Here is a 72,089-nt window from a genome sequence, read left to right as displayed (position 1 = left end):
TAAGCAAATCTAGCTTTATTCTTTAAAATTATTGGGCTGTTGTGCTTCTCTTTTGTTGTGTGTAAAACTGTTTTTTGGGGTTTGGGGTGTTTTATTTATTTTAACCTCAGAATGACACCCTAGCTAAGGACCTAAGGGAAATAATTTACCTGCAAGAATTGTCCTCTAGGTTACCAAATAACTTCTAAACAATTGTGCAATCTAAATTCAGATGTATTTATCAGAAGATTAACTATAGCCTAATTTCCAAGCTTGTATCTTACCCAAGTCCAACCAAGGTTAATTCCATACATAATTTAGAATTGTTCTTTTTCTTTGTGTAATAATACGTCATCTTAAAAAAAAAAAAGCCACACCATGGGCTTGTTTTAATTCTGATTATTTAGGGTAATGCATCTTTTACACATAATTAATATTAGCAAAATTAATTCATTCACTAAATTCAGTGGTCTGACAAGTGAAAAAGTTGGGCTATAGAAAAAGTATGTTGTCCTCTATTTATTCTTTCTAATATTCTAAATTGACACTATCTCTGTCATAATTGATTCATTACTCATGGAGTAATAAAGAATAGGAAAAGCTAACAGTTAACCATACCAAGTGCATTTAGTTACATAACATTAATTTTGAAGAGTTGTATAAGATTTGTATTTAAAAAGCTCTGATTGGCTGCTAAGATAATAGAAAATAATATTGGCCAGCTTTATGACCAGTGAAAATCTAACAAGACAACTTAAAAACATCCATTTCGTTTATGATGTCATATTTCAAATACACATTTAGATGATAATGCAAAAGATGATGAAAGTTGGCACTGTGGCATTTTTTAGATAGCTCAGAAATGAGAAATATATTCCACGCTTTACAGCTTTATGTTTCATTGTTATTAACTGATTGGTTCTTTTGCTTAAGAAGCAAGCCGGTGCTCCATGTACCAGAGTTCAGATTTCCAATTCAAAACTACTTCATTTTTTTGAATCCCAGAGAATTTTATGAAAATAAAAATTGTATATCATTACTGAATCATATAAAAGAATTAAAAAGTGGATTCCTTGTGCCTTTTCTCAGAGTATAACAAAGTTTTATAAAGTGTAGAGCTAGAATGAATTTCACAAGACACAAAGAACATTCTCTATGTTAAGTGTGACCCAACAGACAGTACAAATAACTAAAAACCATCTACTGGACTAAGATGTGAAGTTTTTCCTTCGATATTTAGTATTTTATTTTATTTCATTGTGGCAGGAACACTTAATATGAAATCTATTTTCATACAAATTTTAAGTGTGTAATGCATTATTGCTGATGATAGGTATAATATTGTACAGCACATATCTAGAGAGTATTCATCTTGCCTTACTGAGATTTTGTGCCTGTTAATTAGTAACTCCCCATTTTTCCTTTCTGCAGCCCCTGGCAACCGCCATCCCACTCTGAATCTATGCACTTGACTATTTTAGATCCCTCATTAAAAATAGAATCAAGTTGTATTTATCTTTCCATGTCTGGTTTTAATGTCCTCAAAGTTCATCCATGTTGTCACCTATTGCTTTTTCTTTTCTTTTCTTTTCTTTTTTTTTTTTTTTTTTTTTGACAGAGTCTTGCTGCTCTGTTGCCCAGGCTGTAGTGCAGTGGCACAATCTTGGCTCACGGCATCCTCCACCACCTGGGTTTAAGAAATTCCCCTGCCTCAGCCTGCTGAGTAGCTGGGACCACAGGCACGCACCACCACGGCCAGCTAATTTTTTTTATATTTTAGAAGAGACCGGGTTTCACCATGTTAGCCAGGATGGTCTCAATCTCTTGACCTCGTGATCCACCTGCCTTAGCCTCCCAAAGTGCTGGGACTACAGGCATGAGACACCGCGCCTGGCCAATGTTCTTTTTTAAAGCTGAACAGTATTCCATTGCATCACATTGTCTTCATCCATGATCATCTGTCAAGTCAATGAACGTTTAGGTTATTTCTACATCTTGGCTATTGGGAAAAATGCTACGATAAACATAGAAGTGCCGATATCTCTTTGAGATCCCAATTTTACTTCTTCTGAATAAATACTCAGAAGTAGGATTGCTGGATCATATGGTAGCTGAGTAAATATTTTTAGATTTGTGAATGAATATGTGTGTGTATATTTGGATATGTGTGTGTATTTGTGTTTGTATATGGAACTTTAAAAAAGTGACCTGCAAATAATTATCCAATTTGTTTTTATTGATCTTTTAAAATGCATGCCAGGTAAAAAGAAAGCTATACTCTGAAATACCAACATCCTGTTCAAATCCAACTGTGCATCCAAGAAGCACTCCTATCAATGCTGTGCTGTAATTCAAAGGATGATCTTTCCACAGAACAATGAAACTACCTTGAATAAAGTTTTATTTATAACTTCTTATAGGTAGCTGGGGCTGAGAAAAAGACAAGTTATAAATGGCCGATGAGAACTAACATGTGTTAGTGTTAGTCAGCATTTCTATCAACCAAGAGGTGATGAAATATTTGTCACTGAAAGTGAGAAAGATATTTCTGTCCCACACTCAGGATACAGAAGATAGAAAAGATTTGTTCAACAAATTCATTCATTCAGTTATTCAGCAAACATGTCATATTTTAGATGTTTGTGGGACATGCATGTGGAAAGGTTTTGGTGTGCCTGGCACTAAGATGACAAAAATGAAAAGGCATTGCCTTCACTTTTAAGAGGTTCCTGGTAATGGACAGATGGACAGCCAAATAAACAGTTATGGTAAAATTAGATATCACCACAATGGAAATACATACAAAGCCCATGGGTAGCATTTGGAGTAGCAACTAAATGTGCTGGGGACATCAGGGAAAGCTAGAGAAGATTTTAATTCTAGTTTTGAAACGAACGGGAAGGAGCCATTCCAGGCAGGCATAGGCATCATCCAGGACTCAGAGTCATGAGTATGTGTGAAATATTCAGGAGACCACACAATGATTTGTGTAGCTGTAGCTACAGTGCAAGGAGACTATTATAATAACACAGGAGAGCCATGTTCAGATGAGAGGCAGTAGAGAAGGGTTGGAGGAGATATTTTAAAAGCATACTTCTTAGGCTTAAGGATTGATGGGGTGCAGTAGTATAAAAAAAAAAAGGGAAAAGACTATGATGACTCCTAGGTTTCTGGCTTGGACATATGAAAGACAGCAGTATCATTCACTAATACAGGGAATGAACACAGAGAAGAGACTTATTAAGAGTCAAGGATAGGTGAGCTGGTGTACTCATTTTAAACACTTTGTGTTTAAGATGCCTTCAGGACATCCAGTTGGATGGGTTTGTCCATTATATTTGTTAGGTCTCAGAGAAGGAAACTGAGCTGAAGCTATAAATGTGGAACTCTCAGCATAGAGGTAGAAGTTGAAGCCAAGAATAGGTGGAATGAAGAGTAGCAAAGACAGAGCCCAGGAGAAGACTGATGTTTAAAGAAGAGGGAGGGCAATAGTTAGTTGTAAAGCAGGCTACAAAGGTCCTGCATGCAAGGTGGCAGGAGGACTAGCAGAAAGTGATGACGTGAAACCCAGGGAGGAGGGCTTCAAGAAGGATGCAGTGCACATCAGTTTCAAATGCTATAGGCAGGCCAAGCAGGATAAAGATTCAGATGCTGCCTCTGGATTTGTTCAGTGAGCTCTGGCAGCATTAATAGGACAATTTCCATGTTTTTGAGTGATGAAGAGGGCCTATACTGGATTGCATTGAGTTGAGAGGTGAATGGAAGTGAGAAAATGGAGACAATGTGTGTGATCTACATCTTGGAGGAGTACATTGTGGGAAAATTCAGGAGGAATGAAGAGAGGAATAGTTAGTGATTCAGGATGAAAAAAGTATTTTTAAGGTGGTAGAGATTGACAAGATTCATATACTGTTCTAATCACTTTATATATGTTTTCCTGGTTAATCCTCAGAATGATCCTGAGAGGTAATAATGATATTTAATATTTGTTGAGTACTTACTGTGTGCCTGGCATTGTTACAAGGACTTTACATTATTTCTTCACTTAATCCTTACAACCCTTATGAAGTTAGTGGTATCATCACCCCCATTTTGCAGATGAGAAAACTCGGGAACAGAGAAGTAAAGTTTATCTCAAGGGCTTATACCTAGGAAATAGCAAAGCCAAAATGGAAACAAAGGTGTGGTTTCAAAATCTGTGCAGTAAGAAGATTTTTTATTGACCTTTTAAAGATGAAAGGACGGATTCTAAGAAATTAAACAATTTGCCTATTGCCATGCCAATCACCAAGACCTGAAGCAGGATGCACACCCAAGCCTAATTCCAATGCTTAGAATGACCATGTTGCCAATGAACAGAATCTTGACATAGGAGAGAGAGGGAACAACAGGTGAAATAAGAACCATTGAAAGCAGGAGGGATAACAACACAGGCAGAGCAATTAGTCTGTTGTCTGAAGCATATCACCAAATTCAGGAATATACGAATTACAGGATGGAAAGAAACCTTTAGAGGCCACCTTGCTGCCTTCTTAACTTACTACAAGCAGAGCCAGACAGGTAAAATTATCTGTCTCTACCCAGGAAAGAAATTCCCAGCCCAGGGGGAGGTGGGAAAAATAATGGAAATAATAAACTATAATTCATAACTTTTCTTTTTGCTATCATTCATCACTCGTGACTGCAAAAAGTCCTCAATCCAAATAGAATAGATTCCTGTCTCCTCATGCAAACACCCCTCTCTGCAGGCTCGCAGAGTACCAAGGAAATATACACTCCATCATCCTCACCACACGAAAAAGAGAGGAGAGATGCAAGGTTTGTTATATCCAGTGGAATTTCCACTGACAGATAGCATTCCAACTTGACTTTACTCCCAGGAAAGCGGGTGTGTTATGGTAAGGTGATGTCTCTCCACTCCCTCTAGAATGTGAGATTCAACTGTTTGGCTGTTTACCAAAAAACTGAGGGAAAATAAGCCACTGAACCCTGAATCGGGAGCAAAGAAGATGCATCAGGAGCCTAACATTTTCTCCTACTTAGTGTTCGCTTTTCTGACTTTTTCGGAGAGCAAGGATTGTCATGTATGTCTTTCCTGTGTGGCTAGCACAGCACTGAGGACTCAATAGGACTCAGGGCAGGACCGATGAGATGGGATGAATGAGAGTCATGGAAAGAGATCATATGGTACATAAACACAAGATGATCTTGCATTTTGTAACTGACCTCTTAAAAAAGCTTTATCCCCAAACCTGAAATTGAGTCTGGAGAAACAAGTAGGAGTGTGTCCAGAGAAGTGAGTCAATAGGAATATCAGTCCTCTCCTCCCTCATATCTCACTGGAGGGATTTAGCACTCTCCAACTCCTGGGAAGTTTATCATGTGGTAACTCAGTGTAATTATGGCTGTTTTTATTTACTTATTGGCAGGATCTTGCTCCATCACACAGGCTGGAGTGCAGTGGCATGATTATGGCTCACTGCAGCCTCAACCTCCCCAGATTAAGCCCCTCAGTCTCCCTAATAGCTGGGACTCACAGGTGCATGCCACCACACCCAATTAGTTTGTTTTTGTTTTTGTTTTTTGTGTTTTTTTAACTTTTTGTGGTAACTTCTGGTCACCCAGGCTGGTCTTGAAATCCTGGACTCAAGCAATCCTCCTGCCTTGGCCTCCCAAAGTGTTGGGATTATACCTGTGAGCCACTGCACCTGGTCATTTTTTCTTATTATAAGATAGAATAAACATCTTTTCATAGGTTTAAGAACTGTGTCCTTTACCATGATGGGGAAAGAACAGCCTTTTGTGACAGTATCTACTGTGTGCCTAGAAAGTAGTCCCATGATATATAAATATTTTAATGTTAAACTAGAAGTTGACATCTATCACTTACTAATTAACATTAGTCTTGTGAAGTTAGGGATCCTTATGAGGCAAATGGGGTGAAAGGCTACCATGTGGCCATCTGTGTCTCATGTTATAACTACTCTAATCTGAGGGTGCATATGCCAGCCATGGTATTCCAAGTTGGAGTGATTTCTGTTCCCCTTACAACTATCATATATGCCCTTTAGCTATAAAGGATCCTCTATTATCATCATCATCATTATTATTCCTCAGCCCTAGGGTTAACAGAGGAGGTAGCAAGCCCAAAATGGGTCAATCTAGGACTCAAAGAGCTGACAGTAGAGCTGGTTCTCAAAACGGAGGTTGAGATCATAATTCAGAGCGTGAAGTGCAGGTTGTTTGTTTGCCGGTTTATGCCAAGACCATTGCTCTTTTGAGATTAAACCATAGAAAATGTTCAATCATTTGTGACCTATAAAAAATGGCAATGTCATATACGGTTCAAACTAATAGACAGGTGCTGGCATTTTACTTCCAGAGAAAGTCGATCCTGCTTGAAGCAGAGGGCAACAGAAGAGGAGCTAGCAAGGGCCAGGCAATGCATCAGCCATGCAAGCTCCAGTAAGTGCAGATGTCCTGCAAACCATGATTTGTGCACACATAACAATGTAACAATAATAACCGTGTATACAGCTAATGTTTGGTTAAGTCCTTACCTACTTTTGCCAGATGCTGTTAACCCATGTTAATTCATTTAATCCTTATCACAAGAGCAACTTTATAAGGCAGGGCTGTGCTTATTCCCATCTTTAGAGTGAGGAAACTAATGCATAAGGAAGTCAAGTGACTTGCTCAAAATCATATGACTATTAAGTGCCTAAGTAGGGTTCAAGCCCAGGCCAGCTAGTTTCAGATGCCACAGTTCTCAACCATTGCGCTAAACCACTGCTTTCACAGAGACCATATCTGCTGAAGTCAAATAATATATAGAGACAAATCTTCAAATTTAAACCTTTTACTTGGGAAGCAATAATTGAAATTCAAGGCAAACACACAGGCTGCCTGGTCTTCCCTATGTCTGAAGAACAAAGAGAAGAATGGGAGTTTTATCAGAAAGAGAAATGCTGCACATACTGTTTTGAAAGAAAACTCTTTGACACTAGAGAAGATTTTAGGAGCTGGTAAGCTGTGACTGGTGAGTGACAGTGGTAGGTAAAATTAGTCTTAGAGGCAGGTTGTTTTAGCAGCTACTAGGCAAAACTGGTCTTAGGGTTACACCAGTCTGGGCTTACAGAAAATTTACAGCTGAGCTTGCAGAAAATTTAATTCTTGGAGCAGGTACTTTGCACCCCAAGTGCTTTTTCCCCTTGGCACCTTGAGTCTTATTTGGTTCAGTATGACAAGAATGACCCAATTTGTCTAATCAACCTTCACGTATTTTAGGACATGGAACTCAGGGGCTCTCTGTGCACAGTGAAACCAGGTTTAGGACCAGAAGACCCATTTCTGAGTTGACTGATCAGTGAGGAGGAGGTGTCTTATGGGCAGATCCTGTGAGCTTTGGTCTCATGGGCTCAGATCCCAGGTGAGTAGAGCCTAGAGTTGCGTCTTCAATGTCCATCTCTACCTAGAGAGGGTTGGGGCAGGCAAGATGGGCACCACCACCCTCTTCTGTGTGTTTTCTTACTTTTTGGTTCTGTGTTCCTGTTTTCCCTGTCTACCATTTAAGTGTTTTTGTTTCTGCAGGATTCATCTCTCTATATATAGAATCCCTCACTGAATCTTCCTTTTTATGGGGAATCTCGAATCCCTAACCCGGCATACAAAACCTTGACAGTCAGTAAATATATATTGAGAACATATGTGTAAGTTGAAACCAGGCCCTGTAATTGACATCTTTTGAATGATATGACAGTGTGGTTTTAAAAGAGTTGTGACTGTCAGAGAATAATTAATGTAGAATTCGGAGGGTGAGAGGAGAGGGAATAAAACTTAAAGAATCTTGGCTTACTTAGTTAAACCCCTATACTTGGGGGGTTAGGTAGAGAAGACTATTGGACAGTAAGAGACTTGCCCAAGGGCTGAAAGTCCTTTCCCCCTTGTGAGGGTGCCACAGCTAGATCTGGGAGAGTCACAGCCTTAGAAGGTTTGGAACAACTGATTGGATTCGTGAATGGGAGGGGCATCTTGTCATCTAGTATTCATCTTTCATTGAAACTAGAACGTTGTAAAGTATTTCCCTACCATAACAAATCACAAAACAATGAATTCCAGTTCTGAATTCTTTAACGTAAGGATACTCTCTAACAGACTTCATTGTGAGGGTTTACTTTCCATCCCTGATTGGGGGCTGGGGATCCATCCCTGGATACTGGTGACCAGGGCTGCCCTGCTCATTCCCACATCATTCAGGAGGTTCTAAGGCAACTCAACTTTCAGCTCAACCGTGGAATTTTTTAATTGGATTGTAAATGTTATCCCATAGTTATGCTTTGGATGGTATTTTTTATAAATTGAGAAGATCATTATTTGTTTTTCATAGATGTTAAAGAGAGATGAAGGGACAGCCTACCTGAAAAATAATTTGACAGTTTCGAAGTTTCTGCAGAAACTGCATTGAAAACATAAAGATACCAAATGCATATTTTTTATAAAATGAGAAGCTGGCATTTTCACTTCAAATGTGAAATCCACCTAGTAAAAAAAGATATATCATGGACATATTTAGTAAAACACAAGTAGCACAAAAATGTCCATTGACCATTCAGCTAGCATCCAAAGGAATGATTTGTAAAATCTCTCAGAGGTTTGGATCTTTTGTAAAAACAGTTCATCTTACTTGGCCACCACGCATGACTCTAGCAGCTACTATACCTCTTTTAAGGTGATAGTTGGTCTTATAGTTTGACTATTTATATAGTTCATGCTAAAAGTAAACTAATAGAAAAACACTTCATGCTGGGTACAGTGACTCATACCTGTAATCACAGCACTTTGGGAGGCCGAGGTGGGTGAATCACAAGGTCAGGAGTTTGAGACCAGCTTGACTAACAGGCTGAAACCTCATCTCTACCAAAAATACAAAAATTAGCCAGGCATGGTGGCATGTGCCTGTAACCCCAGCTACTCAGTAGGCAGAGGCAGGAGAATCGCTTGAACCCGGGAGGCAGACGTTGCAGTGAGCCAAGATCATGCCACTGGACTCCAGCCTGGGCAACAGAGTGAGACTCCATCTCAAAAAAAAGAAAAGAAAAGAAAAACATTTTGTATTCATCTTGGTATCCTCGGGTAAGAGTCTGAAGTAGACACTGGAAGGTCCCACACTGTGTGCTCACTGGAAGGTCCCAGACCCATAGAAGAAGAAAGGGAACTGACGTGAAAGAATATATTGGTAGACTAATGATAATAATTAGTATGTACGGACTATTAACCAAGCACCAGCACTGTGCCAAGTACCTCATCTGTATTAACTTATTTAATAAATATAAAACCCTATCAGGTAAGTACCATTTATTATGATCTCCTTTTTACAGCTAGAGAAACAAAACCCCAAGCAATTAAATAACATGCCCCAAATGACACAGCTAGTGAGTGGCAGAGCTGAACAGGCCTCTGGCTTCAGAGCTTGTGCTCTTAGCCACGCTGGTAGTCCACACCCTTAAGTACAAGAGATGCATTAGCAAAGGAAGCATCAGTACCTAGCCCTGCATAAATGGTGGGCATCTTCTGGGTCTGTGTAGGATCTACTTGTTCTGTAACAAGAGTAAGCTGCTCCATAGATCACCCAGCATGTGGAAGGCCTGCCTGCCTTCTTATTGCTCTATGTGGTTACCTAGAACCAAGTCTGGCTAACCGGATGAACTGATGGAACACAAATAAAAATCTTTAGAAAGGGAAGTTACAAATGTTTTAGCATATCAGCATGAACCTACACATATCTATTTCATACATGATGTAAATACCAAGTTTTCTTAACTAAGGCCCATCTCCCCTTTCCTTCACCACCCAGGATAGGGCCAACGATGCTGAAATTACCAATAAATGCTTTGTACTGATTCGCTGATTGATTGATTAAGAGCTGGAGGCCACAGTGTGTTTGATTTTGGCTTTTGAGCCCCAGCTTCATTTATAGGTGCTGACTTCAATACTGCATCTCAGCAATTAATGGAACCAGCAGACAAAATCAGCAAGGATGTACGGGAATTCAACAACACCCTCAACCAGCAGGACTTGATTGGCGTTTGTAGAAAACTACACCAAATTCAGCAGAATATGTACTTTTTTAAGTGTGCATGGAATGTTCACCAACATAGATCAGATCTTCTGTGCCATAAACAAGACTCAACAAATTTAAAAGATTGAAATCATACAGAGTAAATTTTCTGACCATAATGGAGTTAAACTGCTGTTGGGTTTACCACACTACTCAGACAAGCAATATAATGTTTGTTTGTTTTTGTCTTAGTTTGATATCACTTTTTACCAAATAGGCTATTACTTCGCTTTTTTTTTAGGCTGATTGATGTCAATGGTGTCACTTTAAAAACTCATAAATAAATAGCCAAAAATATTTCTTCTAGTACTCCCTGGAAGAGGCCTGATAACTCATATAAATGAATTTTTTTCTAATTTTCAAATTTTTTAGTGTGTTTATTTCTTGCAAGGAACATCCTCATATCTCTTGTTTCCCAACCAAATCATTCACAGCGTCAAAGCCCTGACCTGCCCTTCCTGAGGAGGCCAAGGTTAGTGGCCGTGTTATCTCTTGAGCTAAAAGGATTGCTGGCTTGAAGGTGCATGGAGTCCACAGCTCTCTGGAGCCTGCCTTTAATCCCCTAGAGATGAGTTTACTTTGCTAGGAGAAAAACAGCCTCCAAACAGCAAAAGTCAACTAGCTTTATCATTCTTCTTCCGGGGTTATTCTGCTGCTGCTGAAAGGCTTTATGAGTGTCCTAGGACAGTCATTTTCTGGATTTGTCCTACTCCTGGAATGAATGCCACAGGATTTCATGGCTTTGTGCCCACCAGAGTACAGTAGCAAAGCTGCCAGTGTTGTGCCCCAGAAACATCCTCCAACAACGCTTCTCCATGGCCACACACATCATGATCAAAGCTCATCTCAGGCAGCACTCGGACACTGGGCAGGTCACACTTGAGGCAGTCTCAAGACCATTAAAACCATAGTGCCTGGTCAGCTAGTCAGCTGACAGCGTCTTATCAAATATTTTAAAAGCCTTTCTCAGGAAATACCAGAAGTGCAGACCTGCACTATTCCAACTGTAAGGAGCTCACATGTTTTTGTTTGTGGTTCCCATTCAGGCTCAGTTCTGCCCCCCATAATCCATATGTTGAAGCCCTAACCCCTAGTGTGATGGTATGTGGAGAATGGGGCCTGTGGGAGGTGATTAGGTTTAGGTGAGGCGATGAGGGTGGGACTCTCACAATTGAATTAGTGTCCTTATTAGGAAAGATGCCAGAGAGCTCTCCTCACTCATCCTCCTTCCATGTGAAGATGCAGTGAAAAGGCAGCTGTCTAGAAGCAGGGGAGACAGCGTTCATTCTGATCTCAGTCTTCTAGCCTTCGGAACTGTGAGAAAATATATTTCTGTTGTTGAACCTATTTTGTTAAGGCAGCCCGAGCAAACTAAGGCATGTGTTGAATCCCTAACCCCAAATGCCTCAGAATGTGGCTATATTTGGAGATAGGGTCATCAAAGAGGTAATGAGATTAGAGGAGATTGTTAGGATGGGCGCTAATCTAATATGACTGTTGTCATTATGAGGAGAGATTAGTACACAGACATGCACAGAGGGAAACCCACATGAAGATGCAGGGAGAAGACGGCCATCTATAAGCTAAGGAGAGAGGCCTCAGAAGAAACCAGTTCTAACCTCATAGAAGTTAAAAGTAGAACAGAGGATACTAGAGGCTGGGAAGGATGGGGGAAGGGAAAGATACTGAGAGATTTGTTAAAGGATACAAAATTACAGCTGGATAGATTCTAGTTCTAGTGTTCTATAGCACCTTAGGATAACTACAGGTAACAAGAATACATTATATAGTTTCAAATAGCTAGAAGGAGAATATTGACTATTCCCAAAACAAAGAAATGATCAATGCTTGAGATGACAAATATGGTAATTACCCTAATCTGATTATATTATATGTATCCAGCTATTACTATGTACCCCATGAATATGTACAATTATTATTTGTCAATTTAAAAAGTAAAATAAAAAAATTATCTATATACTGTTTATCAGAGATATAAACACACAAAGTAAAATTAAAAGGATAAGAAAAATATAGTCCCATTTAACTTAAGAGTGTATGTACAGCAAAATATCTTAAATATTTAAAACCCAAATCCAGGCCGGGCATGGTGGCTCATGCCTATAATCCCAGCACTTTGGGAGGCCAAGGCGGGTGGATCACCTGAGATCAGGAGGTCGAGACCAGCCTGGCCAATGTGGTGAAACCCTGTCTCTACTAAAATTACAAATTTAGCTGGGCATGGTGGTGCACACCTGTAATTCCAGCTACTCGGGAGGCTGAGGCAGGAGAATTGCTTGAACCCAGGAGGCAGAGGTTGCAGTGAGCTGAGATCATGCCACTGCACTACAACCTGGGTGACAGAGTGAGACTCCATCTCAAAACAAAAGAAACAAACAAACAAACACCTGAATCCAGCAATGAGGGGGAAAAAAGACACCAACTCTGCCAGTACTTGATCTTGAATTTCCAGACCCCAGAGCTGTGAGGAAATCAGTATCTATTGTTTAAGCTGCCCAGTCTGTGGTACTTTGCTATGGCAGCAAAGTAGCGAATTCCACATGTGCCAGGATCCCTGCTCATAAAATAATGCAGAAAACAAACGAATTCAGAGGTATTGGGACACCAGTTGGCAAGAGTGAGAAAAAGGAGGAAGAATAGGACATATGCACCTTCCCAGTGAGGGTGGAGACTGCGGCTAAGATTTGGTGGTGGGGCGAGAGAGTGAGTGCCAAATCAGAGGAGAAAGGGAGTGAGAGATGGGGGTGAGAAGGAAGCATTGTCCAGAGGGGAATCAGGCTCAAGACTGGAGCTGATCTGCCCTGAGGATGGGGCCAGTCCTCCATGAGGTAGGCTCAGAAGCTGCCCACGCAGCCTGACTCTCCCACCTCTCTGCCTCCCTCCTTTTAGGAAGGCTCTTACTTCTCTGACCAGTAAGGAAGCAAATAGCTCATCTGCCTTCTCACAAGGAGACATGGCTATGTTATTAATGAAGTGAGAATGAAGTAATTATCTGGATAATTCAGGCATCCATCACCACTTTCAAGTAAACTGTCCAGGCAGAAAAGGTGCAAGAGTCAAGAGGAACAGAACGATTTTAATTAATTGCCTCAATTTACCATTTTCTACTAGATTCGTTCAAATTAAATGACTGAGCTGCCCTCCAGCTTTGCCTAGGGGTCAGTCAGTGGTGGGGAAGGCCATTCACTGTCCCCCAGGGGACTCCAGCGCCGGAGCCTGCTCCAAAATGAGCAACAGATGCATCGTTTCATACCAACTAATTTTCAGAGGTATTTTCCAGGTGTGATGCAGTATCTCACATTCCAGATTGTTAATCCGGTAGGATCAGCCGAGTAAAGCCACAGTCTGGACATGTGCAGGAAAAGTATTAAAAAACAGCTGAGATGGCTGAGCCCAGCTTCTTGTTTGCCTACTCGGGGAAAATGTATGAAGACGTTTAGAAGGGAAAAAGTGTAATAAACAGCATTTACATTAAGAACACATCCAAACAGCAGCAAGCACAGGTATTTCAGCACGTCTATGCTTGTCCCTAAGCACATGTCATCAGAAATCTGAATATCAATAAAGGCAGCCCCTAGGAATGCCTCTAATTCCCGTCTCCTTCTCTGGCAGTGAATCGCTGTGATATTTTCATGTTGCCTCTCCTTCCTGGGTGCCCGCTGAGGCTCGGAAACCCCCCTGCCTTATTTCTCTAACAAATGCCGTAAAGAATCTCAGGTTCCCTAATCCTCTCATTGAGATTCAGGATGCTAGAGTATGAGCTGCATGGGATATAAAGTCACAACACCTAAGTTTGAGTTCTACCTCAGCTAGTTATATGCCAGGTGATCCTGGAAAGTCTTCTAACCCCAGGGAGCTTTAGGTGCCTCACCTGTGATGTGTAACATAAAACTCACAGAGTTATCAGGATTAAAAGAAATAATGGAAACCAAAGCCCTTTATCAATCATAAAGCACTGTGTGATTGCAGCTCTTGCTAAGAAGATAGTAGCTTATCTCTCCAGATAGAGGGCAACTCATGTGCATATACCGAAGTCACTAAGATGCAATCTTATGTTGCTCATTTGATCTTACATATTCATAATTGCCCCTTCTAGGTACCGGTACTTATATAATGAAGACAATAGAATTTGGTTAGTCCTGTCTTCCTCATTTGTAAGATGGCTGGTTAAAATATCTATTTTGCAGATTTTTTTGAATGTAAAATATGATAATTTATGAAAGTTAACTATCACAATGATGGATCCGTTTTTTGGTGCTTGAGAAATACTAGGGATATATATATATACACACATACAATGATAGACCAATTTCCTGTTGCCACTGAGGAGCAGAGATGAAGCATTCACCCTCTTCACACCTGCACACTGTGAATGTCGGTCTGTGAAGGGTGCCATCTCATTTTGTTGGCTCATTTGTTTCTAATTCCCCATCCTTCCTCCCCATTCCCACTCTCAACTCTTATTCTTCTCATTTACACCAAAAACAACCATTCCAAGGGGTTTGATGTCACTTTTTAAAAACTATATTTGTTGCTAGTTTTGTACATTTCCTTGTAAAACATGTTTTGGATACAGAGTAAGTCTTATGTCTCTAACCACTGAATACTTTCTTTCTGAATGAAAAAGGAAGAAGGGTTATCAGGACATCACAGACTCTAAAAGAAGCTTGGAATTTCAGCTTCAGAGACCAAGAATATCTCTTATTTTTCTCTTCTGAAAAGGCAAAGGTTCAGGGTCTGTTCCCTCAGTCACTGGGGCTTTGGTCACTTCTTTGAACAGCACCAGGGTGGAACAGTCCTGATAAGGACTGATTCTGCTCATTGAGCAATAGGGCTGATGTCACCCGCATTGGGAACAGGTCACGCCCTATTAGCAAGGAAGCAGAAGAGGTAACTCAGGGCCATTTACAGCCTCACAGAACCCAGAAATTTCTAAAAGCAAGGCTCAAAAGGATTCCTTTATACACGAAAAAATAACTCCAAGTGGATCAGAGCCTTACATGTAAGACCTAAAACTATAAACCTTCTAGAAGAAAACATAGGAGTAAAATTCCTTAACCATGTTTTAGGCAACAGTTTGCTACATATGACACCAAAAGGAAAAGCAAGAAAGGAAGAACACTAATTGAACTCATCAAAATTAAAAACTTTTATATTTCAAAGAAAAGTAGAAAGACAACCCACAGAATAAGAAAAAATACTTGAAAATGCTATGTCTGATAAGAAACCTGAATCCAGAATGTAAAACTAACTCTTAAGACTTGATAATAAAAAGTCCAAATACCCCAATTTAAAAATTCAAAATCCAAAGAATTTGAGTAGACATTTCTCCAAAAGAGATATACAAATAGTAGGAATGCAAAAAGATGCTCAACATCATTAGCCATCATAGAAATGCAAGTAAAAACTCCAATGAGACACCACTTCACACCCACTAGGATGGGTATAATAAAAAGACAGATAATAACATGTGTTGACAAGGATGTGGAGAAACTGGAACCTTCATATACTGCTGGAGGGAATGTAAAATGGTGTAGCCACTTTGGAAAACAATCTGTCAGTTTCTCAAATGATTAAACATGGAATTACCATATTGTCCAGCAATTTCACTCCTAGGTATACACCTAAGAGAAATGAAAGTGTATGTCTACATAACAACTTGAATGCGAATATTCATAGCAGCATTATTCCTGATAGATGCTAAGTGGAAACAACACAAATGTGCATCAATTGATGAATAAATAAAATGCAACATATCTATACAATGGAATATTAGTCAGTAATAAAAAAGAATAAAGGGCTACAACATGTATGAACCTTGAAAATATTATGGTAAGTGAAAAAAGCCAGTCGCAAAAGACCAGATATGGTTTGACTCTATGTATATAAAATGTCCAAAACAGGCAAATCTGTAGAGGGAGAAAGTAGCTTAGTGGTTGCCTAGGGCTGGACAGGTAGGGAACTTAAGGGGTGATGGCTGATTTGTACCAGAGTTCTTTGGGAGGTGATTAAAATATTCTAAATTTGATTGTTTTGAATCAATTAATATATTCACAGATAGGTTGTAAAGCCCATCAGATTGTACACTTTAAATAGATGTACTTTATGCTGTGTAAATTTTATCTCAATAAAGCTATTTTTTAAAAGTTCCTCTGCAGGGTGGGCCTTAGAACACCTAAAGGTGGCCATTATTTTTTCAAATAACTCTATTAGAAGTTAAGTGCACCACTGAAAAGAGAAAACTAAGAAATTCCTGATACTAAATGGCCCATTTCCACCCACTTTTTTCTCTGGAGAGCAAGCAGTCTGGGCTCTGGCGATGGCCTGAGGCCTTTCTGTGCTATCAGAGAGGGAAAAACATACAGATGAAAATAGCATCAGGCCATTCTGGTAGTTATTTGGTTTTTACTTTGGAATCTAGGTAACGATGGTGTCAGAAAAACTTCCACCTCAGTACTGACCATTCTCAGCTTTCCCTGTAATGGAACCGTCTGTGCCCCAGATTGGGGACAGAAATAGCAGAGACCTGAGATATGACCACAAAGCACTGTGACACATGTGTAGGCTCCATCTGGCCACCTGTAGAAACACAGGGTGGAGAAGCTTCCCTTCTAGAAACTCTTCATTGCATGCTGCCTAGAACATGATCTAATTTCATTAAATTCCTCTAGTTAGGCAGCCTATTAATGGGTGCCCAGGTATTCTCAAATTAATGAAGAAGAGTTGGATTCAATAAACTTACAGTCTTTTGAAGGCTGTATGAATCAGAGAGGCCCTGAACCTCTATGATTCTACAGAATGAGTTACATAATCATATTTATTCTAAATACAAACCCACAAAAAAATCAATGAAATTTTTTTCACTTTCAGTTAGAAATAGATTACAAAATGATACGGTTTGGCTGTGTCCCCACCCAAATCTCATCTTGAATTGTAATCCCCATAATCCCCACATGTTTAGGGAGAAACCCCCATGCTACTCTTGTGACAGTGAGTGAGTTCTCACGAGATCTAGTGGTCTTATAAGGCGCTCTTTCCCCTTTGCTCCTCACTCTTCTCTCTCCTGCTTAAATGTAAAGAATGTCCTGGCTTCTCCTTAATCTTCTGTCATGGTTGCAAGTTTCCTGAGGCCTCCCCCAGCCATGTGGAACTGCAAGTCAATTAAAAGTCTTTCCTTTATGGATTACCCAGTCTCAGGTATTTCTTCACAGCAGTGACAACAGACTAATATACAAGAGAATACAATGATATCAAAGATTCATTTTTTTTCAAGATGGAGTCTCTGTCTCACTCTGTTGCCCAGGCTGGAGTGCAGTGGCGCAATCTTGGCTCACTGGAATCTCTGCCTCCAGGATTCAAGTGACTCTCCTGCCTCAGCCTCCTGAGTAACTGGAATTACAAGTGAACACCACCATGCCCGGCTAATTTTTGAATTTTTAGTAGAATGGGGTTTCACCATGTTGACCAGACTGGTCTCGAACTCCTGACCTCGGTGATCCACCTGCTTCAGCCTCCCAAAGTTCTGGGATTACAGGCATAAGGCATTGTGCCTGGTCCAAAGAGCAATCTCCATGCAATTTTATGTAAGCCAATGTAGACTTAGTGCAATCAGAGTAGAATGGATAACCTACATTATAAACTGAAGATCCAAGTTCTTGCCTACTTCTGTCCTTGTCATGAAAACAAAACAAAACAAAACATCTTAGGGTGTCTAGGCCCCTGTTTCTCCATCTATAAGATGAGAATATTAGTCATGATTTGGTCTCTAAGATCCTGTCTATGTTTGAGACTACAGATTCTCATTGCTATATCTCCCTTCACAGCTCTGGACAAGGAGAATTCAGCCCAATTCTCATGGCCGCCTACACAATCCAGAGTTTCAATGCCATATGTACTACATTTAGTGTCAAATTAAGTCAAAGGCTTCATTAGCCTGAAAGCTCTGTCCCTGGCCTTGGCATAGCAAACCATATCCCCCCCAACCATCCCCCTGTCTCCCTTCTCCCCAGGCCTCTCCAGAGATTCCAGTAGGCCGGTGTCATCACAGGCAGCCAGACACATCCAACATGTTCCCAGCCTCCTGCCACTGCACTTCAGTGTGCCTCCCTCTTCAGTTACCCAAATCCTGCCCACCACCTTAGAGCCAGCTCAATCTCACCCCTCCAGGACCCCTGAGACCCCCATCATACCACTACAGTCTAACTGTGTAGACCCCACACTGGGCACACTACATACGTTCATTACTGGCTGTGACATCTGATTATGCCCTTCTCCTAGTCTGGAAGATCTTGGAAAATCATGCTCAGAAGCTCCATAACACGTGAAGAGAAGCAGTGCTGGTGTGGGAACGCTGAGATGTGTTTGTCCACCCAGCTGTCCAGCACCAGCACCAGTCTTAGCCTTCTGAGGTAATGCATTCTGAGCCTTAGCCTTGAGAGAAAATAAAGAAAACTTAAGTAGTAAAAAGTGGCTGACAAAAGCTGACCAAAAGCCTTTCAAAGGAAACGCTTAGTTATATCTAAGGAAGCTTATCCGAGGTCAAGGCAAGGATGAAGCCTAAAGGTAGACATGGGGAAGAACTTCCAGAGAGTAGTGATTCCCTGTGCCCCTGTGTCCCCAGGAGGGCGTACACTCACCTTATTTGAAAATCTGTATAAAATGAGTGAAGGGTTCTATTTCTTGGGCAGTGTGGGCACAGGTCTCTGGAGAGGTTGGTGGCCTCCCAGAAAATCCTTCCTGCATCATGGTTCTGGGTCCTCAGCCACAGCTCCTAAGAGCCATGAGGTTTGAGCCCAGAATAATTTATGTGGTTTTTTTTTTTCAGTCCTAAAGTTTCCATAGAATCAAAGTAGTCAGAGCTGAATGGGACTAAGAGATCATCCAGTCCTGTCTTCTCATCACACAGGTGAGGGACTGCCATCTAGAGCCACAGAAACTGTCCCACGGCCCCAGTTCACAGACTCTTCCTCTCTCTCTCGTACAGTTCCAAGTCGACTGTGCATTCCAAATTAAGATGTAAATATTAGCAGCAACACCCAAGAGTAAAAATGAGGTGTGCGTATGAAAGAAACCCATTCACATGGACCATGTTACATTATAATCACAGTGTTTACTGCTTGGCTACCATCTGCTCGGCCTAGCAAGGGTGTCGGTGAGGAAGAGAGGATGAGGGGTACAAATCTGTGAACTACACATGGTCTTTGCTCTCCTAGCTTCTCTCCCTCATTGGCAAGGTAACAAGTAAACACGTGAAAAATCAAATAATGTTATCAGAGGAAAACATAAATTCAAGGCAGCAAGAGCAGGTTTGTATGAAGGCCCTTCATAATTGCTGTCCTACCTAGAAACTGCATGACAGGGAATCAGTCACAAGCCATGAAGTCTAACTGGGCGGGGTCCCAGAGAAAGACTCAGCGCAGTAGGTGGGGCTTCAGCCAGCCCTGGGAGGGTGGGAGGATGACATCCTCATAGGCAAGAGAGTGATAATTCCCACACACAGCTCCTCACTGCACACTGAACCCTGCTGACTTCTGGCTTCTCTCCCGGGAGTAACTGCGACTCAACATTCTCACCTTATCTCTAGAGTAGCAGAATGACGGAGAAGGAAAGTTTCTTTTTGCTTCTCACAGGAGGCTAATCACCCATCTGGAATGCCTACATTTGGTTGACACTGGCTCACCCTACCATCTTCCACCCGAACCATTCACCTAAATGCGCCATTTTTTCCCTGATATTTCTCGTGTGTGTGTGTGTGTGTGTGTGTGTATGTGTGTGTGTGTGACATGCTGTCACTGGGTGAACAGGCCACCCTGGGCATGGTTCCATCTACAACGTTTGAAGTTTATTTTCCAGCTTCTGAGCATCATTTGCAATTACAATGCTGTCATACGCAGAAAAGGGATAGGCTAATTAATCATTGTCAATACTGGTCCCTATTTGATGAGATTTTAGAGCAGCATGGCTGGGAATAATTGGTATAGATTGTATTTCCCTGCTTTATATCACTGAAAATATTAATTTAGCATCATGGTTGCTATGCATAAATATCCTGAAAAATAGGGTACAGCTGAATAGTGCCGATTCATTCATTCATATTCAGCAAATTATGTACTAAGCACCTACCTCAATATGTGAACAGCACTAAACTCAGAATATTGGTCTCCTGGGGGCCTGTATTAGCCTCCATGATTCCCTGAACTTGGCCAAGACCCTTCTGGTCAGCTGCAGATAGGCACAATGGATAGTTTTGCTTCTAGAGAATGTAACTGAGACATTCAGCATTATCTAATGTCTTGAATTCCTCCAGTCAGGTGGCTTTCTCATGGGTACTCAGAGCCTTGTGATTACCCAGACTGATGGTGCACCAAACAGGACTTTGCATTCATGAGCTGATAAGTCACAGTCACTAGCTAAGATTGATCTGTGTGACACCAGAATGTGTCTCTACCTAAAGGGAAAGGAATGAAGGGTAATATCTTTGGTCACAAATAAGATATCTCCAAATAGTTTTTGACGAAGGATCTAAGTGGATTTTGTAACTGAAGAACAATCTACGCTCATTGTTAATCTTGACAGCATTTCTGTGAATGTAGTCAAGTCAGCTCAACAATTTAACACTTGCTCTAGGGGGTTGTGTGCTGGACCCCATCATGGGATAGGTACTGCTGGCTGGGGCCCAGTCCAGGGGGGACTTACCAAAAACCCCCAGGAAAAAAGGGAACCTGAGCCCAGTAGCTGTCTTAGGTTTCCTCCTTTAGAGATGGTGACAGTCCTCTCAGCTCATCCAAACACTTCACAATGTTGTTTCCAGTCATCAGATGCATTTTCAATTCCTACTTTGTAAAAATTATGTTCTCTATCGATGCTGACCATAGGACCCTGGCTTCATCTGCACCCAACAGATAAAGCCTGGACTTATGCTTGTAAATTAAAGCTCCCCACCTCCTTTTGGCTTCTCTGTCATGAATATTCTTACCCATTCTCCCTAATGTGAATGTGCATGGGAGCAGGACCATTTCCTCAAACACTAGCATGAGTGAATCCTGTGGAACATCAGTCCACATAGAATAATTCAAATCAAGTGTTCAGAGAAATGGGGTTTCAGAGCAATTACATTTTCCAGACCCTTCACAATTCAGTGGTGTAGGTATGACCAGACTTGAGTTGAGACCTCTGTAATATCCATCTTTAACTAACATTAATATGCTGTGGATGCAAAGCAACTGATCACTGGAGGGAGTTTGGCTGCCTCCAGGAGTTCATAGGTAACCACAGTATCTGAATAAGGACAGGTGTGGAGCCCATGTGCAGGAAGCAGGCGAAGATCTTTCTGTGAGTCTCCTCCAAGGGAACTGGGTATTTATACAGAGTTACTGTTTCAAAGTTGACCCTTCAGGAATTATCAGTCTTCACCAGTAGCTTGTTATATCTGGAGGTATCTCATAATTCAAACAAAGCTGACAAGTTGTAACACTGAGCACACACTGGCGTCAGCAACAGGCACCGTCCACTTCCCACCCCCATTCATCCAGCTTGCCCCTGGCCGCCTCCCACTTGCCTTCCTGGGTGGCCCCCCAGCAGGTACAGCTACCCGGTTAGCCCCCCCTCTATCCTACCTCAGTTGCTCACCAGCAGTTTCCTGCCTGCACAGCTTGTCTCCCTAACCAGATTGGAGGTGCCTTGGGGACACGGCCAGGCTCAGACATTCGTTCAGCCCATCATAGCGCCATCCCATCAATAAGCCCTTCTGAGTGACCCTGGGTTAGTAAAATGAGTGTTGCTGAAATTTTACTAAGGCTGATTCCCTACAGCTGGGCAGAGGCAGAGAGCGCTGGCTGAAGTTTCCTATGAAAATGGACAGTGCCTAGAAGAGAAGGAAATGATGCATGGAGAAAGTTCCAGATATCTGTGAGGAACATGACGTGTCCTGTCCACTACCCTGCTTTTCCTCGTTGGCCTCCCCACCACTGGAGGAAACCCAGAAGCTGGTGCAGGTAGGGAAAGCCCTCTCGCAACTTCCTAAGAAGACCTTGCCCAAGAGAGGTGGGTCCTGGGAGGCTGCCCTTCCTCAGAGGCCTCTCCTCATTGGGGTTTCTTGAAGACAGGCACTTGGACTCCTGCTGGGACCAGGCAGGCCACCCATCCTCAGGGGCAGTGGCTGGTCACTCACCAGACCTCCCTGCATCCCCTTTCTCTCTCCGCCCCCACCCAGCACGTGCTGAACTCACAGCCACAGATACTGATCAGGACTAGGGTATCTGTGAAAATCCAAGGTCCACCAAAATGGAAAAGAAGGAGCCAGTGGGAACATGTCTCCACCAACACAGTGCTCAGGACTGATTCTCCACGTGGCTCCCAATTCAGTGCAAGAGAAGCAGGGATTTTGTCCCCGGGGTGGGTCATCTCCTGAAGAAGGCACTCCTGGTCAGGGCAGGCTTCTCAGACCCTGAGACACCGGCCATGGCCCCACTGAGATACAGGAAGGGCCCGCCAGAGCCTTGAAGACGCTTAGGGGAGGGAGCACAGCGGGGACCCAGCTCCGGGTGGCTGCGGCTGCATCCCAAGTGGGCCCCCTCCCCTGAGGCTCCTCAAGGCTCAAAGAGAAGACGGTGCAGTGCGGAAAAGCAAACAGGCCAGGCCGGGCACGCGCCCTTTGGACCTTTTGCAATCCAGGCGCCCCTGCAGACTGGGCCTCCTATAAAAGGGGTGTGCGCGCCGGCCGCGCATTCTCACTGGGGCCTGCGGGGCTGAGCTGCCCTTCTCGGTTGCTGTCCCCGAGGAGCCCGTCCAGCCAGCAGGGCCGCAGCCCAGGAGCCGCCCCACCGCCGCCGGCCATGGGCCCGCCGAGGCCCGCGCTGCTAGCGCTGCCGGCGCTGCTGCTGCTGCTGCTGGTGGGCGCCAGGGCGGGTGAGTGCGCGGGCGCGCTGCGGGCAAGGAGGGGGTTGGCTGGGGCAGTCCGGGGCTAGGCCAGGGGGAGGGCATCCACAGGGGCCAGGGCGAGTGGGGGGACTGGACGAGCTGGCGGCCCCTGCAGGCTCAGGATAGGGGGCGCGGGATGGAGGGGCTGAGGAGGGGCGCTCCGGAGCCTGCCCCCCTCCTAAAAGGTGAGACCTGTGCCGGTGGTCCTTCATGTCGGGCCCTAGCACTCGCTGGGAAGACGCGGGACGCTCACGGATTTCTTTCTCTGTCTTACAGAAGAGGAAGTGCTGGAAAATGTCACCCCGATCTGTCCACGTAAGGCATCTGCGCATGGGGCGGGGAGGGGCGTCCAGCCCCGTGACCCCCCTACACCCGGGTCCCTGAGGGCCTCTCACTCTACAGGGCTGAGATGGCACCATGTTGTGCCCTGCTCTGAGCCCAGGAAGCAAGTTCCTTGAGCCGCTGAGCACCCCCAAGGGATGCCAACTCTCTTCTACCTGCCCTTCGGTGCTGTCCCAAAAGTTCAGCCTGGGGGTGGGGGAGGGAAGGGACTGTCACTCTGTTGACCTGGGCACGCTTTGAAGAAACATCACTGTCCTATTTATCAGTGACTAGTCATTGATTAGAAGCATGTGAGGGTGAGGAAATGCTGACTTTAACCTCTGTGCACAAGTCGGACCTCCACCCCCTTCCTATTTACCTGACCCCTGGGGGTCAAAGAAGCTGGCCTCGAAGCCGGACTGTGTGCTGGAGCCGCTGGGCGGGCTTCTGATGGGGCAGCACCGCCATCTGGTGGGCATCTGTCATCACTGCAGCTGGGCTCAGCACTCAGCTTTTTCTTCCATTGTTCAGAAAATTCCTTTCAAGCCCAGTGGAAACCTCCAGAAACTCCTTTACTAGGAGTTTTAGTTACGCCTAATGCTTAATTGAACTTTGCCTCCGGTATTTGGTAGTCTCAGAGTCACGGAATTACCGCGTTTTCAAGTTAAAGCATTAGAGAGAGTACTATCTATTTGCTTCACGTTGTCATCTCTTTATTTGCCAGAGGGTCTTCTGCAGATTTTCTGAGCCCCATTACTTGACACTTGTCATTCCCTTCCCTGTGCCTCAGATGATATATTCAAGACATGCCAGCTAATTTAAACCTTAGCCTTAGCAAAAACATAACGAAGAAGTCAAATCTATAAAGACAAATTAAGTATAATGCAAAGTCAATTAAAAAATAATTTGAGTTTAATTACCATTTTTAATTATCTATGTCACTGCCCCTCTCTGCCCAGAATTGACTGTCCTTGGGAGAGCTATTTCTGCTACGTGGCTGACGTATTTCTCCCCATGTTAGGAGATGCAACCAGATTCAGGCACCTCCGGAAATACGTGTACAGCTACGAGGCTGAGAGCTCCAGTGGCGTCCCTGGGACTGCTGATTCAAGAAGCGTCACCAGGATCAACTGCAAGGTATGGAGGACACGGGCAGGAGGAACCTGGAGCCCACAGCTTTCCCCCAGCCCTGTTCCAGCAGGCGCCCAATACATGACCTTCCCGGAGGTTGTGTACTGAGTAAACACAGAACATCCCAGAACTGTTGTAATCTCATCGAAGTGCTGGAATTTTGCCTCTGTAAGTCTGACACATTGCTGAGATGTTGTCTTCCCCCCAAAATTTTGCAAGCCAGATGTGTTTTCCCATGAACTTCTCAGATGCAATGAGAGTACATCATCTAGATTAGCAGCAGTGTGGGTCTGTAGATTTCAGCATGCGAGAAGCCCAGCAGGTGAGCTAAGGGAGGTGGGCATCTCGGAAATGCACTGTGAAATGCAGTTTTTATAATCTAAGTCTAACAGACTCTGTTGCTAAAAAATGAATGGACAGAAGAAAGAATATAAACATGCAGTTTGTTCTAAAATAAAACTTTACTTATTGAGACTAGTTGTACTCATGTCATGTACATCTGGAGAAGACCTATAAGCGCTGTAGGGGTTTGGGTGGGGAGGGGAAGTCAGGCTGAGAAGTGGCCTTCTTTAGAGAGTGCTCTAACTCTTGTGTGCTGTCCAATGTGCTAGACATGAGCCACATAGGTCTATTTAAATGGAATGAAATTAAAAATTCAAATTTGTTGTCACCTTAGCTGCATTCCAACTGCTCAACGGCCACCCTGGCTGGTAGCTCCCATGTTAGACAGCACAGATGTAGAACATTTCTATAAACTTATTTGAATACTGCTGGATAATAGACATCCCTTGAAACTCCCGCTATATGTGAAGCTCTAACTACGCCCTAATAGATATAACCAGTTTTTTGGGTGACATTAAGGAGACATTTGCTGTGGAAACTAAGGATGGTCGTCTTCCTGCTTTCTCTTTTTCTTCTTCACTCTCACTCCTAGTCTACAGTGCTTCTATTTAACCACAGCTCTTATAATTAAAGTGAGTAACTTCAGAACCAATAAAAGGACATCCTCCTTCCTGTGCATAGGGGCAAACTTAAGAAACGTGTTACCCGGGAGGGGAAAAGGCCAGCAATAGGATGAAGTCTAGGTTGGTGCCGAGAACCCAGGAGGTATGTTGATAAGGCATGTGGTGTTGAGGAGCAGGCAGTGATATTCCCCAGCGGCACTCCATTTGGTGCTCTGATTAGAGATTAAGCCCTGGGCTTCAGGGACTGCCTCTCACTCTTGATAGACAGCCTCAGTGCTCTGCTACCCTGTATTCTCAGGCTGAGCTGGAGGTTCCCCAGCCCTGCAGCTTCATCCTGAAGACCAGCCAGTGCACCCTGAAAGAGGTGTATGGCTTCAACCCTGAGGGCAAAGCCTTGCTGAAGAAAACCAAGAACTCCGAGGAGTTTGCTGCAGCCATGTCCAGGTAAGGCGTGTTGTAGTGAGCACACGCATGCGTGTGTGTCCGCTGAGGTATGAATTTGTGCATTTACACCAGGCATGGATGTGACTCTAAGTATTTGTATTCTGTATTCACCATGGATCGGGGAATGGCTGAGTTTTCACAATCATCAAAAAGAGAGAAGCATTATTTACCCTTCCCTAGTTAGGCTCCTTTAATTATCATTTAAATGTGTATCTAAAAGATCCCATGCTTTAAACTTCTTGAGATTATAAAACTGAGATGGTTTGTTTAAACAAGTGAATTCTTGTTTAAAGAATTAACAAGACTGGTGCTTGGTAGTCTTCGGTGTGGGGTCCCAGAGGGACTGGCTGCTGTGGCCTGCAAATGGCAGGGCAGGGTCTGTTCAGCACAGGGCAGAGGAGCACCAAGGCTTCAGTGGTTCCCCCTCCTGGACTGGCATTCAGCCACTGCACGCTGATCGGCTGCTGCAGCTGCATCTCTTCTGACTGATCAGGGCCCACGTCACACCCATTGTAAATATTTTCAACATCACCCCTGCCTTATCCTCAATCACAGTTTGTAGGGTCCCAGGTGTGTGTGAATACAGGCGGGATAGAGTTGTTAATTTGGTAGCATCGGAAAACTCCGCCTATATTAGTCTGTTTTCATGCTGCTAATAGAGGCTTACCTGAGACTGGGCAATTTACAAAAGAAAGGTTTATTGGACTCACAGTTTCACGTGGCTGGGGAGGTCTCACAATCGTGGCGGAAGGTGAGGAACGGCAAGTCACATCTTACGCAGATGGCGGCTGGCAAACAGAGCTTGTGCAGAGAAACTCTCCTTTTTAAAACCTTCAGATCTCGTGAGACCCATTTGCTATCACGAGAGCGGCACAGGAAAGACCCGCCCCCGTGATTCAATCACCTCCCACTGGGTCCCTCCCAAAACACGTGGGAATTATGAGCGCTACAAGCTGAGGTTTGGGTGGGGACACAGAAAAACTGTATCACCATCCTTGCCCATTTTTAAGTTTGGCTGAACATTAGATTCACACGCCAGTCCTTTCTCGCCAAAATAGACTGTGAGGCTTCTTTCTTTCATATGCTTTATTTTCTCTAAGACTTAGCCGTATATGAGGGAGACAGGTGTGGTGGCAGGAGGAAGGAGTGGTTATTTGTTGGTCCTTGGTCTTCTCTAAACACAAAAGAGACTTCTGCTCTTGACAAGGAGGGCTTTCCAAGTTTGCATCTTCATGACTTTAACTGTTTTTTTTTTTTTTTTAAAAGGACATATAATAATTATATGTATTTATTGAGAACATATTGATGTTTTGATATATGTGAGGTATGGTGATCAGATCAGTGTAACTGACATATCCATCATCTCAAACATTTATCATTTCTTCATGTTGGGAACTCTCTGAGAGGGTGTAGGCTGTGGAAGATGAATCCATCTCCTTTTCCTCCTGATGTAACCAGAGTGGCTGCAGCCAGGTCCTCAGAAACTCAGAGAGTCCCCAGTGGGAAATCCCTGAGACCACAGTCAACATGGGCTTCAGCCATGGCCCGACACCATGCAAAAGAGTGACTGACCAACAAATGTATGAAAAGAAGCTCCAAGTCACTGGTAGTCAAGAAATGCAAATTAATGTAACAGCAACGTTTGTTTTTTTTTGTTGTTGTTGTTTTTGTTTTGTTTTTTTGAGACGGAGTCTCTGTCCCCAAGGCTGGAGTGCAGTAGAGTGATCTCAGCTCACTGCGACCTCCGCTTCCCAGGTTTAAGCAATTCTCCTGCCTCAGCCTCCCAAGTAGCTGGGATTACAGGTGCCCAGCACTATGCCCAGCTAATTTTTTTGTATTTTTAGTAGAGACGGGGTTTCATCATGTTGGCCAGGCTGATCTTGAACTCCTGACCTCGTGATTCACCCGCCTCAGCCTCCCAAAGTGCTGGGATTACAGGTGTGAGCCAACAACAAGATATTTATCAGCTTATACCCATCAGCCTGAAAAACTGGAAAACAGTGATAGCACCTGTTGCTGGCAGGCCAATGAGGAAAAGTGTGCCGTCGTGAGCTGCTGGTGGAAATGGGAGCCATCAGGCAATATCTACTCTAATTTAAAATACTTAATTCCCTTTGAGACAGTTATTTTAGTCTCTGGACCTTTAGCCCATGAAAATAAAAACAGTAATGTGTGAAGACAGACAAATAGGGATGTTTGTTTTGGTATTGTTTGTGTGGTTAAAAAAAATCCAGAAAGAGAGAAAGCAAATGCCATCAAATGGGGCAATGTGTGAGTAAATTATATCTAGCCATGGAATGGAATGTTCTGCATGCAGCTTTAAAAAAATCTGTTAGAGCTATACCAAGTGACTCAGAAGGATTTTTGTGAAATATAATTAAGTGCGAAAAACAAGATAAAAGTATGCACAATACAATGCCACTTGTATAAAACAATGACAAAACCTTTGTGTGACTGTGTTTGCACTCACCCATGTTTACAGAGGATTGTGTGAGTGTGCAGAATCAAATGGAGGAACCACTCAGGCGTCCGTATGGGGGAGATGCGCACAGAGGCCGATATGGGTGGGGAACAGAGCAGGGCTGGATGAATCAAGCCAAAAAAAAAAAAAGGAAAAACACAGCTGGACCTGGTGGCTCATGCCTGTAATCCCAGCACTTTGGGAGGCCGAGGCGGCCGGATCACCCCAAGTCAGGAGTTCGAGAGCAACCAGGCCAACGTGGTGAAACCTGTCTCTACTAAAAATACAAAAATTAGCTGAGTGTGATGGCAAATGCCTGTAGTCCTAGCTGCTCTGGAGGCTGATGCAGGAGAATAATTTGATCCTAGGAGGTGCAGGTTGCAGTGAGCCAAGATTATACCACTGCACTTAAGCCCAGTGACAGAGCAAGACTTGGTTAAAAAAAAAAAAAAGAAAGAATCACCAAAACATATGTATGTGTGCATACCTTTTTGAAAATGTATATCTATGTGTAGCTATATTCTATATTTACAAATAAATTATGTCAGAAGAACAATTAGTTAAAATATATATATAAGGAAAGAAACTCTAGTACTACCCAACTTGCTTTCAGTTGTAATGGAGAAGGACATTTCTGTGACCACCCTCTCTCTGGGACAGGTATGAGCTCAAGCTGGCCATTCCAGAAGGGAAGCAAGTTTTCCTTTACCCGGAGAAAGATGAACCTACGCACATCCTCAACATCAAGAGGGGCATCATTTCTGCCCTCCTGGTTCCCTCAGAGACAGAAGAAGCCAAGCAAGTGTTGTTTCTGGTGAGGATTTAGAAAGCTGATAGCAGTGGCCCTTGAAACTCATCTTCATGTGTTAAAAGTCCCACCACGTACAAAGCAGATCGTGAGTCAGCTCCATGGCTAGTTACATAGGAGGCCCTGGATTGCCATGAAATACTGGTGCCCGAGGTTCCTCCTGTCCCTTGGGCTCACTGACAGATCATCCCAAGCAGGCTGATCAGGTTGGGTCTAATTTTAAAACAGTTGAGGAGTCAGTTGAGGAGTCCTGACCACTGCACCCCTGCTTTTATTTGATGCTGTTTGCCTGTGTTTACTGGGTTATAGTGTAACATAGTAAATCCTTTGTATATTTTAAACACCAAAAATAATGGGATCTGTTGCCAGTCTCTTTTAAGAATTTCAGGTTTCATTCTGAGACAGAATTCATTTCACCTCAGTCCTGTGAGCACTTTTGTGCCCATATCTTGTTCTAGTTTCTACACGACACCATCCTTGGAGAAGACAGCGACGTATCCCGCAGAGGCCTTTCTGCAGACCCACCCTTAACTGGTTTTCCCTCTCCCAACTTGGGCTGGCCAGGCACTAGCAAGAACACACTCTGCATAGGAGGAAGAAGAAAGTCCCTCCCAAAGCTAGATTCCTTCTGTCTTTTCTCCCAGGATCCCCACCCCATCCTTCCCAAGTACCTAAGGATGTTTCCCATGTTGAATGCACATGGCTACATCTTCTGCCCCCATAGGATACCGTGTATGGAAACTGCTCCACTGACTTTACCGTCAAGACAAGGAAGGGCAACGTGGCAACAGAAATATCCACTGAAAGAGACCTGGGACGGTGTGATCGCTTCAAGCCCATCAGCACAAGCACCAGCCCGCTTGCTCTCATCAAAGGCATCGTAAGTCCCACGTCAGCACTGTCATGAACACCAGGCAGCATCCTCTTATTAATAAAATTCCAGAATGCTTGAGCTAGTGGGGACATTTGAGGACAGGCTGTCCAGCCTGTTTTTTACACAGACTACAGATAGGACACTGAGCAGGCATGGGACAGACTGCCCAGGCTTCATGACCTAGGATCAGTTGAGCCAAGACTTGAGTCAGGCTCCTCCCTCCCAGCCCAGAGCTCTGTCTTTCCTTCTGTCCTTCTGTCACTGGCACCAAACCACTTTAACTCTCATCACTTGAGAGTAATGACTGCCCATTTCTCAGAAGGCTCCGGGGCTAGATGTAGGGAAGCAAAACCACCTGCTATTCCTTCCTGCACAAGGACTCCTTGTGCCAGCTCCAAGCCTCTGGCCTTTGAAGAAGTCCCAAGACCTTTGTTCTCCTCCTCTCCCTCATCCCATGAAGTGGAGTCACTTAGAGTGCTCCAGCTTCTTGTCCTTTCACCCCAAGTACCACCCTGACCAAACATGGCCCCTCTGTCTCCAGCCCAGAACACCCTCTCCTCTCTGTTAACTGGGGCCATGAAGCACCATATTACCTGACCCCTGCAATATCTTCCAGATATGAGCCCCAGGCTGTCTCACTAAACATGAAGAACTTGAGTGGTCACTGTCATGCCTGGCACTGTTCCTGATCATTGTCCTTGGGGCTGAAAACAGGGAGTCTGATGACCACAAGGGCCACAGTCAGAAGAGGATGATGCACTGGCTTAGGGGTCTTTTCTGAGCATCTGTTGTGTGCTCAACCCCACTCTGGGCAGTGCCGAGGACGGGACAGTGGTAGATGAACCATAGACCTTCCCCTCAGGATGCTTCCAGTCTAATGTAAGAGCCAGGTCAATAAAGTATACATGCTATACTCAATAAGGTGATAAGCTGAGCAGCGCAGGCAAGAAGTCCTGGGCCTGACCAGGAAGGAGAAAGTATTATTCATGTAGCTCAATGGGCAATGTTTCATGGAGGACGTGAAGCATGAACCTGAAAAATGCGAAGGATGTGTAAATGAAAGAGACACGTAAGAATGGGCTTCTGGGCAAAGAAAACTTATGAGCAGGTGTGTGAGGGGCTCTGTGGTGGGATGGACATGTGGAGGATAAAAGTATAGACTTTGTCTATTGGGGATGGAAAAAGAGGAGTCTACAGCTTGACTCAGCTTTGGGGATGTCGACTTGTTGCACCCCCTGGTCTAAATGTCAGGTACCCAGTTCTCTTCTTTCTCTGAGTTTATCTAGTGGTACAGGACTCCTGCTCCCTTCTACCTTAAAGGTAAATGCTTTTGACAGAAGCCACAGGGGCTGATCAAAATGCTTGCCTCCAATCTCATTCACAGACCCGCCCCTTGTCAACTCTGATCAGCAGCAGCCAGTCCTGCCAGTACACCCTGGATGCCAAGAGGAAGCATGTGGCTGAAGCCATCTGCAAGGAGCAACACCTGTTCCTGCCTTTCTCCTACAAGTAGGTCACCTGATGCACCCCTGATTTGTCATTTGATGGGTCAGTGAGAGCTGAACGCTTCTCAAGTGCCCTGTTCAGGCAAAGCTGTGCCTGGGAGGGAGGTATGGAAAGGGATAAAATGCAACCCATTTCTGTCCTCCTTTTTAAGCCAACAGGCCATTTGGCAGAAAAGTCCTAGGCATGCAAAACAATCCAAGACCAATTAAAGATATCTAAGACCCAGTCTTTAAGGGCTGTAGATCCAGAAAACTTGGGGATCATTGCAGGGGACCCTGGTTAGAAAAGGTTTCATGGAAGATTTGGGATTTTGACTGGAAACTTGTGTATCCAAATCCACTTGCTATATTCTTGGCTCTATGCTGTGGAAGATACAAAAGAATTTCGAGACATTGCACTCGTTCCTACCCTCTAGCCACTTCAGACTAGTGGAGAGTATAAGGCACACATGTCCTTTTGATGGGAGGATGACTAGCATGACCAGGAGGAGGTGGATGTTATTCATTCAGGGCTAACAATGACTGGATTTACCCATGCTTTGAAAGATGGGTAAGCATTCTGCATGGAAAGAATGGTATGTTCTGGCCACCCCTGGCATGATGCGCTTCCTTGGTTACCAGGAATAAGTATGGGATGATGACACAAGTGACACAGACTTTGAAACTGGAAGACATGCCAAAGATCAACAGCCGCTTCTTTGGTGAAGGTAAGACTTTCTGTCTGTATAGTTGCTGGAAAATCTGCTCAAGATGTGCCAATTGTGGCTTAGCCACTTGCCAGGCCCTGTTAAATGTCTGCTAAGAAGTGATATGCACACTGGTGTTCCGGCTACCTCTAGTGAGAAAGCAAACTCATCTCAGGATGTCAAGTTGCAATGGCATAAAAAAAGTTCTCAATGCTACCTTGGTGTCTGTAAATAGAAAACTGGAACCCTAGGTTTAACATGACATATTTGGTAGAATTGACATCACCCATCCTGTGATAAGACCTGGAGCTGCCCCGTACAAGGTGGACCAAGTGGGAGACCACCTTCAGAGTCCGGCTTAGGAGTCTTTTCTGAGCATCTGCTATGTGCTCAACCCCACTCTGGGCGTCACTGAGGAAGGGACAGTGGCAGGTGAACCATGGACCTTCCCCTCAGGATGCTTCCAGTCTAATGCTGGAGCCGGGTCAATAAAGTATACATGGTATACTTGATAAGATGATAAGCTGAGCAGTGCAGACAAGAAGTCCTGGGCCTGACCAGGAAAAAGAAAGTATTATTCATGTAGCTCAATGGCAATATTTCATGGAGGATATGGAGCCGGAACCTGTAAAATGCAAAGGATGCGTAAATGAAAGAGACACGTAAGAATGGGCTTCTGGGCAAAGAAAACCTACTGAGCAGTTGTGTGAGGGGCTCTGTGGTGGGATGGGCATGTGGAGTTAGTCTTTGGAGGTAGAAGGGACTTTAGCGATCTTGAATCCAACCCTGACCCAGCATTGTATTGTATTTATATCTGCCCAAATTATTTCTTGTGCATTACATCATAGTCCTTTTTGTTCATAGCAATCTGTGATGTCAGGTGGTAGAGACGTGATTTTATACCCATTCTACAGAGGGGAAAGTGACACATAGAGAGGCTTAGAGCTTGATGTAGTCAAGGTCACAGAATATTAGAGGGGGCAAATTAAGTGCCCAGGTGTAACCTAAGCCAGGACTCTTCTCATTACACCACACCTCCATGATGACTTTTACCTCTCTTCCTGGCATAGGTCACAGCAGGTGATAGAGGGGATGCAAAAGTGTTACCCCTCCCCACAAGCTGCTGGTAGACCCAATTAGAAGAAATGGTGGTGAGCACCTATGTGCCTGGTCCCAGTTGTAACCATGTTAACAGCAGCACCTCCTCACCAGTTCTTTCAAGCTAAGGGTAATCTGATGATAGACTCGGACAAGTCTGGATTCCACTTTAGCTCTACCTCTTAACCCTGAGAGCTCTTGGGAAACATAAGTTGCTCATCTCTGGGTATCATCTCTGGAACTCAGAGCTGAGATTCAGGGATGAGCAATTTACATTGCCAAAAACTCTGTGAGTCTCAGAAGCAAGGCTGAATTTATCTTTAAATTGAACAATAATACCAGCCCACAGGGATAGGATGATGAGTCAGTGAAAACAATTAAGTCAGTCATCTATGGCAGAGCCAGATCTAACAGGCATTGAATACAGGATAGTTTTCTTCTCTTTTCCCCTGTGCTGATACTCCACAATTTCCAGCTTCCAGTAGACAAAGATATGGTTGAGATAAAGAAGTGAGCTAGAGTACTTTTGACACTTTCCAACTTCCAGGTACTAACAAGATGGGTCTCGCCTTTGAGAGCACCAAATCCACATCACCTCCAAAGCAGGCCGAAGCTGTTTTGAAGACTCTTCAGGAACTGAAAAAACTAACCGTCTCTGAGCAAAATTCCCAGAGAGCTAATCTCTTCAATATGCTGGTCACTGAGTTGAGAGGCCTCAGTGATGAGGCAGTCACATCTCTCTTGCCACAGCTGATCGAGGTGTCCAGGTATTTAATGCTTATAGCTCAATGTTTTTTATAAAACTGATGGTAACTGGCTGAACTTTCAAACCTTGGTCAAATGGAGAATCTCAGGGACCATTTAGATATCAATCCAGTTAATCAATTAGTCAATCAGTTCATGACTGCTGGATAGAGAAATATCAGCTGATGTGCTAAGAGTTTCATGAAACACACACACACATGCACACAATATTCAAGGCAGCTATGTATTCGTGTGTTAAAATAGAAGGGGAATGGTTCCCTCATTTTGACGGATATCGCTGAATTCCTAGTTCTATTGCAGGTGCTCTCTGGAAGCTTATAGGCTGGTGGAGAGAGAACTCAGGCAAACAATAGAATATGATTTATCTAAGCTTCAAGGCACTGGCTTTAAGTGCCACGAAGGTCAGAGAAGGGACTGAGGCCAGGACCCAGCTAATGTTAGCCAGGCATGTTCTGTGTGCTGACCAAAGGACAGTAGTAAAAGTCTTCCTGTAGCGACAGATCCACGGTTCCCTCTTGGGGCTTTCCTCAATGCGGCTTCTCCTGTGGGTAATATTCCTAGGCAAGGCATCATGGTTCTGAGCTCTAAGTTGGGTTTTGAAAGATGGTTAGATTTGAATAGTGAATGAGGGCATTAAGGGCTCTCCTGGCAGAGGACACACCATGAGCAATATTTCACCTGCCCTGAAGGTGGTCTGTATAACTTTATCCATGTCTTTCTTCTCAGCCCCATCACTTTACAAGCCTTGGTTCAGTGTGGACGGCCCCAGTGCTACACTCACATCCTCCAGTGGCTGAGTAGTGTGCATGCCAACCCCCTTCTGATAGATGTTGTCACCTACCTGGTGGCCCTGATCCCCGAGCCCTCGGCACAGCAGCTGCGAGAGATCTTCAACACGGCGAGGGAGCAGCGCAGCCGAGCCACCTTGTATGCGCTGAGCCACGTGGTCAACAAGTGAGTTTCAGGCCGTGTTTCTCCTCTGAGGAGCAGAGGAACATCTCGCACCTCTGTGCATCTCTGTATTAAAATGGAACCCCTCCTTCCACTTTCAAACTCTGCTCCTTCCTCTTTGTTTTTTTCTTGACTATTTTTGGGGTAATTACCTTAAATAAGAAGTCAGCAAACACTATTCAAATTTTTAAAAATATTTTTCCTACATTGCATTATAAAAGTTTTTGAACATAGGTCAGTTGACAGATTATATAGGGAAAACCCCTAGAAAACCAGCTATATCCTACCAATTAAGTGTGACTATATTTGCTTTTTTGCATATACATAGATCTATTAATTTACCTTATTATCTGAAGCACTTCGAAGTAAATTGCAAACATCAACACACTTTCCCCTAAGTACTTCAGCAAGCATATTATTAACTTCACTTCAATATTAGTTAGCAGTTTTTTCTCTATTTATTTATTTATTTTTGGAGATAGTCTCTCTGTGTCACCCAGACTGGAGTGCAGAGGTGCAGTCACAGCTCACTGCAGCCTCAAATTCCCGGGCTCAAGTGATCCTCCCACCTCAGCCTCCTGAGTAGCTGGGACCGCAGGCGCGTGCTACCTACCATGCCCGGCTAATTTTTGTATTTTTGGTAGAGACAGGGTTTTACCATGTTACTCAGGCTGACAGTTTTTTCTTTTGATGAAATTGTTTTCCTTTTATTTTTAAAATTTTTATATAAATGTATGTGGTACAAGCGTAATTTTGTTACATGAATAGATTTCGTAGTAGTTAAGTCAGGGCCTTTAGGGTATCCATCATCCAGATGACATATAGTGTACCCATTAAGTAATTTCTCATCCTCCATCTCCCTCCATTCCCCACCTTCTGAGTCTCCATTGTCTATCATTCCACACTCTATGTCCTTGTGTGCACATTATTTAGCTCCCACTCATAAGTGACAATATGCATTATTAGTCTATGACTGTCCCGTTTCACTTAAGATAATGACCTTCAGTTCCACTCATGTTGCTGCAAATAACTTGATTTTATTCTTTATATGGCTGAATAGTATTTTATCACCTATACAGTCCACATTTTTAATCCAGTCGTCCATTGATGAACACTTTGGTTGATTCCATGTCTTTCCTATTATGAATAGTGCTGCGATCAACATGTGGATGCAGGTATCATTTGGATATAATGATTTCTTTTCCTTTCAGTATATACCCAGTAGTGGGATTGCTGGATTCATTGGTAGTTCTATTTTTGGTTCTTTGAGAAATTTCTGTATTGTTTTCAATACAGGTTATACTAATTTACAATCCCGTCAACAGTGTTTAACTGTTCCCTTTTCTCTATATCCTCACCAACGTCTGTTATTTTTTGTTTTTGAATAATGGCCCTCCTGACTGTTGTAGGATGTTATCTCATTGTGGTTTTAATTTATATTTCTCCAATGATCAGTGATGTTAAGCATTTTTTTCATACGCCTATTGCCATTTGTATGTCTTCTTTTGAAAAAATGTCTATTCATGTCCTTTGCCCACTTTTTAATGGGATTATTTGGGGGATTTTTTGTTGAGTTGTTTGAGTTCCTTGTAAATTCTGGATATTAGTCCCCACTGGATGAATAGTTTGCAAATCTGTTCTCCCATTCTGCAGGTCGTCCACCATGTTGATTATTTGTTCTGCTGTGCAGACTTTTTTTAGTTTAATTAAGTTCTATTTGTCTATTTTTGTTTTTGTTGTCTTTGCCCTTGAGGTCTTAATCATGAATTCTTTGTCTAGGCTAATGTCCAGAGAGAAGGTTTCCCTAGATTTTCTTCTCATATTTTTATAGTTTCAGGTCTTACATTTAAGCCTTTGATCCATCTTGAGTTGATTTTTGTATATGGTGACAGATAGGAATCCAGTTTTATTCTTCTGCATATGGCAATCCAACTTTCCCAGCACCATTTATTGAAAAGGGTGTCCTTTCCCTAGTGTATGTTTTTGTCAATTTTGTTAAAAATCCATTGACTCTAAATATGTGGCTTTATTTCTGGGTTCACTATTCTGTTCATTGATCTATGTGCCTATTTTTATGCCAGTACAATGCTTGTTTAGATTACTATAGCCTTGAAGCATAATTTGAAGTCAGGTAACGTGATGCCTCCAGCTCTGTTCTTTTTGCTTAAGATTGCTTCAGCTATTCAGGCTCTTTTTGGATTTCACATGAATTCTATAATTATTTTTTCTAATTCACAAGTTTAGATTTTAAGACAAACCTAACTGTGCTTACTGATTCCTGACTGTCTTCTCTTATCCTGTAGCTATCATAAGACAAACCCTACAGGGACCCAGGAACTGCTGGACGTTGCTAATTACCTGATGGAACAGATTCAAGATGACTGCACTGGGAATGAAGATTACACCTATTTGATTCTGCGGGTAATCTGTCTTTTATATGACATACATCATTTCAGAAGCGCTTTTCCTGGATACCTTTTACTTCTCTCTCCTACACCCTGACAGGTTCTTGTTTCTTTTCTTCAATGCAGGTCATTGGAAATATGGGTCAAACCATGGAGCGGTTAACTCCAGAACTCAAGTCTTCAATCCTGAAATGTGTCCAAAGTACAAAGCCATCACTGATGATTCAGAAAGCTGCCATCCAGGCCCTGCGGAAAATGGAGCTTAAAGACAAGGTAAAGTCCACAAGAAGAGGTCTGAAAGTGAAAGTTTATAAACAAGGATTTGGAAGGTACTAGGGGAATGAGATTCTAAACTTCATCTACTGACTTGATTCTGTTGCTTTTCTTTTTGCCTTTCTTTCTTTTCCTTTCTTTTCTTCTTTCCTTCTTTTTCTATTTTTTTGAGATGTAGTCTCTCTCTGTTGCCCAGGCTGGAGTGCAGTGGCAGGATCTTGGCTCACTGCAGCTTCCACCTCCTAGGTTCAAGCAATTCTCCCTTCCTCAGGCTGCTGAGTAGCTGAGGTTACAGGCACCCACCACTATGCCTGGCTAATTTTTGTATTTTTTAGTAGAGACAGGGTTTTTCCATGTTTGCCAGACTGGTCTTAAACTCCTGACATCAGGTGATCTGCTCGCCTCATCCTCCCAAAGTGCTGGGATTACAGGCATGAGCCACTATACCTGGCCTCTGCTGTTTTCTAATTGCCAATTCTAACAGGCCTATTGACTTGACTACCTAGCAGTATGTGACATGAGAGAAATACTTGACCTTGCTGCTATGTCAACATGCAGAATGTGAGATGTTTTTGCCACCTACCGTCTGCCTACAAGATTGACCATCCCTCTCATCAAGGAAAAACATGCTTAATTTCCCCCCGATAACCTTAGGCTAGGATAGTCAGGTTGGCCCCTCCTTAGATGGCAATGACTCCAGAGCTTTGGAAACTACCTTATTTATTAGCCCCAAACTCTTACTATCCCTTTTCATCTTGACCCTCACATTGAAATAACTTGTGTTAAAACAACTTTATTTTCACTTAGTAGTGGATCTCCAAACAAATCATAACTTGGCCATAATTTATGTGTTTTAATGCAATTGAATTCAACAGGTATTCTATAGGCATCTTCTGGGAATCCTTACTTGATAGTATTCTAGGGAACACTGGCAAGAATATTCAATACCAGCATTTGAAGAGTGATTACAGAGAAATTAAACTTGTGCTTAAGAAGGAGCTAGCAGACCATGCCAGTGTTTGCCAGGGCTGTTTTGTGTTCTGACCACAGGACATTGATAACCATCCCCTCTTTTGACTGCAGGACCAGGAGGTCCTTCTTCAGACTTTCCTTGATAGTGCTTCTCCAGGAGATAAGCGACTGGCTGCCTATCTCATGCTGATGAGGGATCCTTCACAGGCAGATATTAACACAATTGTCCAACTTCTACCACGGGAACAGAATGAGCAAGTGAAGAACTATGTGGCTTCCCATATTGCCAACATCTTGAACTCAGAAGAACTATATATCCAAGAGTAAGTAAGAGTAATTTTCCCCCGTATACCACTGAGGGCCCTGAGCTGGAATTCCAACCCTAGGTTTTGGCATAGTCACTGCCTGCCCTTGCTTCTGAAACAAACCTTGTCCAAGTGTGTAGCAGATCCAGACCCAAAGCCTTGGGGTAAATGAAATTCGGACATTTTGGTGATGATTGGAAATCCATATTTACTTGGGGGGTGCAAGAGTCAAAAGATAATAACGTGGTGTGTCAGCTCGAAACATACTTCTTCTCATCTAGTCTGAAAGAGTTAGTGAAAGAAGCTCTGAAAGAATCTCAACTTCCAACTGTCATGGACTTCAGAAAATTTTCTCGGAACTATCAGCTCTCCAAATCTGTTTCTCTTCCGTCACTTGACTCAGCCTCAGCCAAAATCGAAGGGAATCTTATATTTGATCCAAATAATTACCTTCCTAAAGAAAGCATGCTGAAAACTACCCTCACTGTCTTTGGATTTGCTCCAGCTGACCTCTTCGAGGTAAGTATGAAGAGTTCAAAGTTCTCTAGCCCATTTTGTACAGCATCACAAACAGAGAGTCCTGGGAGCCAGGAGCCAGCTAGGGAGAAACAAGAACCACCAGGCACTTCCTACCATCACTCTGAGGCATTCTTCTTTCCCTCCTTCCCCACCTTCCTTTCTCCCCACTAGAGGTCACCTGCAGTATGACTTCTTAGCATTAATAGAAATGCAGATGTTTCTGGGACGTCTTTAAGTACCAAAACCAAGGAAGTATATGTGCTGCCTAGTCAGATCTGCTTCCAATCTCAAATTCACTCCCAACTCTGAATCCTTGGCTGAATTATTTGTCCTCTCTGAACCTTAGCTGCCTCTTCTAGAAAAAAGCAAATAATAAGGTCAGGATTCTAGTGAGATTTTAATAAAGTAGCTTCTGTGAAGTGCTAAAGTCCGCTCCTGGCCTATATATTCAAATACTTGTTTGGATAAATGGACATCTAGAAGGGGAACTACTAGGCTGATATAAAACGAAGAAACCTGATGCCATTTTATTGTCCAATTTTCTTTCTTTCTCAGATTGGCTTGGAAGGAAAAGGCTTTGAGCCAACATTGGAAGCTCTTTTTGGGAAGCAAGGATTTTTCCCAGACAGTGTCAACAAAGCTTTGTACTGGGTTAAGGGTCAAGTTCCCGATGGTGTCTCCAAGGTTTTAGTGGACCACTTTGGCTATACCAAAGATGATAAACGTGAGCAGGTGTGTATTTGTTAAGTATCTTCTTAAGGAAAGCTTTTGGTCTCAATGAAAAAACAATTCTTTTCTAAGCATGAATGTCATCAAAGTACTATCTAACTGAAGGTTTTTATCAACCAGACCTGCTGGGGTAAGGGCCAGTATCCTCTGCAGTTAAGAGTCTTCTGAAATTCAGTGTGCCCAGAAACCAGACTCATGAGAAGTATTCTAGGACAATAATTATGAATTCTGGGCCGGGCGTGGTGGCTCACACCTGTAATTCCAGCACTTTGGGAGGCCAAAGCGGGCAGATCACAAGGTCAGGAGTTTGAGACCAGCCTAGCCAACAGAGTGAAACCCTGTCTCCACTAAAAAATACAAAAAAATTAGCCGGGCATGGTGGCGGGCACCTGTAATCCCAGCTATTCAGGAGGCTGAGGCGGGAGAATCACTTGAATCCAGGAGGTGGAGGTTGCAGTGAGCCAAGATTGTGCCATTGCACTCCAGCCTGGGTGACTGTGCGAGACTCTGTCTTAAAAAAATTAAAACAGCGTATGAATTCTGGGCATGGATTTAATTCTAACTTCACTGTCTTGAAGCTGTGCGCACTTGGGGAAGTTGGCTGATATTGTGTGTATCTGTTTCTGTCTGCATCCCAGACTACTAATAATAGTCCAAACCTCACAAGATTATTTAAAGACAATGAAATAAGGCATATAAAATGCTAAGCACAGTGCCTAATGTTGGCATTGATTGTTCAATAAGCAGATACTATTACAAGTTTTAAATTAATATTTTCATTATTATTAACTGCTTTCTTTGGCTCTCACTCCCATCAGTACACTAGCAAATGAGACCAAAATTCCACTTTGAAGCTAGCAATGAGTTTCCATTTAAGAAGTGAAATAGGTTATAGGATCTCGAGCTTATTCTTGAAGTTTTTGCTACCTAAAGTGTGGTCTGGTCAGAAATGCAGGTTCTCAGGCTTTGCCGACAATCTACTGAATTAGAAGCTGCATTTTAGCAAGACATCATGTGACCTGTATGCACATTCAAGTTTGCAGAGCAAGGAAGTAATTTGCCCCTCCATGCTCACTGTTGAGCACCAGCTCCATCTTCTAATTTCCTGACCCCTACTCGAGGCCGAGGGTCTTTGATCTTCTTTGAGTCTGTCAGTTTCACTTTTTTTTTTTCCTCAATGCCTGGGCATCTATCTCTGAGGTTCTTCTTCTCTCTAAGAAGAACTTATCTAGGATCAAGTGTTTTTCAAACTTTTGGTCAATTTATATAGCAGCTACATTTTCTTAAGAAACACCTTGTAGTCTTCACTGGTCAAAGAAGAGAAGGCTAAGCAGGGAAGGGGTGGGAGACAGAGGATCTTCTAATCTTGATCCTGGCATACTGGAGAACAGGGACCCCTCCCCTCACCCCACATCTTACTATGTCTACAGATTTTTAAATTAAGAATAGCTTTGGGAGTGCCACTGTCCCTGACAAGACTTTAGTTCTTTCATCTCTGTTTAGAGGAATTAGCCTGGACTTCAGCGTCACCCTGTTCCTTACCTGGAGCATTTTTCAGGCCCATCCTGGCTGCAGCAGACAGGTCCCACATCGAGAACTGAAAGGTGTTTGACATTGCTGACATCTCACTGTGCATTTTATTACTAAACTCTCAGGACATGGTAAAAGGAATGATGCTCAGTGTTGAGAAGCTGATTAAAGATCTGAAATCCAAAGAAGTCCCAGAAGCCAGAGCCTACCTCCGCATCTTGGGAGAGGAGCTTGGCTTTGCCAGGCTCCATGACCTGCAACTCCTGGGAAAGCTGTTCCTGATGGGTGCCCGCACTGTACAGGGGATCCCCCAAGTGGTAAGTCAGCAGGCCCCATCAGGGGCCTATGAGACCAGAGGTTGGTCTTTTTAGATCACCCAGACTCCTTACAATCCTAGCTGCACACACCAGAAAAGATGCTTGTACTTTTTTCAAAGATGCAGGTTTGCCTTGAATTTCACTGAAGATGACTCTTGGATTGCAAGGAACTGTTAACATTTAGAAATTAAGCTATTCATAATGTTGGCTCTATTTTTAAGAGCATTAATTTATTCATCTGGAAAACAATGTTCAGTATACCTTCCTTTACCTTTCCTAAATGCCCTTTTATTTTTATTTTTTAAATTTTTTGAGATGGACTCTTGCTCCCAGGCTGGAGTACAGTGGCACGATCTCAGCTCACTGCAGCTCTGCCTCCCAGGTTCAAGTGATTCTCCTGCCTCAGCCTCCCAAGTATCTAGGACTACAGATGTGCACCAGCACACCCGGCTAATTTGTGTATTTTTAGTAGAGGCAAAGTTTCACCATGTTGGCCAGGCTGGTCTCGAACTCCTGACCTCAAGTGATCTGCCAGACTGGACCTCCCAAAGTGCTGGGATAACAGACGTGAGCCACTGCACCTGGCCTGAAGGTCCTTTTAATATTGAAATGATACAGTGATTATATTTGGCAAACTATAATTCACTAAATATGCTATAATTTTTATTATTAATTTATTAATAAAAGAGGAAATATATAAGCAAACTCCTATGGCTTGATAAAAAAATATGTTGGCTTTAAGAAAACAGATCTCAAGTTATTTTATAGAAATATTGTTTCAAACAATAAAACCCAATGAAACTAATGTGTACATCATCTCAATATGTCTTTGGTTTCAAAAAAATGATTTTATCATAATATATTTCAAGTACACCTTCACTTACACTCAGACTCCAGAACACCAGAATTAAGCCATAGCATATATGATACTTAAAGTCCATAAAGCTCTGAGGTCCAGCAATATTCTTAAGTGCTTTCTGAATCCAGTTGAAAATGACATGCTATCTGTTATTTCTCATATCCTGATTCACTGAAAGCAATAAAAGCATCAGTTTGATCTTTATTTATCAAACTATCCAGCTCATCAAAATATGCTAGTCCTTCCATTCTAGATAAAGAAGAATTGCTCTCCAATGTATGGGAGGTTGCATTTAACAAAACCCACTTTAAAAATACTTACTTTTAGTTTCTCTCCGCTGTTGTATCTATAGATTGGAGAGATCTTCAGGGAGGGCTCAAAGAATGATATTTTTCTTCATTACATCTTCGCGGATTATGCCTTTGAACTCCCCACTGGAGCTGGATTACAGTTCCAAATGTCTTCATCTGGAGTCATCACTCCCGGAGCCAAGGCTGGAGTGAAACTGGAAGTAGCCAACGTAAGATTCTTTTTGACTTCTGTTGTCTTAGGTTCTTATTTTCTCAAGGGTGGGTTTCTTGTTAAAACACATTTTAAAATTTGTGTTTCCAGTTCAAGACAAAATGCATCATCATTGTAATCACCTCGTTATTTTTTATGAAAAACTGCAAGCTTCCACCAGAATGTGCCACCTCACTAGCTCTAGTAGTGGTATGGCCATAAGACAAGAACTCAGTTCTCCCAATAAATGAGTATTCCTATCATCTTTTTAATGTGGTTTTGCCTAACGTTAAGTCAGGTACTTTCTAGTTCAGGTACTTTCTACTTTCTCAGCTCTAGAGAACTGAGACCTTGCTTTCCTTCCTCCAAACAAATGCCAGTAATGTTTCCTAAGGTGTGAGTTATCCAGGACATGTTTGCCCAGAGGTGAGAAAGGGTGGTTGATCTGACTGAGAGAGGACTGAAGTATTTAATGAATCTGAATAGGTTGTTTTCTGACTTATAGATGGAGGCTGAATTGGTGGCAAAACCCTCCGTGTCTGTGGAGATTGTGACAAATATGGGCATCATCATTCCGGACTTCGCTAGGAGCGGGGTCCAGATGCACACCAACATCTTCCACGAGTCGGGCCTGGAGGCTCATGTTGCCCTGAAAGCTGGGCAGCTGAAGTTTATCATTCCTTCCCCAAAGAGACCAGTCAAGCTGTTCAGTGGCGGGTAATTCTTTCAGCCAACTCTCATTAGCCAGTTTGAAAGAGAGAACCGAGAATGTATCTGCAGGATTTTGCTAGGCTAAAGAGTTGATTAAATCATTCAGGTCCTGAAGAAGGGAGAGAGGAGTAGAGAGGAAAGGTTCCAGGTTACCCATTTTAATTCTAGCCTAAACTCACTGCATACTTACCTTTCCTCTACTTGTCACATTTTACTAAATTGTCCTTTATCTTTCTGCATTGAGACATACTAAGACCTACCGCTCAATTAGTTTCTATTAAGTTTTGATTTTTTGTTATCTATTTGTTTTCAGAATGAAGACATAATAGCTCTAGAGAGATCATCTTTGGGAAATGAATATTTCCCCCACAAAAAATACCAAAGAAAATACTGATTTGAGGTAGCTAGCTCAGTAGGTAAAGCACAAAACTCCTAACCTCGTGATAATGGGATACAGCCTCTTACGGAGAGTTCCATTTTAAGTGGTACCCTCAACCCTTGACTTATCTTAGTTTTCATAGTTTAGACACATTCATGTGTTCATTCAAAAATAATATTTAATTGGCCAGGTACGGTGGTTCACGCCTGCAATCCCAGCACTTTGGGAGCCCTAGGTGGATGGATCCCTTGAGCCCAGGTGTTCAGAGACCAGCCTGGGCAACATGACAAAACTCCATCTCTGCAAAAAAGCAAATAAATAAATAAATAAATAAATAAATAACAGAATTAGCCAGGCATAGTGGTGCATGCCTGTAGTTCCAGCTACTCAGAAGGCTGAGATGGGAGGATCAATTGAGCCCAGGAGTTCAAGGCTTCAGTGAACCATGATTACACCACTGCACTCCAGCCTAGGAGACAGAGCAAGACCCTGTCTCACAAAAAACAAAAAATAGTATATTTAATTGCCTAATAGGTACCAAGTATGTTGAATGAGAAACACAAGGTCCCTGCCCTTTAATTGCTTATATTTTACAAAGAAGACATACAATTAAGCAAGTAGTAATCACAGCGTAAGGGCTAAGTTATAAAAAGTATTAGAGTACCATGAAATTTTATATCATGTAGCCTGTGCTAGTCAGGAAAGCATTCTGAAACCAGTATACTTGATCTGGTAACTGAGGACTGTGTCAGAATTACTTAAGCAAAGGAGAAAGGAGTGAGTGTTCCAGGCAAAAGGAGAAGCATGTAATGGCTTGAAGGTAAGGGAATATGAGGACAGGGGAGAGGAGTAGAGAGGAAAGGTTCTGTGTTACCTATTTTAATTCTAGCCTAGACTCACTGCGTAATTACCTTTTCAAGGAACTGAAAGAAGTGCAGAATGGTAAGGGGCTCAGGGAACATAAGTGAGGAATGACGGGGAGAGGTAGACAAAATAGAGAGCATGCCCCGCCATGCAAGCCATCCTAAGGAGTTTAGACTCTTTTGAAGGCAGAGGAGTTGAAGAGAGGAGCAGAAATAAGATAGGGGTGAGGTTTTAGAAGAAATACTCTGACTCCAATCAGTATATTTTTGTTGCATTTGAGGCTGTGGAAAATAGGTGGGAAGGAGGCACAGCTGGAGACCAAGAGACCACTGGGCATCTCTGACAATGCTACGTGGCTAAGAGCTGATAATGGCCTGCAATGAGGAAAGCCAGGTATAGAAAGGAGTGAGCAGACTCTGGGGCTTCCTAAGAGGCAGAATCATAAGTACTGCTTCATTGACTGGGTATGGGGCAAAAGAAAGAAGAGAAGAGGAAGGAGGCGCCCTTCATTGAAATAAGAACTACAGCGGGAGAACTGCTGGTTTAGAGGAAGGTGACAAACTCAGTTTTGAATGTGCTGCATTTCATGTCCTACAAAACAACCAATTTAGAACTATCTAGCTGGCAAAGAGACCTATGGATCTGAGCCTAGTAAAGAGGGTTGGGCTCCACATATGGATTTGGGAGTCGTTAGCATAGAGAGGTTGTTGCGGTTAAACAGCAACTGGTGTGGAGTGAGACATAAGAGACGAGGACAGAAATGTGGAGAAGACAAATGTAAAGAAAGAGAGGGAATAACCAGCAGTGAGTTAGAAGTGACCAGAGAAGCAGAAGGAGAACCAAAACCATAAAAAGTCACAGCAGCCAAAGGGCATCAATGGGGGAGACCATCCCATGGGCAGGCGAACACTGGCATTAGGACTCAAGTACAACAGCAAAGCTTGGTCCTGTGGCACCCCCAAAGGGGAGAAATAATACTCAGAGGAAAATGTGATATTTCAAACAGAGCATCCTTAGAAGAAACCTGGTCAGTGTTGAACTTTCTTACATGTACTAAGTTTTTAAGTACACACTTGGAAGGAAGGTGCCATCATCTCTTCAGATGTGAGAGGCCCCAGCGTCTTTGTCTGGTCATGAGTATGCAACTCTACTGAAGGCTTCTGGGAGGTCAAAGAAGATAAACCTAAATATGCCCATTGGATGTAGGAGCAAGGAGGGCATTACAGATATTGATGGAAGCATTTTCAGAAGATGGAGTGAGCAGTCACAGCACAGTTTGGTGCAGCACATTGAGAGGAAGTGGAGACTGCAAAGGCAGACAACTCTCTTGATGGTGAGGGAGACAAGAGAAAGGAAGAAAAGAAAGAAAGGAGCATAAGGGAGGGGCACAGGGGAAGAGACTTGAGTGTGCTTAATGCTGGTGGAAGGAAGCAGGTGGAGAGTAAGGGATTTCATATGAGAGAGACAGAGTTTCTCTTGCCCTGCATCGTAGAAAGGAAGAGGCACACTGAAGTTCAGCCCCAGTGATCAGCTGTTGAACATCTCTGAGCCTCTGCTTCTATAAAATGAGAACCTTAAGCCTACTGTTGTGGGGATTACAGGTAACAGATGGAAATAACTCGGTTGCAAGCTTTAGAGTCATTCCAGTGGCTTGTCATGTTGATGTTCTTTCTATTATTATTTGTTTCTCAGTAAATTAAATAATGAGAGAAAGGTGTGGACTGAGGGGAGCTAAGACAGGAGGACCCTGAGAATTTATGATGTTCATTTTGATTCATGACTTGGCAATAACTCGGGTGTTTTTGTTCTTCACCAGCAACACATTATATTTGGTCTCTACCACCAAAACGGAAGTGATCCCACCTCTCATTGAGAACAGGCAGTCTTGGTCAACTTGCAAGCCATTCTTTACTGGCCTGAATTACTGCACCTCAGGCGCTTACTCCAACGCCAGCTCCACAGACTCCGCCTCCTACTATCCGCTGACAGGGAACACCAGGTTAGAGATGCTCAGTACCCAGCCCAGCATCTTCTCACCTTCCACACCATGGCCAACTAGCATGGCAAAGGGAAAATGCTCTGGGCCATAGGCCCCTATCACTAGCCTTCTGGGTTTGCACCATCTTTGGGTATTTAAAGCAGGGTCCTCTGGCCAACACATGGGGTATCCCCTTTTGCTTCCTTATGCATGGGATCAGATCACAGCACAGATCCCAATTTGCTTCTAATTCAGTGTCCATGCTTCTGAGTCTCCAGACCCAGTGCTGTGAGCTTCCTAGAGTCCACCAATGTGCCTGAAGCCTTCACTGTACTTAGGCGGGGTCTGTCTTCAGCCCCGCCCACCACCACCCCCACCCCCCACAAAGTTCCAGTGCTTGTTCCCAGTTTTGCAGAAACAACCAGTCAACTCCTGCTCTGCTTGTCCAAAGCCTTGGGAATCCTGGCATCTGCCCTTGCCTTGGGTTCTTGCAGGCACTGAGGGATTACAAAGGTCATTGTAGTTAAGGGCAAGAGACAATGTGAAAATAAGGACTATATTTTTGTTGCATTTGAGGCTGAATTGTTTTGGGGACATTATAACCATCCTTGAAAGTTCTAACATGTGCTGTTTTCATTGTAACATCTTTAGATTAGAGCTGGAACTGAGGCCTACGGGAGAGATTGAACAGTATTCTGTCAGTGCAACCTATGAGCTCCAGAGAGAGGACAGAGCCTTGGTGGACACCCTGAAGTTTATAACTCAAGCAGAAGGTGACTATTCAAAACACAGCTGCTTCATCTCTGCTCTCAGTCTCAGGTTCAGAATTCATGAGAACACATGTAATTTAACTTATATTAACTGAGTGCCCAATAGGCGGCAGTCCTATTCTAAGACCTGGGCCTAGAACAGTGAACAATGGAGTCTCTGCCTTCATGGAAGTTACAGTGAACAACCAAACAAGTTAATACTTGGAATATCAGATCAGTACTGGGTAGGAAAACAGAGCATAGACTGGTCTAAGGAGGGCTAGCAGTAGGAGGCAGGAAGAAGGGTGGGGAAAGTAGTGCATTTGGAATAATAAGGGAAAGTCTCCCTGGTAAAGTGAGCATGAGGAGACCTAACAGTATAAGAGGAGAAGCCATATGGAAAGACTGTTACAGGCAGAGGGGCCATCAGGTGCAAAGGCCCTGAGGCTGACACATTACTGCCATGTTTCAAGGAAAAGAAGGAGAGTAGTATGGCTGGAGCAGAAAGACCAGGGAGAAAAGAGGTAGAAGATGAGGACGCAGAGATATAGGGAGGTGAAGGAGGGATAGGCCATGGTAAGAACTTTGGTTTCCTATGAATTAAATGAAAGCCACTGGGAAATCTTCATGATTTACGTTTATGTTGAGAAAAGACTATGGCAGGACAAGGGCAGAGAAATTAATATGTAGATTATCACAATAATCCAGGCAGGAGTCAGTGCTGTTTTGGACTAGGGCAATGGCAGAGGAAATACGAGAAGGGGTTGGATTCTGGCCATATTCTAAAGATAAGGCTGACAAGATTTGCTGATACCATGGATGTTGAGTGTAAGAGGAAAATGGGAATGAGGACAAATCTAAGGTTTTTGGCCTGGGAAACTAAAAAACAGAGCTTCCATTTATTGAGATGGAAAGGGCTACTGGAGGAGCAGGTTTTGGGGAATGGGGCAAATTTAGGTGTTCACTTCGGAAAAAAAATTTATATAGGGATAGCAAGGAGTAGGTTTTAAGGAATGGGGCAAATTTAGGTGTTCACTTCGGAAAAATTTTTGTATAGGGATAGTGTATCACAAAATTAAACGAGGAAGCAAATCCCATGACAGAAAGCATTGGAGGAGCAGGGTATGCTGGGGAACTAGAGTTTGGAAGAAGTTTTTACAAAGGATATAAAATGGATGGGCCTACGGATCGAAGGACGCCTGGGAATCTTGTTACAAAGAAAGGAAGAACTGGGGAGGGGAAGCCCAGGGCAACGGCAGCAAGGTATCAGGACAGGCATCTTGGATGGAGAGTCATGTAGAGATGCATGTCTCCCTGTCCCAGAAGGACTGTGAGCCCTTGCTGTTCCACAAACAGGCCAAGTGCTCCCCATCTCAGGACCTCTGTATTTCTGACCCTCTGCCTGGAACGTGCTCCCCCCAGAACTCATCATGGCTCCAACCTCTCTTCATTCTGGTCTCTGCCCACATGTCCCCTTATCAGAGAGAATGCCTCTGACCACCAAGTATGAAATAACACTTCTTCTATCCTTTTCTATCTTTCATCCTGGTATCCAGTTTTGCTCTTCTTCATAACATTCGTTACCATCTGACGTGAGCAAGTTACTTGTTTATTGCCTGTACACCTTTCCCACTAGACTAGAAGGTAAGCCCCATAAAAGTAAGGACTCCCCAGTGCCAAGAGCAGGGCCCAGCACAGAACAGGCTCATGATAGGCAATCCATAAAGACTTGCATGCATGAACACCACTGAGTTTAAAATTTTCAGTAAAATCCTGAACTTTTTGTTTAAGCACATCGATTCCTTGGGGCTTTTCTACCTTTTCCTCTTCTTCCTTCCCAAACACGGCTTCTTACCACACATCTCTTCATTTTCTTATACACTCATCCAGGTGTGAAGCAGACTGAGGCTACCATGACATTCAAATATAATCGGCAGAGTATGACCTTGTCCAGTGAAGTCCAAATTCCAGATTTTGACGTTGACCTCGGGACAATTCTCAGAGTTCATGATGAATCTACTAAGGGCAAAAAGTCTTACAGACTCACCCTGGACATTCAGAACAAGAAAATTACTGAGGCTGCCCTCATGGGCCACCTAAGGTAAGGAAGGCTGAGGGTCATCTAACCTGAGCTGCAGGCCTGGGTGGTTCTTTTTCTTATTCCTTTTCCACTTTACACCTGATCAAGCCATGTTTGTCCCTGGTCTGCAATCAGAGTGGCAGATAGAGCCCTCAACATTTTTTTTTTTTTTTTTTGGAGATGGAGTCTCACTCTATCACCAGGCTGGAGTGCAGTGGCACAATTTCAGCTCACTGAAAGCTCTGCCTCCTGGGTTCAAGAGATTCTCCTGCCTCACCCCTCCCCAGTAGCTGGGACTACAGGCATGTGCCACAATGCTTAGCTAATTTTTGTATTTTTAGTAGAGACGAGGTTTTACCATGTTCGTCAGGATTGTCTCGATCTACTGATCTTGTGATCCACCTGCCTTGGCCTCCCAAAGTGCTGGGATTACAGGCATGAGCCACCACACCCAGCCAAGCCCTCAACATTTTAATCCTCTGCGCATGTCCAGTTGGATCTTCCTACCATTTATCAGGCACTTATTATTAATGTATCAAGCACGGTGCTGTGTGCTTTAAAGAAATTATCTTGGACCTCACAATAAACTGCAAGATCAGTGTGAGTTTTCCTGTTTCACAGATGAGGAAATGGTAGCTCAAAGGGGTTAAATCATTTGGTCAAAGCCATAGAGCTAGTAAATAGCAGAGAAGGATTCAAACAGTTTTCAGAAGTCTTCTCTTTCTCCTAAACCTGCTTGCGAAGTCCTTAATTTGTGCTGAATGTTGGCTTTAGAAGTCAATGAGTTTGATCTATGGCTGTTTCTCTGAAGCATCTATGTATCTGGTTTTGATCACCACAAATGGAACTTCTGTTTAATCCTGCATATCTCCTTTGAAAGGACAAAATCATTAGTGCCAACTGATTTTCTTTCCCATAGTTGTGACACAAAGGAAGAAGGAAAAATCAAAGGTGTTATTTCCATACCCCGTTTGCAAGCAGAAGCCAGAAGTGAGATCCTCACTCACTGGTCGCCTGCCAAACTGCTCCTCCAAATGGACTCATCTGCTACAGCTTATGGCTCCACAGTTTCCAAGAGGCTGGCGTGGCATTATGGTATGTGCCTCTTCACCTATGTGAGCACTTCCAAAGTAATGCAGGGGCTGAGAGCTGTGGTTACAGGCTGACCTTGTACCATTCACAACTATTTCCTATGTATTTTCAGACGAAGAGAAGATTGAATTTGAATGGAACACAGGCACCAATGTAGATACCAAAAAAATGGCTTCCAATTTCCCTGATATCTCTGATTTTCTTTGGAGCTTGTCTTTGAATGTCGTTGGTCTCCTGGATACCAGAATTCCTCCAACAGACATGACTTTATGGTACATGGGTTCCAAATTAATAGATGTAAGTATGAGTCTGCTAGTCAATAAATACATGGGTATAAGTGCTAATTACATCTTCAACTCTGAGCTAGGTGCAGGAGGGTATCCAAAGATATATAAGGCATGCTTCCTGCCCCCAGGGAATTCTTGGGGAGAAAAAAAAATTCACACATGTGCAGTTACCCAGTTACACAAAGCTGAATGTGATACAGATCAAAGAAATGCTACTAAGCAAACAGTTCTTTGCCTAGTGGTATCAAAGGAAGTTTTGGGACTAGGAAGTTTCGACAGCTAGGAGGCTGACTATGTTAGACATTCCTTTTATAAATGTGGGTAGAGATCAGTGACTGGCAACCAAGACTCATCATTTTCTGTGATTTATTTTTAACTTTCAGTGCATTGTCCTGCTTAATAATTAACTTATCAAATCTGGATTTTTGCCTAATATTTATTGCTCTTTGAGTCTCATCATGCCCATTACCTTAAAAATCTCCTGTTATTTTGTAGACAACACACTCATGGCTTCAGCAGGCATCTGAGAGTCTTCCTTATGCCCAGACTTTGCAAGATCACCTCAGTGGCCTGAAGGAGTTGAACCTCCAGAACATGGAATTGCCAGACTTCCACATCCCAGAAAACCTCTTCTTGAAAAGGTAAAAGAAGAAACTAGCAAAACTTCTTGAACCATGTGAAGTAAATGAAGGATTTTACATAGCATGTTTTAGACATTTTAAATTTAAATTTTCAAGGGAAACAATTTAAGCATTTTAAGGAGGTTACTAGCTATAGCACAAACACCACGGCATTTTTGCATTATTAAACATGCGAACGCCAACCCTGTCAGGAAGAATCTAAAAAAGTAATAGGATTCTGTTAGTTTCACCCTAAGATATTTTATTCAGTACAACTCGAATTGGAAAACCATTCAACTTTCTTCCATTATAAGCAAATTCCCCCTCTGATTGTGAAGAGTTCAGTATGGCTAGAGGCATTACTGACTACAGGTTTGCTGTTAAGCTACAGAGAGTCAGAACAGCCAATGAGCAGTAAATGGAAGCGGCGTTCTAAGAAAATACTTTAACCCAGACTTACTGACTTCCACACCTATCTTTCCACAAATCAAGTTGCCTCAATTCAGTTTAGCAAAATCGTATCAAGTGTCTCCTATGTGCAAAATGCTAGACTAGGTACAGTGAGAAGACAGAAACTGGATAAGGTCTAGTCCTTTTGCTTAGGAAGATACCAGGTAGACACCAACAAATGACAAATAATTAATTATATAAGCAAAATTATGACACGCTCTTTGAAAAAGGTGCAAGGGACTATGTAACTGTAAGAACGAAACAAATTGGCTTTAACTTAGGTGGGATGATAATGCTAAGGAGTGGCTCTTAGAAGAGCTTTGTAAGGATTTGAGTGTCTGACAGGTGGAGGTAAAAGCAAAGGAGTCCAGGCATAGGAGTAGCTCAAGGAAAAGTGCAGAGTGGCTTTGAGAATGGGGCAGGTACAATATTTCTGTGAAGGTCAGAGGCAGAGAACTTTGAATGACTGATGTCTGACTGTGGAGATGTTTTCTTTGTTGTTCATTTCAGCGATGGCCGGGTCAAATATACCTTGAACAAGAACAGTTTGAAAATTGAGATTCCTTTGCCTTTTGGTGGCAAATCCTCCAGAGATCTAAAGATGTTAGAGACCATTAGGACACCAGCCCTCCAATTCAAGTCTGTGGGATTCCATCTGCCATCTCAAGAATTCCAAGTCCCTACTTTTACCATTCCCGAGTTGTATCAACTGCAAGTGCCTCTCCTGGGTGTTCTGGACCTCTCCACGAATGTCTACAGCAACCTGTACAACTGGTCCGCCTCCTACACTGGTGGCAACACCAGCACAGACCATTTCAGCCTTCGGGCTTCGTACCACATGAAGGCTGACTCTGTGGTTGACTTGCTTTCCTACAATGTGCAAGGTGAGCTATGCTCAGGTAAAGGGTGCATAGGGCTAGTTCACTGCAGACTCTAAGAGGAGAGCCTCCTCCAGGGAGGAAAGGACTTGGGCTTTCTAACAGATAATCTTCCTTGCTACTTGGAAGTCTTTTATTTTATTCAACAAATAGAAATATTTATTAAATATATCACATGTATTAAATATCGTAGTAGGCAGTAACAGAAAAAAGACAGATATGCCAGCAATTATAATTCAGTGTGAGAAGTGTGATGATTGATAGAATGTAGTTTTTAAGCATAAGGTAGAGTGAAAGCACTCAGCAAGGGAATGTAAACAAGGCCTGTGGTGGTCAGGGAAGGCTTCCTGGAGGAATGCCTTTTGCTATCAGATTTTATGTTTGCATTACAGATGGAGGAGTCTGTTGCACAGTTGGCCCAGAAAAATGTGACTTTATTATGAAAGACTTTTAACATACAGATTGCTTTGGAAATGTATTGCTTAATTTAAACAATCTTTTCATTTCTATGTTAGGATCTGGAGAAACAACGTATGACCACAAGAATACGCTCACACTATCATGTGATGGGTCTCTACGCCACAAATTTCTAAATTCAAATATCAAATTCAGTCATGTAGAAAAAGTTGGAAACAACCCAGTCTCAAAAGGTTTACTAACATTTGATGCATCTAGTGCCTGGGGACCACAGATGTCTGCTTCAGTTCATTTGGACTCAAAAAAGAAACAACATTTGTTTGTCAAAGAAGTCAAGATTGATGGGCAGTTCAGAGTCTCTTCGTTCTATGCTAAAGGCACATATGGCCTGTCTTGTCAGAGGGATCCTAACACTGGCCGGCTCAATGGAGAGTCCAACCTGAGGTTTAACTCCACCTACCTCCAAGGCACCAACCAGATAACAGGAAGATATGAAGATGGAACCCTCTCCCTCACGTCCACCTCTGATCTGCAAAGTGGCATCATTAAAAATACTGCTTCCCTGAAGTACGAGAACTATGAGCTGACTTTAAAATCTGACACCAATGGGAAGTATAAGAACTTTGCCACTTCTAACAAGATGGATATGACCTTCTCTAAGCAAAATGCACTGCTGCGTTCTGAATATCAGGCCAATTATGAGTCATTGAGGTTCTTCAGCCTGCTTTCTGGATCACTAAATTCCCATGGTCTTGAGTTAAATGCTGATATCTTGGGCACTGACAAAATTAATAGTGGTGCTCACAAGGCAACACTAAGGATTGCCCAAGATGGAGTATCTACCAGTGCAATGACCAGCTTGAAGTACAGTCCTCTGGTGCTGGAGAATGAACTGAATGCAGACCTTGGCCTCTCTGGGGCATCTATGAAATTAACAACAAATGGCCGCTTCAGGGAACACAATGCAAAATTCAGTCTAGATGGAAAAGCCGCCCTCACAGAGCTATCATTGGGAAGTGCTTATCAGGCCATGATTCTAGGTGTTGACAGCAAAAACCTTTTCAACTTCAAGATCAGTCAAGAAGGACTTACGCTCTCAAATGACATGATGGGCTCATATAACGAAATGAAACTTGACCACACAAACAGTCTGAACATTGCAGGCTTATCACTGGACTTCTCTTCAAAACTGGACAACATTTACAGCTCTGACAAGTTTTATAAGCAAACTTTTAATTTACAGCTACAGCCCTATTCTCTGGTAACTACTATAAACAATGACCTGAAATACAATGCTCTGGATCTGACCAATAATGGGAAACTACGGCTAGAACCCCTGAAGCTGAATGTGGCTGGTAACCTAAAAGGAGCCTATGGAAACAATGAAATAAAACACATCTATACCATCGCTTATGCTGCCTTATCAGCAAGCTATAAAGCAGACACTGTTGCTAAGGTTCAGGGTGTGGAGTTTAGCCATCGGCTCAACACAGACATCGCTGGGCTGGCTTCAGCTGTTGACATCAGCACAAACTATAATTCAGACTCACTGCATTTCAGCAATGTCTTCCATTCTGTAATGGCCCCGTTTACCATGACCATTGATGCACATACAAATGGCAATGGGAAACTCGCCCTCTGGGGAGAACATACTGGGCAGCTGTATAGCAAATTCTTGTTGAAAGCAGAACCTCTGGCATTTACTTTCTCTCACGATTACAAAGGCTCCACGAGTCATCATCTCATGTCTAGGAAAAGCGTCAGTACAACTCTTGAACACAAAGCCAGTGCCCTGCTTACTCCAGCTGAGCAGATGGGCACCTGGAAACTCAAGACCCAATTTAACAACAATGAATACAGCCAGGACTTGGAGGCTTACAACACTAAAGACAAAATTGGTGTGGAACTTAGTGGACGAGCCCTGGCTGACCTAACTCTACTAGACTCCCCAATTAAAGTGCCATTTTTACTCAGTGAGCCTGTCAATGTCATTGATGCTTTAGAGATGAAAGATGCCATTGAGACGCCCCAAGAATTTACGATTGTTGCTTTTGTAAAGTATGATAAAAACCAAGATGTTCATACCATCAGTCTCCCATTTTTGGAAACCCTGCAAGAATATTTTGAGAGGAATCTACAAACTGTTATAATTATACTGGAACACATGCAGAGAGACCTGAAGCACATCAATATTAATCAATTTGTAAGAAAATACAGAGCAGCCCTGGGCAAACTCCCACAGCAAGTTGACGATTATTTGAATTCATTCAATTGGGAGAGACAAGTTTCACATGCCAAGGAGAAACTGACTGCTCTTACAAAAAAGTACAGAATTACAGAAAATGATATACAAATTGCATTAGATGATGCCAAAATCAACTTTAATGAAAAACTATCTCAACTGCAGACATATGTGATACAATTTGATCAGTATATTAAAGATAATTATGATTTACATGATTTGAAGATAGCTATTGCTAATATTATTGATCGAATCATTGAAAAATTAAGAAGTCTTGATGAGGATTATCATATTCGTCTAAATTTAGTAAAAACAATCCATGATCTACATTTGTTTGTTGAAAATATTGATTTTAACAAAACTGGAAGTAGTACTGCATCCTGGATTCAAAATGTGGATACTAAGTACCAAATCAGAATTCAGATACAAGAAAAACTGCAGCAGATTAAGAGACACATACAGAACATAGACATGCAGCACCTAGCTGGAAAGTTAAAACAATATGTTGAGGCTACTGATGTTAGAGTGCTTTTAGATCAATTGGGAACGACAATTTCATTTGAAAGAATAAATGACATTCTTGAGTATGTCAAATACTTTGTTATAAATCTTATTGGGGATTTTGAAGTAGCTGAGAAAATCAATGCCTTCAGAGCCAAAGTCCATGAGTTAATTGGGAGGTATGAAATAGACCAACAAATCCAGGTTTTAATGGATAAATCAGTAGAGTTGGCCCACCAATTCAAGTTGAAGGAGACTACTCAGAAGCTAAGCCATGTCCTACAACAAGTTAAGATAAAAGATTACTTTGAGAAATTGATTGGACTTATTGATGATGCTGTCAAGCAGCTTGGTGAATTATCTTTTAAAACATTCATTGAAGATGTAAACAAATTCCTTGACATGTTGATAAAGAAATTAAGGTTATTTAATTACCACCAGTTTGTAAATGAAACCAATAACAAAATCCATGAGGTGACTCAGAGACTCAATGGTGAAATTCAGGCTCTGGAACTACCACAAAAAGCTAAAGCATTGAAACTGTTTTTAGAGGACACCAAGGCCACAGTTGCAGTGTATCTGGAAAGCCTACAGGACACCAGAATAACTTTAATCATCGATTGGTTACAGGATGCTTTAAGTTCAGCATCTTTTGCTCACATAAGGGCGAAATTCTGCGAGACCCTAGAAGATACACGAGACCGAATGTATCAAATGGACATTCAGCAGGAACTTCAACGATACCTGTCTCTGGTAGGCCAGGTTTATAGCACACTTGTTACCTACATTTCTGACTGGTGGACTCTTGCTGCTAAGAATCTTACTGACTTTGCAGAGCAGTATTCTATCCAAGATTGGGCTAAGCGTGTGAAAGCATTGGTAGAGCGAGGGTTCACTGTTCCTGAAATCAAGACCATCCTGGGGACTGTGCCTGCCTTTGAATTCAGTCTTCAGGCTCTTCAGAAAGCTACCTTCCAGACACCTGATTTCATAGTCCCCCTAACAGATTTGAGGATTCCATCAGTTCAGATAAACTTCAAAGAGTTGAAAGATATAAAAATCCCATCCAGGTTTTCCACACCAGAATTTACTCTCCTTAACACCTTCCACATTCCTTCCTTTACAATTGACTTTGTAGAAATAAAAGTAAAGATCATCAGAACCATTGATCAGGTGCTGAACAGTGAGCTGCAGTGGCCTGTTCCAGAATTATATCTCAGGGATCTGAAGGTGGAGGACATTCCTCTAGTGAGAATCACCCTGCCAGACTTCCATTTACCAGAAATCGCAATTCCAGAATTCGTAATCCCAAATCTCAACCTTAGTGATTTTCAAGTTCCTGACCTTCACATACCAGAATTCCAGCTTCCCCACATCTCACACACAATTGAAGTACCTACTTTTGGCAAGCTGTATGGTATTTTGAAAATCCAATCTCCTCTTTTCACTTTAGATGCAAATGCGGACATACAAAATGAAACCACTTCAGCGAACGAAGCAGGTATTGCAGCTTCCATCACTGCCAAAGGCGAGTCCAGATTAGAAGTTCTCAGTTTTGATTTTCAAGCAAAAGCACAACTCTCAACCCCTACGATTAATCCACTGGCTCTGAAGGAGTCCGTGAAGTTCTCCAGCAAGTACCTGAGAACACAGCATGATAGTGAAATGCTGTTTTTTGGAAACACTATCGAGGGAAAATCAAACACAGTGGCAAGTTTACACACGGAAAAAAATACACTGGAGCTTAGTAATGGAGTGATTGTCAAGATAAACAATCAGCTTACTCTGGATAGCAACACTAAGTACTTCCACAATTTGAACATCCCCAAACTGGACTTCTCTAGTCAGGCTGACCTGCGCAACGAGGTCAAGACACTGTTGGAAGCTGGTCACGTAGCATGGACTTCTTCTGGAAAAGGGTCATGGAAATGGGCCTGCCCCCAATTCTCAGATGAGGGAACGCATGAATCACAAATTAGCTTCACCATGGAAGGACCCCTCACTTCCTTTGAATTATCCAATAAGATCAACAGCAAACACCTAACAGTAAACCAGAACTTGGTTCATGAATCTGGCTTCCTCAACTTTTCTAAACTTGAAATTCAATCACAAGTTGAATCCCAGCATGTGGGCCGCAGCGTTCTAACTGCTAAAGGCACGGCACTGTTTGGAGAAGGGAAGGCAGAGTTAACTGGGAGGCATGATGCTCATTTAAATGGAAAGGTTATTGGAACTTTGAAAAATTCTCTTTTCTTTTCAGCCCAGCCATTTGAGATTACTGTATCCACAAACAACGAAGGAAATTTGAAAGTTAGTTTTCCGTTAAGGGTGACATGGAAGATAGACTTTCTGAATAACTATGCACTGTTTCTGAGTCCTAGTGCCCAGCAAGCAGGTTGGCAAGTAAGTGCTAGGTACAATCAGTATAAGTACAACCAAAATTTCTCTGCTGAAAACAACGAGAACATCATGGAGGCCCGTGTAGGAATAAATGGAGAAGCCAATCTGGATTTCTTAAACATTTCTTTAACAATTCCTGAAATGCTTCTACCTTACACAACAATCACAACTCCCCCACTGAAAGATTTCTCTTTATGGGAAAAAACAGGCTTGAAGGAATTATTGAAAACAACAAAGCAATCATTTGATTTAAGTGTAAAAGCTCAGTATAAGAAAAACAAACACAAGCATTCCATCACAAATCCTTTGGCCGTGCTTTGCGAGTTTATCAGTCAGAACATCAAATCCTTTGACAGGCATTTTGAAAAAGCCGGAAACGATGCATTAGATTTTGTCACCAAATCCTATAAGGAAGCAAAAATTAAGTTTGATAAGTACAAAGCTGAAAAATCTCACAACGAGCTCCCCAGGACCTTTCAAATTCCTGGATACACTGTTCCAGTTGTCAATGTTGAAGTGTCTCCATTCACCGTAGAGATGTCGGCGTTCGGCTATGTGATCCCAAAAGCAGTCAGCATGCCCAGTTTCACCATCTCAGGTTCTGACATCCGTGTGCCTTCATATACATTAACCCTGCCATCCTTAGAGCTGCCAGACTTTCATGTCCCTAGACATCTCAAGCTTTCTCTTCCAGATTTCAAGGAATTGTGTACCATAACCCATATTTTTATTCCTGCTATGGGCAATATTACCTATGATTTCTCCTTTAAATCAAGTGTCATCACACTGAATACCAATGCTGAACTTTTTAACCAATCAGATATTGTTGCTCATCTCCTTTCTTCGTCTTCATCTGTCATTGATGCACTGCAGTACAAACTAGAGGGCACCACAAGATTGACAAGAAAAAGGGGGTTGAAGTTAGCCACAGCTCTGTCTCTGAGCAACAAATTTGTGGAGGGTAGTCATAACAGTATTGTGAGCTTAACCAAGAAAAATATGGAAGCATCAGTGGTAACAGCCGCAAAAGTCCAAATTCCAATTTTGAGAATGAATTTCAAGCAAGAACTTAATGGAAATAGCAAGTCAAAACCTACTGTCTCTTCCTCCATGGAATTTAAGTATGATTTCAATTCTCCAATGCTGTACTCTACTGCTAAAGGGGCAGCTGACCATAAACTCAGCTTGGAAAGCCACACCTCTTACTTTTCCATTGAGTCATCTACCAAAGGAGGTGTCAAGGGTTCGGTTCTTTCACGGGAATATTCCGGAACTATTGCCAGTGAGGCCAGCACTTACTTGAATTCCAAGAGCACACGGTCTTCAGTGAAGCTGCAAGGCACTTCTAAAATTGATGATATCTGGAACCTTGAAGTAAAAGAAAATTTTGCTGGAGAAGCCACTCTCCAACGTATATATTCCCTCTGGGAGCACAGTACAAAAAACCACTTACAGCTAGAGGGCCTCTTTTTCACAAATGGAGAACATACAAGCAAAGCCACCCTGGAACTCTCTCCATGGGAAATGTCAGCTCTTGTTCAGGTCCATGCAAGTCAGCCCAATTCCTTCCTTGATATCCCCTACCTTGGCCAGGAAGTGGCCCTGAATGCTAACACTAAGAACCAGAAGATCAGATGGAAAAGTGAAGCCCGGGTTCATTCTGGGTCTCTCCACAGCCATGTCGAGCTTTCCAATGACCAAAAAGAGGCACACCTTGACATTGCAGGATCCTTAGAAGGACACCTAAGTTTCCTCAAAAATATCATCCTACCAGTTTATGACAAGAGTTTATGGGACTTCCTAAAGCTGGATGTAACAACCAGCATGGGTAGGAGACAGCATCTTCGTGTTTCAACTGCCTTGGTGTACACCAAAAACCCCAATGGCTATTCATTCTCCATCCCAGTAAAAGTTTTGGCTGATGAATTCATTATTCCTGGACTGAAACTAAATGATCTAAATTCAGTTCTTGTCATGCCTGCGTTCTATGTCCCATTTACAGATCTTCAGGTTCCATCCTACAAACTTGACTTCAGAGAAATAAAAATGTATAAGAAGCTGAGAACCTCATCATTTGCCCTCAGCCTACCAACACTCCCCAAGGTAAAATTCCCTGAAGTTGATGTGTTAACAAAATATTCTCAACCAGAAGACTCCTTGGTTCCCTTTTTTGAGATAACTGTGCCTGAATCTCAGTTAACTGTGTCCCAGTTCACGCTTCCAAAAAGTGTTTCAGTTGGTGGTGCTGTTTTGGATCTAAATGAGGTAGCCAAGAAGATTGCAGACTTTGAGTTGCCCACCGTCATCATGCCTGAGCAGACTATTGAGATTCCTTCTATTAAGTTCTCTGTCCCTGCTGGAATTTTCATTCCTTCCTTTGGAGCACTGACTGCACGCTTTGGGGTAGCCTCTCCCCTGTATAATGCCACTTGGAGTGCCAGTTTGAAAAACAAAGCAGATCATCTTGAAACAGTCCTGGATTCCACATGCAGCTCAACCATACAGTTCCTGGAATATGACCTAAATGGTAAGAAATATCCTGCCTCCTCTCCTAGATACTGTGCGTTTTCAATGAGAGTTATGAGTAAATAATTATGTATTTAGTTATAAGTAGATACACAATTACTCAGTATCACAAAATTTTAAGTAAGAGGAGATATGTGTATACCCCACATGTAAAAACCAAACTGTAGAAAATCTAGTACCATGCAAGACAAACAGCTTTAAAGAAAATGGATTTTTCTGTAATTGTTTTAGGACTAACAATGTCTTTTAACTATTTATATTAAAACAACTGTGAGCTGTACATTGCATATTTTAAACATAAGTAAAGTATCTGGTTAGGATAGAATTCTCCCAGTTTTCACAATGAAAATATTTGCATCCTATTGTTTTGAATCTAATAAAATATAAAATCTCTCCTATACAGTTGTGGGAACATTCAAAATCAAAGATGGTAGGTTAACCTGTAAGACTAAAGGAACATTTGCACACCGTGACTTCAGCGCAGAATATGAAGAAGATGGCAAATATGAAGGACTTAAGTATGGAGCTTTTATTGAAACTTTATCCCTTTTGAAAATTCATTGTGATTTTCAACATCTCCATGCCCCTTTTGTGATGGCTTATCTGTTTTTCTGCTTTCAGAGAGTGGGAAGGAAAAGCGCGCCTTGATATCAAAAGCCCAGCGTTCACTGATCTCCATCTCCACTACCAGGAAGACGAAAAAGGCCTCTCCATCTCAGCAGCCTCCCCAGCCATAGGCACCATGGGCATGGATGTGGACGAAGATGATGATTTTTTAAAATGGAACTTCTACTACAGCCCTCAGGTGAATACCACTAATGCGTGACACATCCCCAAGAGCGAGTTGAGAATTGGGGTAGATACATTTCATTCAGGACCAAATATTCATTCAGAGATTCCCCAAACAAGGTGAAAGGCAGGCAGTAAGCAGCTTCTTCTCTGATGAAATATTCTTTAGAAAGTATTACAATGAGTCCTTGACTGATTTTAATTTTTAGATGCACATATGACATCATATAGCACTATTATTTATTAATTCTGGGCAAATCCAGAAAGATAGGGGTTATACCTCATCACCCAAATCATAGGCAAGCTCAGCATAGGTAGGGTGTATTTTTCACAGAGTGGCAGTTTCTGGAGTAGTGAAAACTTTAAAATTCTTCCCCATAATAGAATTGCTAGATAAGATACATCAAATTCCTCTCATGCCATTTGCAAGCTCTGCCAGGGTCAAATCAAGGATGACATTACCAGAGGAGAAGACCAAACATGGTTCTATTACTGTTGCTAAAAGTTTGTCATGGGCTTGGAGAATGCATACTGATATTGGGATTCTGGGCCTCTGCTGGGTGGGCTCCAACTCGCCTTTTTTGCTACATCTTTTTCCCTATCTGTCATTTCCTAACTCTTCTTCTTCTCTCTCCTCTTCTTTCTCTTCCTCCTCTTCCTCTTCCAGTTTTCAGTCCCAGGAAGGCTCTAATGTTAAGTGTCACAGTGTAAATGCCAAATGCCAAGCATTTTTTTTATCCTTTCTTGGGCATGTGATAAAGAGAAATTAACAACAGTAGACTTATTTAACCATAAAAAAAAATATGAAATGACATATGAAAGATAAATCCCTTTCAGTATATGAAAGATTCTCTGATCTTTATTTTTAGCTGCTAATGAAGTTTTAGTGTACTATATTATGTAATTGGAGTAATTGAAAACATGTTCTTTTCTTTTTATTTATTTATTTATTTGCTGTATTTAGTCCTCTCCAGATAAAAAACTCACCATATTCAAAACCGAGCTGAGGTACCAGGAATCTGATGAGGAACTTCAGATCAAAGTTAATTGGGAAGAAGAGGCAGCTTCTGGCTTGCTAACCTCTCTGAAAGACAATGTGCCCAAGGCCACACAGGCCCTTTATGACTATGTCAACAAGTACCACTGGGAGCACACGGGGCTCACCCTGAGAGGAGCGTCTTCAAAGCTGAGAAGAAATCTGCAGAACAAGGCTCAATGGGTTTATCAAGGGGCCGCTAGGCAAATTGATGACATGGACATGTGGTTCCAGAAAGCAGCCAGTAGTACCACTGGGAACTACCAAAAGTGGACGGACAAGGCCCAGAATCTGTATCAGGAACTGTTGACTCAGGAAGCCCAAGCCAGTTTACAGGGATTCAAGGATAAAGTGTTTGACAGCTTGTTACGAGTTACTCAAGAATTCCATATGAAAGTCAAGCATCTGATTGACTCACTCATTGATTTTCTGACCTTCCCCACATTCCAGTTCCCAGGGAAACCTGGGACATACACTAGAGATGAACTCTGCACTATGGTCATAAGGGAGGTAGGGATGGTACTGTCCCAAGTGTATTCAAAAGTCCATAATGGTTCAGAAATACTGTTTTCCTATTTCCAAGACCTAGTGATGAAACTTCCTTTTGAGTTAAGGAGCCAGAAACTAATAGATATAATCTTGATGTATAGGGAACTGCTAAAAGATTTATCAAAAGAAGCCCAACAGGTATTTAAAAACATGCAGTCTCTAAAGACCACAGAGGTGCTACATGATCTTCAGCAGCTTTTACAATTCATTTTTCAACTAATAGAAGAAGACATTAAAAAGCTGAAAGAGATAAAACTTACTCAACTTACTAATTATATCCGAGACGACATCAACATAATCTTCAATGATTATATCCCATTCTTTTTTAAATTATTGAAAGAAATCCTATGCCTTAATCTACATGAGTTCAATGAATTTATTCAAAACAACCTTCAGGAAGCTTCTCAAGAGTTACAGCAGATCCATCAATACATTGTGGCCCTTCGTGAAGAATATTTTGATCCAAGTGTAGTCGGCTGGACAGTGAAATATTATGAACTTGAAGAAAAGATAGTCAGTCTGATCAAGAACTTATTAGTTGCTCTTAAGGACTTCCATTTTGAATATACTGTCAGTGCCTCTGGCTTTGCTTCCCAACTCTCTACTCAAGTTGAGCAATTTCTGCACAGAAATATTCAGGAATATCTTAGCATCCTTACTGATGCAGATGGAAAAGGGAAAGATAAGATTGAAGAGCTTTCTACCACTGCTCAGGAAATAATTAAAAGCTGGGCCATTGCAATGAAGGCAATCATTTCTGATTACCACCAGCAGTTTAGATATAAACTCCAAGATTTTTCCGACCAACTCTCTGATTATGATGAAAAATTTATTGCTGAGTCCAAAAGATTGATTGACCTGTCCATTCAAAAGTACCACACATTTCTGAGATATATCACAGAGTTATTGAAAAAGTTGCAGTCAACCACAGTCATGAACCCCTTCATGAAGCTTGCTCCAGGAGAACTTACTATCATCCTCTAATTTTTTTAAAAGCAAAAGCAATCTTCATTTATTCTTCTGTTCCAGTTGAACTTTCACATAGCAGGGAAAACATTCAAACTGCACATACTGATAAAACCTTTCAGTGAGCTAGCCCTGCAGTAGGCAGTCGACTACAAGCAGAGGCACATATGAACTGGACCTGCACCAAAGCTGGCATCTTTGCAAGTTAAAGAAAATCAAGATCTGAGTTGTTTTGCTAAACTTGGGGGAGGAGAAACAAATAAATGGAGTCTTTATTGTGTATCACACCACTCGATGTGGCTCACTTGTATTGAAAGACAGTGAAACAAGGGCATTGATGCAAATGTTCTGGCATTGCAAAACCTCTAGAACATATAGTGTGATTTAAGTAACAGAATAAAAATGGAAAGGGAAAAATTGTGGAGGGAAATATGTTGCCACCTAAAAAGAAGAGGTAATTGGTCTCAGGAATTGTATTTGCCAAGTGAAAAGGGAAAAGTATTCACAAAGGCTTGTACATACCTTGATCCTGAGAAACACCTTGTGTGTCTTCATGAACCACATAGTCTTCCTCACTGACAGTCTGCCTTTGCCCGGCAAGGCTCTCTGGTAGGCTCTGAGATAAAACAACAGGTCCTTTATTTCACTCAGCCTGCCAGGAGTGGAGAAGGAATAGCTTAGGGAGTCCTAGCTCCAAGGGCTTCATAGCAATAGAGACCCCAGACGTCTCCCTGCAGCTCTGCCAGCCAGGATCCTTTCAAGGCAAAGGAAGTATGAGTGGGAGAGGAGGGGTGGAGATGCAGATTCCTAACAATTCTGTGACACAGCATACATGTATGCTCTTTAGGCTCTTAAGCAACCTTATTTTTTTCAAATGTAATATCCAACAATCCCAAGTATAATAAAAACCCAAGAGTTGACTGGGCACAGTGGCTCACATCTGTATCCCAGCACTTTGGGAGGCCAAGGGAGTTGGATCACCTAAGGTCAGGAGTTTGAGAACAGTCTGACCAATATGGTGAAACCCTGTCTCTACTAAAAATACAAAAATTAGCCAGGTGTGATGGCAGGCGCCTGTAGTCCCGGCTACCTGGGAGGCTGAGACAAGAGAATTGCTTGAATCCAGGAGGGAAAGGTTGCAGTGAGCAGAGATCGTGCCACTTCACTCCAGCCTGGAAGACAGAGCGAGACTCTGTCTCAAAACAAAAACAAAAACAGAAACAAAACAAGGGTTTCTTCTGCCACATCCACTCACTTCAAACTCTGATTTTAAACATTGGCAATGTCCAATCAGAGCCTCCTAGCTGAGCTCTAGAAAGAGAAAGCTGCAAAAAAACCTGTGCAATATAACTTGCACTCATATCACTGACAAGAGTAGCTACAAAACAGCACATTCTTTTCCATGACACTGAAGAGAGAAGGAAGAGTGTAACTTGCAAGCAGTGAGAAATTGGAGGTCATTATCTTCCAAATCCTATATGAGGTCTGTTTGAAAAATACCTCTTTTTTAATTCAAAAATTCTTCAACCTCCACCATTCTTTCATAAAGCTTCACATTCTCTTGGTAAAGCCCACCGTTAAAATGTGCAGGCCTTACCTGGAAAAGGAAACACATAGCTTTAGCAATAGTCTTCTATCCTGAACTGAGGAGCGAGAAAGAGTCTAGGGAGCTATAATACATGGTAGCATATGAATCTGGTACTCAAGGAAAGTATGTTGGATGATGAACGGATGGATGGATCGATGGATGGATGGGTGAGCGAATGAATGTGCAGATAAATGAGGGGTCAGTTTTGAGAGTGAGAGAGACATGGAAATTAGACCCAAAGCCCAGGTCACCATATGGAATAGTTCTGTAAGAGTTTCCCTGATGAGCTATAAGCAGCAAGAATCTAGTGAGTGTTCAAACTGAAAGGAGGCCTGGAATTATGGCTAAATTTGGAGGGAAAAAGGGAGTTCAAGATTCTCGGTGCTCATTTGTTGATATCTATCCAGGACTGAAAGGAAGAAAAAATAGCCACAAATTCAAAATGCTTGTGCAGTCACACAGTGCCCAATGCCCAGTTCCTTGACCAATGTCCCTCATACAAAGGGCCGCTGGTGAGCTCAGAATGTCTTTGTTGTGCTGAATTAAGTTGGAAGAAGAAGGGATCCTTGTAGGGGCTTGGACTTTGCCTGCTCCCTTCTTTGGTCTTCTACTGCATATCTGAATACTTCTCTGGGTTTGATTAATAGCTACCTTTTTTATTTGCTTGTACTTTGGGCAACTTATTTTACCTCTGCAAGCCTCAGTTCTCTTACCTATGAAAAGGAGATAATATCTATCCTGCCTGCCTTGCAGGACTTTCCATGAAAATAAGTTGAAATAACATATGTGAAAGTTTTGTAACCTTTAATGTCATGTGGAAACAAAGTGCCATTATCATTAGATGATTATTAAAATGAGGTTATGGGAAGAAGAAAGAATGGAGGCAGGGCTAGGTGTCCAGTTCATAGAAGGGATGAAGATCAGTAAGATGCAGTTCCCGGATGTCTGTCTGCCCATTTGTCCATCAAAGGTGAAATGTGTTGTCTCATGATGGATATAAACAAAGTATTATGGGGGATTTAAAAGAGAAAAAGTTGTGAATCGGGATTTTTGTAGAAAAGGTTGAAATGGATTTCAAATATACATAGACTTTAATAAACAGTTAAAGGAAAAAGGGCAGTCTAGGAAGATGAGTCAAGAAAGATAGATGGGTGTGTTTTAAGGACACTGGATTGTCTAGTTTAGCCAAAGCACAGAAAGGTAAGAAGGAGACAGGATTGGAAAGGCGGATCTGCAGTACTGCAGAGGGCTTGAATGTCAGAGTGAAAAGATGACACTCTCTTTGCTGAAGGACAATCCAATGACAGTTTTTGGGCAGAAGGGTGATATGCATTGTGATTTAAGAAAACCAATATGACAACATACGGATAATGAATTATAATGGGGTGAATCTGGATATGAATGTATTAGTCCATTCGAGCATTGCTATAAAGAAATACCGAGACTGGGTAATTTAAAAAGAAAAGAGGTTTAATCGGTTCATGCTTCCTCAGGCAGTACAGGAAGCATGACAGGGGAGGCTTCTGGAAACTTATAATCGTGGCAGAAGGCAAAGGGTAAGCAGGCATGTCCTACATGGCTGGAACAGCAGGAAGTGGGGGGAGGTCTACACACTTTTAAATAACCAGATTGCATGATAACTCACTCACTATCATGAGAACATCACCAAACGGGAAATCAGCCCCCATGATCCCGTCACCTCCCGCCAGGCCCCACCTCCATCACTGGGGATCACAATTTCACATGAGAGTCCCAAACCACGTCTCTGAGGTTGAACCAGGGTCCAAGTAACAGGTGAGGAGCACCTCAGTCACCCTCGGGCTGGGAACGGTAAGGAGCACCTCAGTCACCCTCGGGCTGGGAACGGTGAGGAGGGCAGGATAAAAGAAGATTGGGGTGGCAGAATTGACAGAATCAGGTGCTGATTGAGTAAAACACAAAGGACAGGTGCAAAAATGCTTAGAAATGGAATTGCCTTGGTAAGTCACTGGAGCCAGGAATTGAAGGGGTTGCAGAAGAGAGACGAACAAAGAATGGGTAAAGCAGACTTCAGAGTTAGGAAATTCTGAACCTGTGCAACTTGAAGGACTATGGGGCCTCAGTAGAAATGGGAGGAATGTGTTGAGGAGGAGATTATTAGTATAAGGCGTGAACTTATCAGTATCACAGCTGGAATGGGACTACGGGATCACACAGTGAGTTTCCTTTTGCAATGATGTATCTAAGCAGAGATATCTAGCAGGCCAGTTGGAAATGCGGGCTAGAGAAACAATATCCAAAGGAGTATGGACAAAGGAGAATTTTAACCAATAATTGCAATAATTTTATGTTTGTATAATTATCTTTAGAAACTTAACAAGAAAACAAAGTGTTTTTCCTTTTGTACAGTTATTTTCCTGGGAGTAAGTCAACAGGTACATCTGCTAAGGACATACTGTGAGGTGACGTGGAAAGTCCTGCTATAAACACAGATATTCCTCCCATTAAACAAATATCTAAAATTTTCAACCAAAGGAGAAATCAAATAACGGAGCCCTGCCCAGGCCCCTGGGGCTTCAGAAGCACGATCAAGCTGCGTGTGTTGGTTTGACTCCCAGGTCCCGCCTAGAGCAGTGGTGCTGTCCTCAGGATAAGCCTTCCAAAAAATGGGTCCAATGGGACTTAGCACCACCAGGTGCCTTCAGACCTACCTCCATTTGCTTCTGCTTTTCACCTGAAGGCTGGTCAGTTGAACAGCTCAAATCCCCTTTTTTGGTGAGTTGAGCAAAGCCCCCTCTAACTCCCTATTCTAGGTCCCCTTCTGACTCTAATTTATGACTTAGTCCCAATTCAGTCAGAGAAGGGGCCAAGCTGGCCCTCAAATGGGGCCTGCAATATGGGAGCCAGAGTGGACAAACAGATGTTCCCTCTAAAAGTGTCTAATAACCAGAGATAAATGTGCAGAAACAGACCCTACCTCTTAGCTCATCTCCTTGTATGCTGTTTCACATTAAGAGGTCAGCTACAACTCCCTTCAGAGTGCTCCATTTGTTGGTGGGATGGTTGGGTGGTCACCAACAAATAACATTCCAGGGCCTCATAAAAGTTGGTGGAGTAGGTGCACATGTTTCCACAAGGAGAGGGCCCTGCCTTTCTCCTCCTACATAGACCAGCTCCTGCCTTCCCCAGGTCTGAGCAGTGCTTCAGGTCAACAATACCGGGGCACTAGGCGCTGAGCACTGACACTTGTATCCATTTTACTCCCTGGACTGACACCACCAAAGCCCATTCTTTGAGGGATGACTCAGGCCTTGAAGGTGGACTGATTCATGAACTGCAGACCTGTGTCCCCACCCTTGTTTTTAAACTGTGGCTTGGGCTGTCTGCTCTGCAGCATGAACACCAAACCACAGTGAGCAGAGGCATCCAGAGTTTAGACTCTAACCCAGAAACAGTGCCGAAGGAAAGCACAGCTGGACCAATAGCCCAGCTCCACCAATTCCCTCTCCATTCCTCTGTTTTTCCATCATCCAGGCTGGTGCCAAGGTCTTTCTAGAGTAATGAAGGTCAGTACAGCTCCAGAAGACCTAAAGCCCTTGCACTGGGACTGGGCTAGCTGGGTTGGAGCTAGGGTCATGGAACAGTTCTCTAATCACATGGGATGTTGGATCATTGTGGAAAGAACAATAAAGAGAGCCGACGGCTGCCCCGTAGGTCTGTTGAGCTGAGGTTGGGAACTGGGACAGTCAATACTTCCCTCCTCTCAAAAGAAGTCCCCACTCTCAAATTCAAGCTTCACTATTCATGAGTTATGCAACTTCAGGAAAGTCACTTGAGTTTCCTAACCTTCAGTTTCATCATTAAAATGGAAATCAAGAGAGAAAAATAAGTTGAGTGATTCTGAGCAGGAGGAGAAAGTGGCCCCCTCATGTTACAGAGTTGTTACAAAGATTAAATAAGGTAACATACCTGGACCTTGGCACACAGCAAACGAATGCATCGATGGTGTTCTATTGACAGAAGTCAAAATAAATGACATACAATTACAATTATGCTCAACTACATATAGGAATCTGACCACAACATAATAGGGAATAAGAGCACAAGTCCCAGAAGATGAAATGCAGTGCCAGACTCTTTTACTAAAGTTAAAATCAAGAACAAAATGCTTTGTTTTCTAGGATTATAGTTTTGAAGCCAGGAAATGCTAAACTCAACATTCAGGATAGGCTACGATCTGGTGGGGAGAGGCAGGGAAAGGAGGGTGAGAACTCATGGGTCGATGTGGGTGGCCCTCATGACTTCTCATGCTGGGGGGTGAGTTTGTAGGTGCTTATGATGCTATTAACTGACTTAGTTATATTATTTATTTAATTAATTAAAACAAAAGAGGAAAAAGTAAAATCTTAAAGTGCATGGCTCTTATGAAATATTTAAATTATTTCGTGCTTCCTTTTCCTCTTCACCTGAGATTTTTGGGTAGATCAACTCCTCCTTTTCAAGAGAAAATTACTACTTTAGCAGCTATTTATTAAGCACCTTCTCTAGTCCAGGCATTCTCCTAAGCATTCAGGGCAGAGAAACAAACAAATAAATGTGGGAAGCTGGACGTGGTGTTCAGTCTGAGAGGAACCCAAGTGAGGAGGACTTACAGGGATTCCAGGATCACAGAGACAAAGGAGGCAGGAGGTAGCAGAGCACACTTGGCAGAGAGGCTTGGGTGTGAATTCCAAGTGTGCCACTCACTAACCATGGAGTCCTGGGCCAGTCACCTCACCTCTCTGATCCTCAGTTACTTCATCTGTAAAATGGGAACTCAGAGAACAATAACATGCTCCAGATGAACTGAATGAGTCTGGGTCCTCCTATACCATTTTCGGTGACTGGTTCTTTTTATCATCTCTATGAAAATCCTTCAAGGCCCAGAAAAGAATGTCTCTTAGTCCTTGAAGACGCCTCTGATCCCTGCTGAAGCACACCCAGGCCACGTGCTTGCCTTGATGTAGTTGTCTTCACCTGTGTTACTCCCCAGGCCAAACTGAAATCGACCAGGCCGTTCCAAGGGGCTTCCCCTGAGGCCTTATCAGTTTTCCTCCATGTCTGCCCTGTGGCTGGCTAGTCGAAGGGCCTCCTCTCGGGGAATCCCTGAGTTTGCTGAAAACAATCATTCCCTTGCATGGATGCTTCTGAGACAACTCACTCGGCACTGGTGTGTGCTGCCGTCCTCTGACTGACTAAGCACGTGCTAAAGTGGCACTTCTAGGCTTGTTCTCTCAGAAAAAGGTTTGGATGGAAGATGGAAGAGGCTGAAGTTCCACGAGGCTGACTGAGGGCTTGCTGTCATGCTGTACTGGGTGGGTTTGCCCTCCACCTCGCTTCCCTGTCCCGGGCACCCTGCCTTCCCAATCACAGGTCCCGCTGCCCAAGCGGGGCTGACTCTTTCCTATGCCAGGTACAGAGATAAACCAGAGATGCAGGGCCTCCCCTCAGCTCTGGGAATGGGGCAAAGCCGTGATGCTGGAACAAAGTGCACATAAAACCCCAACTCCCCAAT

The 72,089-nt window shown here is 42.7% G+C and overlaps 1 protein-coding gene across 1 annotated transcript; it reads left to right on the top strand.

The window, feature by feature from the left end:
* Positions 1-22,950: 22,950 nt before the first annotated feature.
* On the top strand, positions 22,951-65,258 carry APOB (apolipoprotein B). Its single transcript, XM_021677055.2, has 29 exons — positions 22,951-23,023; positions 23,312-23,350; positions 24,378-24,493; positions 25,751-25,896; positions 29,018-29,171; positions 29,890-30,045; positions 31,424-31,548; positions 32,166-32,251; positions 33,876-34,095; positions 34,820-35,047; positions 37,348-37,465; positions 37,576-37,722; positions 38,806-39,017; positions 39,281-39,518; positions 40,074-40,250; positions 41,903-42,094; positions 43,306-43,473; positions 43,960-44,171; positions 47,225-47,407; positions 48,038-48,159; positions 50,026-50,236; positions 51,135-51,310; positions 51,420-51,604; positions 52,090-52,235; positions 53,175-53,548; positions 54,058-61,629; positions 62,032-62,146; positions 62,250-62,433; positions 63,382-65,258. Exons 1-29 carry the CDS (start codon positions 22,951-22,953, stop codon positions 64,984-64,986), a joined length of 13,680 nt encoding a protein of 4,559 aa, XP_021532730.2. The 3' UTR covers positions 64,987-65,258.
* The last annotated feature ends 6,831 nt before the right edge of the window (positions 65,259-72,089 follow it).

Source organism: Aotus nancymaae, unplaced genomic scaffold (genome assembly GCF_030222135.1).
Source record: "Aotus nancymaae isolate 86718 unplaced genomic scaffold, 86718_ANA_hifiasm-v0.15.2.pri h1tg000057l, whole genome shotgun sequence".
Lineage (NCBI taxonomy): Eukaryota > Metazoa > Chordata > Mammalia > Primates > Aotidae > Aotus > Aotus nancymaae.
This window is presented reverse-complemented; position numbering and strand designations above follow the sequence as displayed.

Coding starts and splice junctions, on each gene's coding strand:
- APOB (XM_021677055.2), top strand. CDS start 22,951: ATGGGCCCGCCGAGGCCCGCGCTGCTAGCGCTGCCGGCGCTGCTGCTG. Junction 35,048..37,347: donor CTGAGCCACGTGGTCAACAA/GTGAGTTTCAGG, acceptor CTTATCCTGTAG/CTATCATAAGACAAACCCTA. Junction 50,237..51,134: donor GCCCTCATGGGCCACCTAAG/GTAAGGAAGGCT, acceptor TCTTTCCCATAG/TTGTGACACAAAGGAAGAAG.